Source organism: Aquarana catesbeiana, linkage group LG02 (assembly GCF_042186555.1).
Source record: "Aquarana catesbeiana isolate 2022-GZ linkage group LG02, ASM4218655v1, whole genome shotgun sequence".
In the NCBI taxonomy this organism is placed as follows: domain Eukaryota; kingdom Metazoa; phylum Chordata; class Amphibia; order Anura; family Ranidae; genus Aquarana; species Aquarana catesbeiana.
Genome location: NC_133325.1, coordinates 25,852,951 through 25,925,039, shown reverse-complemented (window position 1 = coordinate 25,925,039; position 72,089 = coordinate 25,852,951). Strand labels below are relative to the sequence as shown.

At 45.1% G+C, this 72,089-nt stretch overlaps 1 protein-coding gene across 1 annotated transcript; it reads left to right on the top strand.

Annotated features, from left to right (window-relative positions):
• Positions 1-49,224: 49,224 nt before the first annotated feature.
• Positions 49,225-50,249, top strand: LOC141129633 (olfactory receptor 52D1-like). The gene has a single exon (XM_073617727.1). The coding sequence runs from the start codon at positions 49,225-49,227 to the stop codon at positions 50,191-50,193; it is 969 nt and encodes a 322-aa protein (XP_073473828.1). The 3' UTR covers positions 50,194-50,249.
• Positions 50,250-72,089: the final 21,840 nt, after the last annotated feature.

Here is a 72,089-nt window from a genome sequence, read left to right as displayed (position 1 = left end):
CTGTCACGTACCTGGTGGCGGAGCCCAGAATGCAGGGAGCAGCCTCTCGTGTGCCTCTGGCTCGAGAACCCCTGATAGAGAAAACAGGGACTCAAGAGCACAGGGGGCCACAAGTGCTTGGCAAGTGGCAGGTGTAGAGCTGATCCGGACCTCTGGTGCAGCAGAAGGAGGACTGACAGGAACACTGGAACCGCTAAGTGAGCAGAGAAGTACTGTAGCTGGCAGGAACTCAGGAACAACAGGCAGCAGGGAGGTGTTCTGTAGTACAACTTGGAGCACTAACGAGGTCAGACAGGCCGGGTCAACACTGGCGGGCAGAGCAGGTACCAAACGGAAGCAGAAGAGTAGTCGGGGCACGGACCGGATCGGCAACAGACAGGCAGATAACAACCGTAGGATGAGGCAGAAGAATAGTCAGACAAGCCGAGGTCAGGGACTGGCAGCAAGCAGGAGAAGTCAGGAACAAGCCGGGTAACAGGAATCAGGTAGACAGGTATACTAGATAGCTTAGGGTCACAGGAAACGCTGTAGACCGGACAGCAAGAAAGCATGCTCACAGGCTCCTTTAAATAAGTCCATTGGCGCCAAACACTGTCACCTCGTACGTCCGCGCGTACCCACGCACGCCTGAGTTCCGATCGTACGTGCCCGCTCGTACCCCCACATACCTGCGTACACTCGTTTGTGCTAGCGTTCCTCCGTATATGTTCGTTCGCGCTAATGTGCCCCCGCACACGCCCACCGGCTCTGACAGTTGTGCTAACAGGACGTTTTTCATGACAGTCCCCCTAAATTCCATACCAGGCCCTTCCAGGAACTGCGATGTGCCCAGCTGCCCTTCCCTATTGGGGTGGGGATGGGCTCGGCTGTGCCGCATCGGTGCCACGCCTCCCGCAGCGTCACTGACATGGTGTCTGCGTGCCAACAGGTGGTTTACTATCGGTGCCGTTATCCATGTCTTTATGGACCTTGATTTGTGCACTGGTCCAAATCCTTTGGTGGAGAGGGGATTGTGGTGTGGGGTTGTTTTTCAGGGGTTGGGCTGAGTCCTGACCTCAACCCCATAGAACACCTTTGGGATGAATTAGAGTGGCGAGCCAGGCCTTCTCGTCCACATCAGTACCTGACCTCACAAATGCTCTTCTGGAAGAATGGTCAAACATTCCCATAGACACCCTCCTAAACCTTGTGGACGGCCTTCCCAGAAGAGTTGAAGCTGTTATAGCTGTAAAGGGCGGACTAACTCAATATTGAACCCTCCGGACTAAGACTGGGATGCCATTAAAGTTCATGTGTGTGTAAAGGCAGGCGTCCCAATACTTTTGACAATATAGTGTATTTGCAAATGAAAATCTCCCTTAAAACTTGTTTAGAAAAATAGGCTATGAGTTGGGACTTTTATTATTATGGACTTGAACATTTTTTAAGCGAGGGGTAGTGATAATTTCATTTTTTTTTTTTATAAACTGTAAAATGTTCCTAATTAGTTAAAGCGGAGTTCTGCCGGAAAAAAAAAATATTAAAAGTCAGCAGCTACAAATTCTGCAGCTGCTGACTTTTAATATAAGGACACTTACCTGTCCAGGACGCCCGCCATGTCGGCAGCTGAAACCGATCTGTCCGTTGGCTCTCGGGTGCTGACGCCGCCATCTTCAGTGTGGGAATCAGGAAGTGAAGCCTTGCAGGTTCACTTCCTGGTTCCCTACTGCGCATGCGCGAGTCGCGCTGCGCGTCCTCACTAGAGGTCGATATCGGCCGGCCGATATTTGGTGTTTTTTACTTAATCGGCATCGGCCGATTGTGCTGATAAAAAAGGCCAATATAACTTCAGCGCGACTTGCAAATGACTTCTGTAATAGAAGGCAATGCAAGTTGCCTGTATTCTAATGTGAAGCGACTTCTCCCCTCTCTGGGCCAAATCTGATAAAAAGAACCTGAAGGATACAATGTTTACACTTATCAATGAACTGAACTCCGTGTGTAGAAGCTCTCAGTTTAACCATTTAAAGACTAAATCTATTCTGACATTTGTTGCTTACAAGTAAAAATCCTGTATTTTCTGCTAGAAAATCACTTAGAACCCCCAAACATTATATATATATTTTTTGTTAGCAGAGACCATAGAGAATAAAATAGCGGTTGTTGCAATATTTTATGTCACACGGTATTTGCGCAGCGGTCTTTCAAACGCAATTTTTTTTTTCAAAAATACACTAATAAATTTTTAAAAAACTAAGCAGTAAAGTTAGCCCATTTTTTTTCGTCCAAAAGTTTTGATTACCTGTTTTTGTGTATTTATTTTTAAGATATAGTTTTTTGTTTTTTTTTTTTTAATCTAAATTCTACATACTAGTGAACTGATTGGAGGTTTGTTTTGTTTAATAAATGTAAAAAATTTTCTGTATCACTTAAGGTTGCTTTCACACTGCACCGGGCAGGCGTTGACGGTAAAACGCTGCTAGTTTTAGCGGCGCTTTACCGTCATTTTAGCGGCGCTATTCTGCTGCTAGTGGGGCGCTTATAACCCAGCTAACAGCCGAGGAAGAGGTTAAATGCGCCCCTGAAGCGCCGCTGCCGAAACGCTTTGCAGGCGCTTTGGCAGCGGTGCGCATTCATTTCAATGGGCAGGAGTGTTGGTATACACCGCTCCAAAGATGCTGCTTGCAGGACTTTTCTTTAACATCCTGCCAGCACATCGCCTCAGTGTGACAGCACTCGGGATATCACACTGAGACTGCAGGGGAGCCGTTTTACAGGCGCTATTTTTAGCCCAAAAGCGCCTGAAAAACGCCCCAGTGTGAAAGGGGTCTAACTGTTCAATTTTATGAGATGAAGGAAAAAAAAAGAAAAAAAAAAATTTGGCCTAATATATCGGCCCAAAAAAATCGGCATCACATATCGGCCATCGGCCACCGCGATTTCTAAATTTCGGCATCGGCCAGAGAAAAACCCATATCGGTCGACCTCTAGTCCTCACTGGTCCCTGCTGTCTTCTCGGACCCGTGTGTCTCCCAGAAGACAGCGGGGGAGGACAGAGTAGGCCCTGGAAGTGTCTCAGGTCACTGCAATCACCGCGGTGATCTATGCCAGGAAGTGGGAGCAAATAACTATATATTATACAGATATCTGCTCCCTCCTCCCCCCTGAAAGGTGCCAAATGTGACACCGGAGGGGGGGAGGGGATTCCAACAAGTAGAAGTTCCATTTTTGGGTAGAACTCCACTTTAATATCACATATCCTGCTTCTGTGTGCGGGTCTTGTCATCTTTAGAATATTCCTTTCTTTTAGAATGGATCCCAATTGGAAGTGCCATGTAAATGTAAGATGTGTTGATTGCGAGTCCCGACATGAGCAGACATGAAGCTCCGGGATGGATTATGTGGCAGTGAGGTGACACCAGAGTCACAATCACTGCATTATTATAGAGGTGTCACCCAGCAGGGAGCTCTGTACCATGTGGGGTATACAGAGGAGGAGAAGATCTTAGTAGCGGGTATACAGAGGTGGGTTTGGGGCAGTGCCAATGCCAGGAAAAGAATTGAACATGTAATGAGAAGGTGAAAAGACTTTCTACCATTGTGTTAGAAATGTAGAAATGTGGAAGCTAAAAAATCTATCTTAGTATTGTTCTTCTATGTTTTTTGCTGTCTGTGTTTTAGTGTAGAATCTCATTGTACAGGACAAACGTTTCCATTTATGAAAGATGTGATCAGATCCAATATTTTTCTTCTCATTCTAGTAAGTGGCCTGGTGTTTACAATTTACAACACCAGCCCCAGAGACTGCAACAACATTTTATACTATTTGGTGTTTGGGGTCCTAATAATGCAATATGCAATCATATGTTGTGTCTGCCTCATCCTGTCCTGCTGTGGATGCTGCGGGTTGTGTTTCCTCTGCCTGCAATGGATGGTAAGGATTTTAAAAACAACATACATAAAACACATAAGGATCTATTGGGAGATGTGGGAATGGTAAATGAAATTGATAATGGACCCTGGCCTTATAGATTCTGATTGGACACAATGAAGAAACCTGAGATTTAGTGCAAATTAACCACTTCAGCCCCAGAAGATTTTACCCCCCTTCCTGCCCAGAGTGTTTTTTTTGTGATTCGGCACTGCGTCGCTTTAGCTGACAATTGCGCAGTCGTGCGACGTTGTACCCAAACAAAATTGCCATCTTTTTCCCCCCCCCACAAATAGAGCTTTCTTTTGGTGGTATTTGATCACCTCTGCGTTTTTGTTTTTTTGCGCTATAAACAAAAAAAAAATAACGACAATTTTGAAAAAAAGGCAATATTTTTTACTTTGTGCTATATAAATATCCTGAAAAAATATATAAAAAAAACATATTTTTTCCTCAGTTTAGGCCGATATGTATTCTTCTACATATTTTTGGTAAACAAAATCGCACACAGATCGGACACTTTTGACACTATTTTGGGACCATTGTCATTTATACAGCAATCAGTGCTATAAAAATGCACTGATTACTGTATAAATGACACTGGCAGGGAAGGGGTTAAACACTAGGGGGCAATCAAGGGGTTAAGAGTGTCCTAGGGAATGATTCTTATGCCATGTACAAACGGTCGGACTTTCCGACGGAAAATGTGCGATCGGAGCTTGTTGTCGGACATTCCGATCGTGTGTGGGCTCCATCGGACAGTTTCCATTGGAATTTCCGACACACAAAGTTTGAGAGCAGGACCCAAAACTTTCCGACAACAAAGTCCGTTGTCGGAAATTCCGATCACATGTACACAATTCCGACGCACAAAGTGCCACGCATGAGAAATAGTGGTTGACCCTGCGCTACGATATCTATCAAGCACAAGGAAGTGGCCCCAGTGGTGAGGTCCAGTAAATGGATGCCCCAGTTATAAAAAATGAAAAGAGATATATAAAGAGATGTGGAAAGGAGAATTGCTGCCTCTACATAATACTACCACCTTGGTGGAGTATATAAAATGAATGGTAAGGTGTAGAAATGTCTCTATTCTCCTCCTAATAATTGAACTCTACTTTTGGTTTAACACTACTCCTATGTAGAGGTATTAAGATGTCAAAATATAAGATAGAAATAAGGATGAAGTGAAGCTGAAAAACCCGGTGTTATACCCTCTGACTTATAGGGTCAAGCCCTAGGCCAGAAACCAGCTCAAAAATCAAAGGATTTGGTGTAAGGTGTGTTGCACCCCCTGCCTGTCACAAAGCTAGTGGATGTGTGCAAATGGTGCAATTTAATGTTCCTAGTAATATAAAATTGTGCGATAAACTAAAAAATAAACTAAAAATAAAAATGTATGCCAAAAATCACAAATAAAATGAGTGTGTTACACCCTCTGGTGGGTGTCAAAGTGATGGATTGCACCCATACAATAATCATGCAGCAAACAATTTTATGTTCCTAGTGATATATATAATTGTGTGATGGACTAGAAAATAAAAATGTACGCCAAAAACCACAAATTGAATAGATGTGTTACCCCCTCTGGTGGGTGTCAAAGTGATGAGTCGCAGCCATACAATAATTATGCAGCAAACATATAATGAAACAAAGAATAATGATAAACTAGAAGTGTTACACCCTCTGGGAATAGAGGATGTTTAAAGAAAAACACTTTTTGCAAACAAAGTAATAAGAGTGTTTGATCCTCTGTATCAGAATTCAAACCATAAACATATAACCACAAATGTAAATAGTGAATATTCCATAATAAACAGTTAGATATTGAATATAAAATATTGAATATGAAAAAAATATTAAAAAAGTGGAAAAATAGTCCAACTGTTTTAAAAGTGACTTTGTGCTTCAAACTGTGTTGAGTGACTGTTCAGGTTTAGTGCTGATTATTTTCTCTCAGGTGACAATAGTGCCAGGTGACTTTTCCGTGCTGGTAATCTATGGCACTCACCAGATAGCATTACCCTCCAGGGGTATTAGACATTCACCATTTTAGCCACTGTGTAGCTCTCTGGAGCGTGCTGGATGGTCTGCACATCAGAAAACTGGCTTTCTCCCAAGTTGTCACATGCAGGAGAGAGGAATGCCCATAGCTTGATATTGTTATAGAAAAACCTTGATTTTTAATATAGGTATATAGCTATATACTCACATTGAGTCAGTAATTTACATGCAGCATTGAAATAGAATAAAATGGAGCCGGCGGTGTATACAAACGACCGCCGCTCCGACCGGAAGTGATGCAAAGACGTACGGTACCGCCCTACGCGTTTCGTCATCTGGAGCATCTATCTTGCTACACCTCCAGTCTATTTATAGGGTGTAGTGTCCCTATGATGCTCGCGCTAGAAAATAACCTCTCGGTGGATAGACTTTGTAGACCGAAGCCCGCTGGAACCCAAATATTGTATCTTTACATAGAATAGAATACAGCTGCCATTTTCGGGTAGATTTTACAGACCGAAGTCCCCTGAAAAATGATGTGTTATTGCAGATTCAAATAATTCATGTAGTACTCTGTTGCAATGTATATGATATACGCTGACACCTTATCTGGCATACGAAAAATGGTCGTGAATGGCCCTAGATTGCAAGCCAGAAATGAAATATGATGTCAGTGTCAGTAAATTAATATATAATTGCGCCATGGTATACGGGACACTACATGCTATAACCAAATATATCTGTACCAAACAATGTCAATTTATCCATAAAAAACTAAAAAAAACATATGATAGAAATAACCCTGTACATCTGTACTGACCAGACAGGGGGGTATGTGTACATGAACATGGGGTGGGCACTTATATATGCACACTGGGGACAATAATTACATTTTAATAAATAATAATTAAAAATAAAAATTTAACAAATTTTTAATAAATTACTATTTTTACTAATCTTTCTGATATGCAATTCCAGTTGCTTTCCCCCACACACACACCTACATACACATATATGCTCTTTTATGTTGGGAGCTTGTCAATGTCAGTTTGTTTATGTAAATGATATATTTACCAAAAATTATTTTCCTTATCTGTGGTTACCCAAATATCTGGTCAGTACAGATGTACAGGGTTATTTCTATCATATGTTTTTTTTAGTTTTTTATGGATAAATTGACATTGTTTGGTACAGATATATTTGGTTATAGCATGTAGTGTCCCGTATACCATGGCGCAATTATATATCAATTTACTGACACTGACATCATATTTCATTTCTGGCTTGCAATCTAGGGCCATTCACGGCCATTTTTCGTATGCCAGATAAGGTGTCAGCGTATATCATATACATTGCAACAGAGTACTACATGAATTATTTGAATCTGCAATAACACATCATTTTTCAGCGGACTTCGGTCTGTAAAATCTACCCGAAAATAGCAGCTGTATTCTTTTCTATGTAAAGATACAATATTTGGGTTCTAGCGGGCTTCGGTCTACAAAATCTATCCCAAAATGGCCGCCGAGAGGTTTTTTTTCTAGCGCGAGCGTCATAGGGACACTACACCCTATAAATAGACTGTAGGTGTAGCAAGATGGACGCTCCAGATGACAAAACGCGTAGGGCGGTACCGTACGTCTTTGCATCGCTTCCGGTCGGAGCGGCGGTCGTTTGTATACACCGCCGGCTCCATTTTATTCTATTTCAATGCTGCATGTAAATTACTGACTCAATGTGAGTATATATCTATATACCTATATTAAAAATCAAGGTTTTTCTATAACAATATCAAGCTATGGGCATTCCTCTCTCCTGCATGTGACAACTTGGGAGAAAGCCAGTTTTCTGATGTGCAGACCATCCAGCACGCTCCAGAGAGCTACACAGCGGCTAAAATGGTGAATGTCTAATACCCCTGGAGGGTAATGCTATCTGGTGAGTGCCATAGATTACCAGCACGGAAAAGTCACCTGGCACTATTGTCACCTGAGAGAAAATAATCAGCACTAAACCTGAACAGTCACTCAACACAGTTTGAAGCACAAAGTCACTTTTAAAACAGTTGAACTATTTTTCCACATTTTTTTCATATTCAATATTTTATATTCAATATCTAACTGTTTATTATGGAATATTCACTATTTACATTTGTGGTTATATGTTTATGGTTTGAAGTCTGATACAGAGGATCAAACACACCTATTACTTTGTTTGCAAAAAGTGTTTTTCTTTAAACATCCTCTATTCCCAGAGGGTGTAACACTTCTAGTTTATCATTATTCTTTGTTTCATTATATGTTTGCTGCATTATTATTGTATGGGTGCGACTCATCACTTTGACACCCACCAGAGGGGGTAACACATCTATTCAATTTGTGGTTTTTGGCGTACATTTTTATTTTCTAGTCCATCACACAATTATATATATCACTAGGAACATAAAATTGTTTGCATGATTATTGTATGGGTGCAATCCATCACTTTGACACCCACCAGAGGGTGTAACACACTCATTTTATTTGTGATTTTTGGCGTACATTTTTATTTTTAGTTTATTTTTTAGTTTATCGCACAATTTTATATTACTAGGAACATTAAATTGCACCATTTGCACACATCCACTAGCTTTGTGACAGGCAGGGGGTGCAACACACCTTACACCAAATCCTTTGATTTTTGAGCTGGTTTGAAATCCGAGTTTATCACTTTTTCCAAGGAGAGTAACACCACTACATAAATCTTTCTGGCCTAGGGCTTGACCCTATAAGTCAGAGGGTATAACACCGGGTTTTTCAGCTTCACTTCATCCTTATTTCTATCTTATATTTTGACATCTTAATACCTCTACATAGGAGTAGTGTTAAACCAAAAGTAGAGTTCAATTATTAGGAGGAGAATAGAGACATTTCTACACCTTAAAGTGCCACGCGAGCTCGGAATCAAGCAGAAGAGCATTTGTGAGGTCAGGCACTGATGTTGGACAAGAAGGTCTGGCTCGCAGTCTCCGCTCTAATTCATCCCAAAGGTGTTCAGAGGGGGTGAGGGATGAGGTGTTGTATCGGGGGCGAGGGATCCGGTGTCGTGTTGTATCAGGGGCGAGGGATCCGGTGTTGTGTTGTATCGGGGGTGAGGGATCCGGTGTCGTATTGTATCGGGGCGAGGGATCCGGTGTCGTGTTGTATCGGGGGCGAGGGATCCAGTGTCGTGTTGTATTGGGGTGAGGGATCCGGTGTCGTGTTGTATTGGGGGCGAGGGATCCGGTGTCGTGTTGTATCGGGGGCGAGGGATCCGGTGTTGTGTCACATCAGGGGCGAGGGATCCGGTGTTGTGTTGTATCGGGGGCGAGGGATGAGGTGTTGCGTTGTATGGGGGGCAAGGGATCCGATATTGCGTTGTATCGGGGGTGAGGGATCCAGTGTTGTATCGGGGGTGAGGGATCCGGTGTTGTATCGGGGGCGAGGGATCTGGTGTCGTGTTGTATCGGGGTGGAGGGATCCGGTGTCGTGTTGTATCGGGGTGGAGGGATCCGGTATTGCATTGTATCGGGGGCGAGGGATGAGGTGTTGTGTTGTATCGGGGGCGAGGGATCCGTTGTTGTGTTGTAGAGGGGGCGAGGGATCTGGTGTTGTGTTGTATCGGGGGCGAGGGATCCGGTGTTGTGTTGTATCGGGGGTGAGGGATCCGGTGTTGTGTTGTATCGGGGGCGAGGGATCCGGTGTTGTGTTGTATCGGGGGTGAGGGATCCGGTGTTGTGTTGTATCGGGGGTGAGGGATCCGGTGTCGTGTTGTATCGGGGGCGAGGGATCCGGTGTTGTGTTGTATCGGGGGTGAGGGATCCGGTGTCGTGTTGTATCGGGGTGGAGGGATCCGGTGTTGCATTGTATCAGGGGCGAGGGATGAGGTGTTGTGTTGTAGAGGGGGCGAGGGATCCGGTGTTGTGTTGTAGAGGGGGCGAGGGATCCGGTGTTGTGTTGTATCGGGGGCGAGGGATCCGGTGTTGTGTTGTATCGGGGGTGAGGGATCCGGTGTTGTATCGGGGGCGAGGGATCTGGTGTTGTGTTGTATCGGGGGCGAGGGATCCGGTGGTGTGTTGTATCGGGGGCGAGGGATCTGGTGTTGTGTTGTATCGGGGGCGAGGGATCTGGTGTTGTGTTGTATCGGGGGTGAGGGATCTGGTGTTGTGTTGTATCGGGGGCGAGGGATCTGGTGTTGTGTTGTATCGGGGGCGAGGGATCCGGTGGTGTGTTGTATCGGGGGCGAGGGATCTGGTGTTGTGTTGTATCGGGGGCGAGGGATCTGGTGTTGTGTTGTATCGGGGGTGAGGGATCTGGTGTTGTGTTGTATCGGGGGCGAGGGATCCGGTGGTGTGTTGTATCGGGGGCGAGGGATCTGGTGTTGTGTTGTATCGGGGGCGAGGGATCTGGTGTTGTGTTGTATCGGGGGTGAGGGATCTGGTGTTGTGTTGTATCGGGGGCGAGGGATCTGGTGTTGTGTTGTATCGGGGGCGAGGGATCCGGTGGTGTGTTGTATCGGGGGCGAGGGATCTGGTGTTGTGTTGTATCGGGGGCGAGGGATCTGGTGTTGTGTTGTATCGGGGGCGAGGGATCCGGTGGTGTGTTGTATCGGGGGCGAGGGATCTGGTGTTGTGTTGTATCGGGGGCGAGGGATCTGGTGTTGTGTTGTATTGGGGGCGAGGGATCTGGTGTTGTGTTGTATCGGGGGCGAGGGATCTGGTGGTGTGTTGTATCGGGGGCGAGGGATCCGGTGTTGTGTTGTATCGGGGGCGAGGGATCCGGTGTTGTGTTGTATCGGGGGCGAGGGATCCGGTGTTGTGTTGTATCGGGGGCGAGGTATCCGGTGTTGTGTTGTATCGGGGGCGAGGGATCCGGTGTTGTGTTGTATCGGGGGCGAGGGATCTGGTGTTGTGTTGTATCGGGGGCGAGGGATCCGGTGTTGTGTTGTATCGGGGGCGAGGGATCCGGTGTTGTGTTGTATCGGGGGCGAGGGATCCGGTGTTGTGTTGTATCGGGGGCGAGGGATCTGGTGTTGTGTTGTATCGGGGGCGAGGGATCCGGTGTTGTGTTGTATCGGGGGCGAGGGATCTGGGATTGTGTTGTAGAAGGAGAAGTAACGTTTTTGTTCCTGTGTTTTTTCTCTCTGGCAGGATAAAAGGCAGCAATCCAACTCCACCGGACGGACAGATGAGGAGGCAGAGGGCAGTCTCCAACTAGCCCCTCCCCCCCCAACAAGGTATACACCCCCCCCATCTGCCTCTTCAGTGCAGTAATAACCCTTTTTTTTATTTATTTTTTTTTAAACGGTATTATACGGACTTACACTGTGGATGTCTTTTTCTATTACATCTCCTTGATGGGAATATATCCTTCCACTCCATCTACTGAGCTGCCATTGAACCTGCCATATCCTTCCTCCTGTGGTTAGAGGATACCGGCTGCCTCAATTATATATCACACCGGGTGTTGTTACCTCTGTACTCTTATGGTGGTGAATCGGATCACTTGAATTTGGATTATATTGTTTTCACGATTTCACGGTCTCTCTCTCTCTCTCTGTCTCTCTTCTCCCCTTCTATTCTCACACTTTCTCTTCTCCCCTTCTATTCTCACACTCTCTCTTCTCCCCTTCTATTCTCACACTTTCTCTTCTCCCCTTCTATTCTCACACTCTCTCTTCTCCCCTTCTATTCTCACACTTTCTCTTCTCCCCTTCTATTCTCACACTTTCTCTTCTCCCCTTCTATTCTCACACTTTCTCTTCTCCCCTTCTATTCTCACACTTTCTCTTCTCCCCTTCTATTCTCACACTCTCTCTTCTCCCCTTCTATTCTCACACTTTCTCTTCTCCCCTTCTATTCTCACACTTTCTCTTCTCCCCTTCTATTCTCACACTCTCTCTTCTCCCCTTCTATTCTCACACTCTCTCTTCTCCCCTTCTATTCTCACACTTTCTCTTCTCCCCTTCTATTCTCACACTTTCTCTTCTCCCCTTCTATTCTCACACTTTCTCTTCTCCCCTTCTATTCTCACACTCTCTCTTCTCCCCTTCTATTCTCACACTCTCTCTTCTCCCCTTCTGTTCTCACACTCTCTTCTCCCCTTCTATTCTCACACTCTCTTCTCCTCTCCTATTCCCACACTCCTCTTTGCAGATCCTCTCCAAGTCATTAAGGTTTCCAGGCTGTTTGGTAACTCAAACCTTCAGCTCCCTCCACATATTTTCTATAGGATGAAGGTCTGGAGACTGGCTAGGCCACTCCGGGACCTTAATGTACTTCTTCTTGAGCCACTCCTTTGTTGCCTTGGCTGTGTGTTTTGGGTTATTGTCATGCTGAAATACCCATCCACTACCCATTTTCAATGCCCTGGCTTAGGGAAGGAGGTTCTCGCCCAAGATTTGACGGTACATGGCCTCCTCCATCGTCCCTTTGATGCAGTGAAGTTGTCCTGTCCCCTTAGCAAAAAACACCCCCAAAGCATAATGTTTCCACCTCCATGTATGTCGGTGGGGGATGGTGTTCTTGGGGTCATAGGTAGCATTCCTCCTTCTCCAAACACGGCAAGTTGAGTTGATGTCAAAGAGCTGAATTTGGGTCTCATCTGACCACAACACTTTCCCCCAGTTCTCCTCTGAATCATTCAGATGTTCATTAGCAAACTTCAGACGGACCTGTACATGTGCCTTCCTAGGCAGGAGGACATTGCGGGCACTGCAGAATTTCAGTCCTTCACGGTGTAGTGTGTTACCGATTGTTTTCTTGGTGACTATGGTCCCAGCTGAGATCATTGACAAGTTTCTCCCATGTAGTTCTGGGCTGATTCTTCACCGTTCTCATGATCATTGAACCTCCACCAGGTGAGATCTTGTATGGCGCCCCAGACCGAGAGAGATTGACAGTTATTTTGTGTTTTATTCCATTTGTGAATAATCGCACCAACTGTTGTCACCCTCTCACCAAGCTGGTTGGCGATGGTCTTGTAGCCTATTCCAGCCTTGTGTAGGTCTACAATCTTGTCCCTGACATCCTTGGACAGATCTTTGGTCTTGGCCATGGTGGAGAGATTGGAATCTGATTGCTTCTGTGGACAGGTGTCTTCTATACAGGTAACAAGCTGAGATTAGGAGAACTCCCTTTAAGAGAGTGCTTCTAATTTCAGCTTGTTACCTGTATAGAAGACACCTTGGAGCCAGAAATCTTGCTGATTGGGGGTAAAATACTTATTTCACTCATTTAAATGCAAATCAATTCATAACTTTTTTGAAATGCGTTTTTCCTGGATATTTTTGTTATTCTGTTTCTCTCTGATAAAATAAATCGACCATTAAAATGATAGACTGATCATTTCTTTGTCAGTGGACAAACGTACAAAATCATACAAAACCTTCTTTTTTTCCCCTCACTGTACCCCGAATGTTGGTGAGTGGGGGGGGGTCATAGGGAAGGAGTCACGTCTGTGAGCACAGAAGTCACCTATTTACATGGAATAAGCACCGAGCACTTTGCCACCATTTGTTTGAACACAGATGATATTTTTTGGACTTTCTGAACTGTATAGGAGCCTAGAACTATGTTCTATGAGTTTATATTAGGGCAGCGCTGTAATACTTATTGGATTGACTTTCCATTGCAGGCATGATGATGGAGCCTCAGTCTGGAGCTGAGTATTATGGGGTACATAACACCACACCGGGGCATCACGTCTCTTATATGCAGTGGGGTCCAAAGGGGTGGCCGGGATATTTGGAGTCCACTCACCTTCTCATTTTATCTTTTTTTTTGTGAAAAGGTGAACTTACCTTTTTAAAACTGCTATCAGGTTATTGTTTTTAATGATAAAAGTGAACAAACTCCAGTATAACAAGTTCAGTAATGTCTCTGTATAACCGAAGCTCAGGCATCGTCTGTCCATCAACTTCCTTCTTCCTCTGAATCCAATCTTCCTTTACACTCATCTCTTAGAATACGTTCGCTGCGCATTTCCTATTAATACCCATCGAAAAATTACACCAAGTCAATCGCCTCAGCTGAGACACGCCAAACTCCTTACCGGACGTCCAAAAATCTGTGCTTTAAAAAGCTAAGGGTTTACACCCACTTCAACCACTTCAGCTCCGGAAGGTTTTACCCCCTTCGTGACCAGGCCATTTTTTGCCATACGGCACTTTAACTGACAATTGCGCGGCCGTGCGACGCTGTACCAAAATAAAATGTCTTTTTTTCCCCACAGAGATTTCTTTTGGTGGCACAAGTAGGCGGGGGCTCAGTGTGGGCCTTGCCTGTAGTCTGGAGGGGGCAGGTGGTGGGGCAGTGGCACAGGAAGGAGGGGCTCAGTGTGGGACTTGCCTGTAGTCTGGAGGGGGCAGGAGGTGGGGCAGTGGCACAGGAAGGAGGGGCTCAGTGTGGGACTTGCCTGTAGTCTGGAGGGGGCAGGTGGTGGGGCAGTGGCACAGGAAGGAGGGGCTCAGTGTGGGACTTGCCTGTAGTCTGGAGGGGGCAGGAGGCGGGGCAGTGGCACAGGAAGAAGGGGCTCAGTGTGGGCTTTGCCTGTAGTGTGGAGGGGGCAGGAGGCGGGGCAGTGACACAGGTAGGCGTGGGCTCAGTGTGGGCCTTGCCTGTAGTCTGGAGGGGGCAGAAGGCGGGGCAGTGACACAGGAAGGAGGGGCTCAGTGTGGGCTTTGCCTGTAGTGTGGAGGGGGCAGGAGGCGGGGCAGTGGCACAGGAAGAAGGGGCTCAGTGTGGGCTTTGCCTGTAGTGTGGAGGGGGCAGGAGGCGGGGCAGTGACACAGGTAGGCGTGGGCTCAGTGTGGGCCTTGTCTGTAGTGTGAAGGTGGCAGGAGGCGGGCAGTGGCACAGGAAGGAGGGGCTCAGTGTGGGCTTAGCCTGTAGTGTGGAGGGGGCAGGAGGTGGGGCAGTGGCACAGGAAGGAGGGGCTCAGTGTGGGCTTTGCCTGTAGTGTGGAGGGGGCAGGAGGCGGGACAGTGACACAGTTAGGTGGGGGCTCAGTGTGGGCCTTGCCTGTAGTCTGGAGAGGGCAGGAGGCGGGGCAGTGGCACAGAAAGGCGTGGGCTCAGTGTGGGCCTTGCCTGTAGTCTGGAGGGGGCAGGAGGCGGGGCAGTGGCACATTATCTATAGGAAAATGTAGTCGGTCTCCACCGCAGAGCAGGGACAGCGGGGTCTTTGGGGTGTCGGCCTCTGACAGGTATAACAGTTGAGCTGTGTGAGTGTTCTCTGTGTATTTGTCTATTGATGGATTCCGGTGTCACCGCGGTCTCCATGGTTACGGTGCATTTCCTCAGTCATACGTTTCTCTTTGTGTCTCTGCAGCATAGAGCTAGTGGAGCTCAGTAACCCAACGCACTGGGAGAAGGTGCCCCATCTGCCCTCTCTCACCGCCCAACCACAGCAAATAATTGCCAGCGACCCTGATCCTTATGCAGAAACCTGCAGGTAAGCAGCCCGGGAGAGTGGGCGGGGCTGGGGACCGGAAATCTTATGATGTCATCACACAAGGGTACAGCCCGACTATCGCCTGATCACCACTCCAGTCTGTGGAAGTCCCCAGACTGAGCGGTGTACAGCAGTGAGGACATGGGGGGCCCATCCTTCCTTCATGTAATAGTCTTAGGTCTTATTTTTACCTAAACTCCCCTTTTCTGGAATCATTGTTCTGGAGGTGGGGCGGGGGCCCTTGCGTTCTGGGGGGGGGCTCTTGCACTCTGTAGATTGGGGTGGGAGCCCTTGCGCTCTGGGGGGGGCCTTGCACTCTGTAGATTGGGACGGGGGCCCTTGCGCTCTGTAGGTGGGGGGGTGCCCCTTGCACGCTGGGGCTGGGGGGCCCTCTGGAGGTTGGGGCTGGAGGGTGGCCCTTGCACGCTGGGGGGCCCTCTGAAGGCCGGAGCTGGGGGCCCCTCGTGCTCTGACTCATTCACTTCTAGAATTGTAAATTTCAAACAGAAGCACTGAGGAGAGCGCCATCTACTGACTGAAATGGAGGATTCAGGATATTCCTTAAAAAAAAGTTTTTTTTTCTAAAAAAATATCACTTGTGGATAAAATTTACTGTTTTTCTTTTGTGATGAATTGAATTCTCATTATTTTTATTTTTTTCATATACAGGCTTTAAAGATGACCCCTCCCAGTTTACGCCTTCAGTGCACTTTCAAGGATCCGTGTGGGTGCAAAGGAGGTTTTGGTTGTACAGTTTGGGATTCCCTAGTTCCCGCACACCCCTTATTCGCTTACCCAGCCCACTCTCCCCTCCCCCACTCTCTGTACTAAACGTACAGGCTCCCCCAATCCCCCTCAATTTCTCCTCTATTCACCACCTACCTAGTTCTTGCTTTGTAATTAAAACAATTAATGTAAATCGGTTGTTTCCACATTTTTTTTTATTTTTTATTTTTTTGTTTTGTTTATTTTTAGTTTTTAAAAGATTTGACAGAGATACAGATTGCAGGATACATGTTAACCCCTTCCTGCCAGTCGCCTACCGGTCCTTTAAGGGTTTTAAACGCCCGGAGGTGGGCATTTGGGTCATGTGACCTCTGTGATTGGCTGTCACAGCGGTCACATGATCGGAAAAGCTCCCGATCGCTAGCATGCAGCGGGAGTTTTACGGTAACTGCTGGCTACTCACAAAAGTAAGTACACCCCTCACATTTTTGTAAATATTTTCTTCTATCTTTTCATGTGGCAACACTGAAGAAATGACACTTTGCTACAATGTAAAGTAGTGAGTGTCTCTCTGTAAAATAAAAAAGAAATAAAAATATTGCATAGTCTGTAACGTTTGAGAAAAACAATCAATATAAACGCTTATTGGGGTTTTATTTTACCACCAAATATATGTAGCAGAATACACATTGGCCTAAATTGATGAAGAAAATTTTTTTTTCAATTTTTTTTCAATTTTTTTTTCATTGGATATGTTTTATAGCAGAAAGTAAAAGAAAAAAATACATACATACTTATTCATTCAATCTTTCTTTGTTTATATCGCAAAAACTAGATACCGCAGAGGTGATCAAATTACAACCAAAAGAAAGCTCCATTTGTGGGGAAAAAAATTGGACAAATTTTATTTGGGTCAGTTTCTTCATCAATTTAGGCCAATATGTATTCTGCTACATGTTTTGTGGTAAAAAAAAAAACCCAATAAGTGAATATTGATTGGTTTGCACAAATGTTATAGCATCTACAAACTATGAGATATTCATTTATTTATTTCTTTTTTACTAGCAATGGTGGTGATCAGCGACTTATAGCAGGACTGCGATATTTCGGAAGACAAATTTGGACACTGACACTTTTTTGGGGACCAGGGACACTAGTACAGTGATCAGTGCTTAAAATATACACTGTCACTGTACTAATGACACTGGCTGGGAAGTGGTTAAACATCAGCGGGCGATCAAAGGGTTAAATGTGTGCCTAACCAGTGTTTTTCTAAACTGTGGGGGAGGTGCTTTTACTAAGGGAAGACATGGATCGTAGTCTCTGCTTTGCAGGAACACAGGATCCACGCCTTCCCTACTGACAGAACGGCGATCTGCCTTGTTTACATAGACAGACCGCCGTTATGTCTCTCGTCGATCATCAGCGGATGCACGCCCCCTACCTGGTAGAGCCGGACCACAGGTGCCGCCCTGTAGCAGAAAAACGGCTATGGGACGGACCTGAACTGGTTAAGTCTCTGAGTTTCAAAAAGTGTGAATGTAGTTGGTAGAGTATAAAGAATTATATTTGGGGGTCACTTTCATTTCCAAGGAATCTAAATGGGTAGGTTGCCATAAGAGAACGTTGGTTTGCAGGGCAGTGACCGTCACCTTCGGTAAAGAAATATTAAGAGCTGGCGATATCCCATTGTTATAGTGAGGCCCCAGGCACACTGGGCATTTAGCCCTGGCACATGGGGGCGATGGCGTTTAGCTGCGGGTGGAGGGCACAAGTGTCTTGTCCTGCTGTCAGCAGCTTGTCAAACACTATGAGAGTCTTCTCCCACTCAGCTGTACAAATGTTTAGGGCGTGATGCGCCCAGGAAGGAATGCCCGGAATTTGGACCTCTCCGGGCATACACTGCCCTAAATGTACAGATAGGTGCACCATTCAGCTGCAACAGCTGTCAGACCGGCATTGATTTGGACAGGCAGCAGCTGGGCTCAACGGGGAGCTTGTGCCCACAGCTAAATGCCGGAGCCCCCCCATGCACCAGGACCCAACACCCGGTGTGCATGGAGGGCCTAACTACTATCAATGCCAATGTTCCTCTGTAACCTACATTCCGCTGTACTTCAGCCTCACCCACATACAGTGCAGGGTGAGAGGAGTGTCGGAGCCGGCCGGGGAGTTCGGTAAGTAATACGGGGGGGGGGGGGATTTACTAAAACTGGAGAGTGCAAAATCTGCTGCCGCTGTGCATGGGAGCCAATCGGCTTCCAGGTTTTTTGTCAAAGCCTAAAGAGGAACTGCAGTCTGCTCACATAACTTGTAATTTAAAAAAACATCTTTGCCATTCTGAAGCTTCCCTCCAACCACTTTACATATTATTTTATATACACTGTCATTCCGTACTTGCCAAATATGCTGCAGAAATCTCCCTCCACTGAGTCTGGTTACAACCATTTTAACTGTGGGCAGCGGAAGCTGCTGGCTGTTCACTTCCTGGATTTACACAGACACACAGAGGAACACCTCCAGCCCTGCAGCTCTCATTGGCCCTCTTATGACGCATCCCCCCTCCCCTCCTGGTAAACTCTCACGAGAGTGAGATAGAGAGAGCTGTGCATGAAGTCATAAGCCTAGGCTAATGACCAGATAAGAGACAGGAAGTGGGCTGTATAAGGGATTTACTGGCAGAAAAAATAAATGTTTTACTATCCAAAGTTAAAACAACAAAAACGAGGGCAGAAGATTTAATAGATGGAAAGATGAAAATATGACTGAAGGTTAATGGAAGAAGCTGAAGTTAGAAACTGATTGCTTAACATGCACAGCTGCACCAGATTTTGCAATCTCCTATTTTAGTAACTCAACCCCTCTGTGTCTTCTGCATCCCCCGAGACTTTTTTTTTTTCTTGTGCCTGGAGTCGGGTTTTAAGTTCTAATTGTCAAGGAATAAGCGAAGTCCGCACACCGTATTATGAGGTGTGTTGGGGGGGAGAGGGGCGAGCTTGAAGAATTCCTCTTTCTATCGGGAATAAGTCTCGCATATCAGTGCCGCCTCATCAATGGTTATAACGAAGCAAATTTGTTTGTGAAACGCGTTAACCATGTTATTCTTGTCCTCGTGTATCGTGTCCATCTGGGTTCTGATGTGGATTTTATGAAATAAAGAGCCAATTTTTCTCAAGAATGGAGAGCAGTCACCTCCTTTGCATGTATCTTCAAGTGACCAAGTAGACACGTGCACTGTCGAAAAATTTGTTTTTGTTTCCATTTTTTTTTTTCGTTTTTCTGATCATTTGTTATGAATAGGGATGAGCCGAACACCCCCCGGTTCGGTTCGCGGCAGAACATGCGAACAGGCAAAAAATTTGTGCGAACACTGTTAAAGTCTATGGGAAAAATCAAAAGTGCTAATTTTAAAGGCTAATATGCAAGTTACATAGTTACATAGTAGGTGAGGTTGAAAAAAGACACAAGTCCATCAAGTCCAACCTATGTGAATGATTATGTGTCAGTATTACATTACATATCCCTGTATATTGCGGTCATTCAGGTGATTATCTAATAGTTTCTTGAAGCTATCAATGCTCCCCGCTGAGACCACCTCCTGTGGAAGGGAATTCCACATCCTTGCCGCTCTTACAGTAAAGAACCCTCTACGTAGTTTAAGGTTAAACCTCTTTTCTTCTAATTGTAATGAGTGGCCCCAAGTCTTATTAAACTCTCTTCTGCGAAAAAGTTTTATCCCTATTGTGGGGTCACCAGTACAGTATTTGTAAATTGAAATCATATCCCCTCTCAAGCGTCTCTTCTCCAGAGAGAATAAGTTCAGTGCTCGCAACCTTTCCTCATAACTAAGATCCTCCAAACCCTTTATTAGCTTTGTTGCCCTTCTTTGTACTCGCTCCATTTCCAGTACGTCCCTCCTGAGGACTGGTGCCCAGAACTGGACAGCATATTCCAGGTGCGGGCGGACCAGAGTCTTGTAGAGCGGGAGAATTATCGTTTTATCTCTGGAGTTGATCCCCCTTTTAATGCCAATATTCTGTTTGCTTCATTAGCAGCAGCTTGGAATTGCATGCCATTGCTGAGCCTATCATCTACTAGGGCCCCCAGGTCCTTTTCCATCCTAGATTCCCCCAGAGGTTCTCCCCCCAGTGTATAGATTGCATTCATATTTTTGCCACCCAAATGCATTATTTTACATTTTTCTACATTAAACCTCATTTGCCATGTAGTCGCCCACCCCATTAATTTGTTCAGGTCTTTTTGCAAGATTTCCACATCCTGCGGAGAAGTTATTGCCCTGCTTAGCTTAGTATCCTCTGCAAATACAGAGATTGAACTGTTTACCCCATCCTCCAGGTCGTTTATGAACAAATTAAATAGGATTGGTCCCAGCACAGAACCCTGGGGAACCCCACTACCCACCCCTGACCATTCTGAGTACTCCCCATTTATCACCACCCTCTGAACTCGCCCTTGTAGCCAGTTTTCAATCCATGTACTCACCCTATGGTCCATGCCAACGCACCTTATTTTGTACAGTAAACGTTTATGGGGAACTGTGTCAAATGCTTTTGCAAAATCCAGATACACCATGTCTACGGGCCTTCCTTTATCTAGATGGCAACTCACCTCCTCTTAGAAGGTTAATAGATTGGTTTGGCAAGAACGATTCTTCATGAATCCATGCAGATTACTGCTAATGATATCATTCTTATTACTAAAATCTTGTATATAGTCCCTTATCATCCCCTCCAAAAGTTTACATACTATTGATGTTAGGCTAACTGGTCTGTAATTCCCAGGGATGTTTTTTGGGCCCTTTTTAAATATTGGTGCTACATTGTTACTGCAGTGCGGGTTTGACTATGACCGGGGTGTACTAGGCCGCTGGTGCTTGCCAGTTCAATAAAAAGCTACCAAAAAAACTGTTAGCGATCGCAGGGATCAGGCCTGACTCTGCGAACGCTGCAGTTATGCGTTAAGTGTTTTGTAAGTGACAGTGATCGATCGATACTGCACTTAGGTGGGCTGGGCCGGGCGGAGGGACAAAATGCAGGTGCTAGCAGGTATCTGGGCTGATCCCACTAACACTGCGTTTTTGGGAACCCTAAACTGCTGGGGACGCTAGTATAGATCTGACCGGATCAGATATTGATCCGTTCAGATACTATACCACTAAGGGAGGTGTACGGCGCGTGTGTGGGTGTTAGCGGTACTGGCGCTAACCTGACGCTGCCTGGGGCTGGTGCTTGCCAGTTCACCAAAATACTACCAAAAAAACTGTTAGCGATCGCAGGGATCAGGCCTGACTCTGCGAACGCTGCAGTTATGCATTTAGTGTTTTGTAAGTGTCAGTGATCGATCGATACTGCACTTGGGTGGGCTGGGCCGGGCGGAGGGGCAAAACGCAGGTGCTAGCAGGTATCTGGGCTGATCCCGCTAACACTGCGTTTTTGGGAACCCTAAACTGCTGGGGACACTAGTATAGATCTGATCGGATGCGATATAGATCCGTACAGATACTATACCACTAAGGGAGGCGTATGCTGCGTGCGTGGGTGTTAGCGGTACTGGCGCTAATCTGACGCTGCCTGGGGCGACGCATATCACCGCCGGGCAATCAGGGGGCTAAACCTTTATTTGGTAATAAACGGCGGGTGCCCTGACACTATAAAAAATAAACAAACTAACCAGCGTCACCCATAACAGTTATACGGTGATCAGTGATGAAAGGGTTAACTAGGGGGCAATCAAGGGGTTAAAACATTTATTAGATAGTATATGGGGGTCCCTGACGCTATAAAACGCTGACGGCGAACCTAAATATTTACGTCCCTAACTAGCGTCACCAGCGACACTAATACAGCGATCAGAAAAATGATCGCTTAGCGACACTGGTGACGGGGGGTGATCAAGGGGTTAAAACTTTATTAGGGGGTACCCTAGACCTACAGGGGGCTAACACTCACTGTCCTAACACTGTAACTGTCACAAACTGACACCAATGCAGTAATCAGGAAAAAAAAAAAAAAAACCTGCTTGGTGTCAGTTTGTGACGGGGGGGGTGATTGGGGGGCGATCGGGGGGGGGAATCGGGGTGTTTTGTGTGCCTGGAATGTTCTACTGTGTGTGTAGTGTTGGTGCACTCACATTTCAGTCTTCTCTCCTCGGCGCCGGAACGGAAAATACCGAGCCGAGGAGAGATGACATCATTTCCTTTGCTGCTGTTTAGCATACAGCAGCAAAGGAATGTTCCCATTGGCCGGCGGCGATCGCGAGGGGGGGGGCCACGAACGGATGGCCTCCCCCTCACCTCCGATCGCCGGGGGACAAAACAGGACCGCCTCGGGCACCGGGGGGGGTCCGACCGGACCCCTCACCCGCGGGAGGCAAATCACGTGTATGTACGTGATTTTGCCTGCCCGTGCCGCCTTGCCGACGTACATCGGCGTGAGGCGGTCCTTAAGTGGTTAAAATGGCCCTGTAAGAGCTATGGGCAGAAGTGACGTTTTGACGTCGCTTCTGCCCAGCAATTGTATAAGGACAGGTGGGGGCCATCTTCCCCTCACTCGTCTCCATACTGAGCCAGCAAGAGGACGCGATCGCCTCCGCCGCTGCCGACGGCACCAGATCGCGGCAGGAGGGGGGGCCCCTCTCCCGCCACCGATAAAAGTGATCTCACGGTGAATCCGCAGCAGAGACCACTTTTATCTTGTAGCGGACCGCCCGCTGAAAAGGAAAATACCGGGGTTATGGCAGCTGCCATAACAACGATATCCTTCTTCACACAGCCGACGTAAAACTGCGGCGGGCGGTCCGTAAGTGGTTAAACCAAATAACAACCCGGAGATTTCAAAATCATTTCCACCTGAAAGGAAGGAGGAGATCTTTAGGCTGAAGATGTCTGCACAGATGGACAGAGCATGCGATTCCTTCATCCTCAAATCGGGAGGACTGAGATTTTTTTGACCGAAGGCAAGATGAACTCTGAATTGCAGATGAGTTTGGCTACGTGCCCAGGTAAAAACAGGACTAACATTTATTTACTGACACACACTGGTCACCATACCATGACTGGCATGAACTGACCTACACTAACAGAGGACGTCCAGATGTACATAAACTGACCGCTCCATGCTTTGGAGAGAGTAGATGGCACACACAGATTATAGGATGAGGCCGTACTACAAACATATATCCAACGTTAGAAAAACGATGACTAGCATCCAGTAGGGTAGTTTAGTGTAGGTCCTGCCCTAGAAGAGTCTACCTTGCCGTGGTGGGCGGGCTTGGAATCTCCTGGTCAAAAGTGTGCCAGTGAACGGGCGAGAGGATCACTAGATCTTCACTTCTGGCCAATTGATTTTACCAAAGGACTCTTGGTTTAGTCAGAGTATTTATAGTTGGAAAAAGGAAAAAAATATGTGTATAGGTCCATAATTATACTTTCATAAACACACAATAAAAATTGGGTATATTTACATTTGAATTGCTTCCTCTTTTATTTATTCCTTTCATGAGCGGGGGTCATTACCACTTGGCTGCACAGGCCGCAATTGCAAGGCTGGAAGGGGCTCTATGGCTACTTCTTCCACTTCTGGTGTAGGGATGTGTAATATATGAGTGCTGCCAGCATTGCTGCAGAGGTTGTAGGGGTGGGGGGGTCAGCCTGTCAGTGCTCAGACCATACGCCGCACACTGCATCAAATTGGTCTGCATGGCTGTCGTCCCAGAAGGAAGCCTCTTCTAAAGATGGTGCACAAGAAAGCCTGCAAACAGTTTGCTGAAGACAAGCAGACTAAGGACATGGATTACTGGAACCATGTCCTGTGGTCTGATGAGACCAAGATAAACTTATTAGGTTCAGATGGTGACAAGCGTGTGTGGAGGCAACCAGGTGAGGAGGACAAAGACAAGTGTGTCTTGTCTACAGTCAAGCATGGTGTTGGGAGTGTCATGGTCTGGGGCTGCATGAGTGCTGCCGGCACTGGGGAGCTACAGATCATTGAGGGAACCATGAATGCCAACATGTACTGTGACATACTGAAGCCAAGCATGATCCCCTCCCTTCAGAGACTGGGCCGCAGGGCAGTATTCCAACATGATAACCACCCCAAACACACCTCCAAGATGACCACTGCCTTGGTAAAGAAGCTGAGGGTAAAGGTGATGGACTTGCCAAGCATGTCTCCAGACCTAAACCTTATTGAGCATCTGTGGGACATCCTCAAACGGAAGGTGGAGGAGCGCAAGGTCTCTAAGGTCTGGAGCGCAGCTCAATGATATCGTCATGGAGGAGGGGAAGAGGACTCCAGTGACAACCTGTGAAGCTCTGGTGATCTCCATGCCCAAGAGGGTTAAGGCAGTGCTGGAAAATAATGGTGGACACACAAAATATTGACACTTTGGGCCCAATTTGGACATTTTCACTTAGGGGTGTACTCACTTTTGTTGCCAGCGGTTTAGACATTAATGGCTGTGTGTTGAGTTATTTTGAGGGGGCGGCAAATTTACACTGTTATACAAGCTGTACACTCACTACTTTACATTGTAGCAAAGTGTAATTTCTTCAGTGTTGTCGCATAAAAAGAGAGAAGAAAATATTTACAAAAATGTGAGGGGTGTACTAACTTTTGTGAGATACTGTATATGGGCTCTGTTTTTCCAGCCCAGTATGGAAGTCTCTATAGAAAGTATATATGGGCTCTGTTTTTCCAGTTCAGTATGGAAGTCTCTATAGTATATATGGGTCCTGTTTTTCCAGCCCAGTATGGAAGTCTCTATGGGAAGTATATATGGAAGTATATATATATATATATATATATATATATATATATATATATATATATATATGTCTGCTTTCCCTTTCTTGCCTCTGATGCTGAAGTCAGGAATGTTCTGAGCATTTTTTATATTTTCTAATTGTCTTCAATAAATGAAGAAAGTTCCTCTGTGTGTCTCCATTGCCCGTTGTCATGTTCTCTAAGCGCACCATTAGACCTCCCTTGGATCAATGTAAGTATACCTATAAGACAGCTGGGGAAGCGGTCCTATAGGTACACGCAGAAGGACAGCTGATTGGCACAGAACCTAGAAGATCGCGGTGATCACAGTTGTTAGTAGTTACTACTACAGAGATTTTCTGTTTTCACAGCAGTCCCACAGGTATTGTATACATACAGCATTCTTTGAGTTTAGCTTAACCACTTCAGCCCCGGAAGAATTTACCCCCTTCCTGACCAGAGCACTTTTTACAATTTGGCACTGCGTCGCTTTAACTGCTAATTGCGCGGTCATGCAATGCTGTCCCCAAACGAAATTTGCGTCCTTTTCTTCCCACAAATATAGCTTTCTTTTGATGGTATTTGATCACCTCTGCCGTTTTAATTTTATGCGCTATAAACGGAAAAAGAACGAAAATTTTGAAAAAAAATGATATTTTCTACTTTTTGTTATAAAAAAAATCCAATAAACTAAATTTTAGTCATACATTTAGGCCAAAATGTATTCGGCCACATGTCTTTGGTAAAAAAAAGTCAATAAGCGTATATTTATTGGTTTGCGCAAAAGTTATAGCGTCTTCAAACTAGGGTACATTTTCTGGAATTTACACAGCTTTTAGTTTATGACTGCCTATGTCATTTCATGAGGTGCTAAAATGGCAGGGCAGTACAAACCCCCCCCAAATGACCCCATTTTGGAAAGTAGACACCCCAAGGAAATTGCTGAGGCGCATGTTGAACCCATTGAATATTTATTTTTTTTGGCCCAAGTGATTGAATAATGACAAAAAAAAAAAAAAATTACAAAAAGTTGTCACTAAATGATATATTGCTCACACAGGCCATGGGCATATGTGGAATTGTACCCCAAAATACATTCAGCTGCTTCTTTTGAGTATGGGGATACCACATTTGTGGGGCTTTTTGGGAGCCTAGCCGCGTACGGGGCCCCGAAAACCAATCACCGCCTTCAGGATTTCAAAGGGCATAAATTTTTGATTTCACTCCTCACTACCTATCACAGTTTTGAAGGCCATAAAATGCCAAGATGGCACAAACCCCCCCCCAAATGACCCCATTTTGGAAAGTAGACACCCCAAGCTATTTGCTGAGAGGCATGTTGAGTCCATGGAATATTTTATTTTTTGACACAATTTGCGGGAATGTGACAATTTTTTTTTTTTTTGCACAAAGTTGTCACTAAATGATATATTGCTCACACAGGCCATGAGCATATGTGGAATTGCACCCCAAAATACATTTAGCTGCTTCTCCTGAGTACGGGGATACCACATGTGTGGGACTTTTTGGGAGCCTAGCCGCGTACGGGGCCCCGAAAACCAATCACCGCCTTCAGGATTTCTAAGGGCATAAATTTTTGATTTCACTTCTCACTACCTATCACAGTTTTCAAGACCATAAAATGCCAAGATGGCACAAAACCCCCCAAATGACCCCATTTTGGAAAGTAGACACCCCAAGCTATTTGCTGAGAGGCATGTTGAGTCCATGGAATATTTTATATTTTGACACAAGTTGCGGGAAAGTGACAATTTTTTTTTTTTTTTTCACAAAGTTGTCACTAAATGATATATTGCTCAAACATGCCATGGGCATATGTGGAATTACACCCCAAAATACATTTTGCTGCTTCTCCTGAGTACGGGGATACCACATGTGTGGGACTTTTTGGGAGCCTAGCCGCGTACGGGGCCCCGAAAACCAAGCACCGCCTTCAGGATTTCTAAGGGCGGAAAGTTGTGATTTCACTCCTCACTACCTATCACAGTTTTGAAGGCCATAAAATGCCCAGATGGCACAAACCCCCCCCAAATGACCCCATTTTGGAAAGTAGACACCCCAAGCTATTTGCTGAGAGGCATGTTGAGTCCATGGAATATTTTATATTTTGACACAAGTTGCGGGAATGTGACAATTTTTTTTTTATTTTTATTTTTTTTGCACAAAGTTGTCACAAAATGATATATTGCTCAAACATGCCATGGGCATATGTGGAATTACACCCCAAAATATATTCTGCTGCTTCTCCTGAGTACGGGGATATCACATGTGTGGGACTTTTTGGAAGCCTAGCTTCATACGGGGCCCCGAAATCCAATCACCGCCTTCAGGATTTCTAAGAGCGTTAATTTTTGATTTCACTCCTCACTACCCATCACAGTTTCGAAGGCCATAAAATGCCAAGATTGCACAAAACCCCCCAAAATGACCCCATTTTGGAAAGTAGACACCCCAAGCTATTTGCTGAGAGGCATGGTGAGTATTTTGCAGCTCTCATTTGTTTTTGAAAATGAAGAAAGACAAGAAAAATGTATTTTTTTTTCTTTTTTCAATTTTCAAAAGTTTGTGACAAAAAGTGAGGTCTGCAAAATACTCACTATACCTCTCAGCAAATAGCTTTGGGTGTCTATTTTCCAAAATGGGGTCATTTGGGGGTGGTTTGTGCCATCTGGGCATTCCACGGCCTCCGAAACTGTGATAGGCAGTGAAGACTGAAATCAAAAATTTACGCCCTTAGAAAGCCTGAAGGCGGTGCTTGGTTTTCGGGGTCCCGTACGTGGCTAGGCTCCCAAAAAGTCTCACACATGTGGTATCTCCGTACTCAGGAGAAGCAACAGAAAGTATTTTGGGGTGTAATTTCACATATTCCCATGGCATGTTTGAGCAATATATCATTTAGTGACAACTTTGTGCAAAAAAAAAAAAAAAAAAATTTGTCTTTTTCCCGCAACTTGTGTCACAATATAAAATATTCCATGGACGCGACATGCCTCTCAGCAAATAGCTTGGGGTGTCTACTTTCCAAAATGGGGTCATTTGGGGGGTTTTGAACTGTCCTGGCATTTTATACACAACATTTAGAAGCTTATGTCACACATCACCCACTCTTCTAACCACTTGAAGACAAAGCCCTTTCTGACACTTTTTGTTTACATGAAAAAATTATTTTTTTTTGCAAGAAAATTACTTTGAACCCCCAAACATTATATATTTTTTTAAAGCAAATGCCCTACAGATTAAAAAGGTGGGTGTTTCATTTTTTTTTTTCACACAGTAGTTGCGCAGCGATTTTTCAAACGCATTTTTTGGGGAAAAAACACACTTTATTGCCCAAATGTTTGATGAAATAAAAAAGATGATCTTATGCCGAATACATGGATACCAAACATGACATGCTTTAAAATTGCGCACAAACGTGCAGTGGCGACAAACTAAATACATTTTTAAAAGCCTTTAAAAGCCTTTACAGGTTACCACTTTAGATTTACAGAGGAGGTCTACTGCTAAAATTACTGCCCTCGATCTGACCTTCGCGGTGATACCTCACATGCATGGTGCAATTGCTGTTTACATTTGACGCCAGACCGACGCTTGCGTTCGCCTTTGTGCGAGAGCAGGGGGGGACGGGTGGTTTTTTTTTTTTTTGTTTTTTTTTTTCTTTATTATTTTTTTGCTTTTTTATCTTATTTTTAAACTGTTCCTTTCATTTTTGTTTTTTTTAAATAATTTTTATTGTTATCTCAGGGAATGTAAATATCCCCTATCATAGCAATAGGTAGTGACAGGTACTCTTTTTTGAAAAAATTGGGGTCTATTAGACCCTAGATCTCTCCTCTGCCCTCAAAGCATCTGACCACACCAAGATCGGTGTGATAAAATGCTTTCCCAATTTCCCAATGGCGCTGTTTACATCCGGCGAAATCTAAGTCATGAAATGCTCGTAGCTTCCGGTTTTTTAGGCCATAGAGATGTTTGGAGCCATTCTGGTCTCTGATTAGCTCTATGGTCAGCTGGCTGAATCACCGGCTGCATTCTCAGGTTCCCTGTTGGGACAGGAGAGCCAGAGAAAAACATAGAAGACGGTGGGGGTGGGGGGGGGGCATTCCCTCCCACTGCTTGTAAAAGCAGTCTAGAGGCTAATTAGCCGCTAGGATTGCTTTTACATGAAAGCCGACCGCTGGCTGAAAATAATGATACCAAGATGATACCTAAACCTGCAGGCATCATTCTGGTATAACCACTCAAAGTCCAGCAAGATACCAGTACGTTGCTGGTCCTTGTTGGGCATACATTGTAAACTTTTTTTTCATGCAGCCTGTGGGCTGAACGAAAAAAAAATATTGATCGGTGGGTATGCCCACCATTAGAATACCTCCCTTCATCCACCCACTTCTAATGATGGGCATACATGCACCGTTTATATATGCCGAAGCATGGGGGCATCCTCCCGCAAAAGGCCGGAGCAAATCGCTCCTCCACCCACTGCTGCCCCCACGCTTCGGCATATATGCTGAAGTATGTAACTGTGGTGGTGAAATCACCTCCGACAGCGCTGGAGTCGCGGCTTTATGTATCGTGGGAGCAAACGCTGTTGCTGTCAAGATAAATAAATCCGCGCTGCAACTGAATGGCGTACCTGCTAAGCAAATGATGGTTAACAAAAAACAAAGTAACATTACAATATAACAGTAATACTTACCATACCTGCAAAGCAAAATACAAAAAAAAAATAGTAAAAAATAAAACATTTAACGCAACCTGTACCTACCTAAAATATATATATGCCGAAGCATGGGGGCATCCTCCCGCAAAAGGCAGGAGCAAATCGCTCCTCCACCCACTACTGCCCCCACGCTTCGGCATATATGCTGAAGTATGTAACTGTGGTGGTGAAATCACCTCCGACAGCGCTGGAGTCACGGCTTTATGTATCGTGGGAGCAAACACTGTTGCTGTCAAGATAAATAAATCCGCTCTGCAGCTGAATGGCGTACCTGAAAACAAAAAAGTAGTTAACAATAAAAAAACAAAGTATAAAAAAATTGCATACCTATAAAGCAAAGATGATAAAAACATAACAATAAAACATTGCAGTATAGAATGCAGAACAATAGAGAGAGAATAGAGAGAGAACAATAAAACAACAACTATTTTTGGTTTTTTTATTTTATATATTTTTTTGTGTTTTTTTCTTACTTTTTTTTGTTTTTTTGTTTTTTTTTACACTTTTTTTTGTAACTTTAACTTTTTTAACTGGTATCAGGTTTGGGTCTCTCAAAATGCGACAGCATCTTGGGAGACCCTGTGAAAGTGTGTCCTAGTCTGTGCAGTGCTGTACCCTACGCTAATACTCCGCTAGTGTATGGTAGCGTTCAAAACATTCACCAAGGCAAAGACCAGGACTGCCAGGACAGAGGGGACAATAATACCGGGTGTCACGCCTAAATCCGCGCTTGCTGCAGACACGACATCTTTTTTGCGGGGCTCGTTGGGTAGGGGTACTCGGGATGGCATAAAGAAAATGCCTCTCATGCAGCCGGCTTACTGCATTTGGTTGGGGAAGGTGAGGTAGAGCACCGTCTGGAAACAGAAGGGCTCTGACGATCTCTTCCTGTAATTTAAGGAAGGATCCAGTCCGTCCTGAAGCTCTGTATAGCACATGAGCGTTCAGCAAAGCCAATTGAAATAAATAAACAGGCACTTTTTTGTACCAGCGTCTGGCCTTACGGGCAATTAGGTACGGCGCCAACAACTGGTCGTTGAGGTCCACCCCTCCCATATTAAGGTTGTATTCGTGGACACAGAGGGGTTTCTCCACAACACCAGTCGCCGTAGGAATTTGGACCGTCGTGTCTGCATGAAGGGAGGTGAGAACGAAAACATTCTTATTGTCCCTCCACTTCATAGCGAGCAAATTATTACACTGCAAGCAGGCTCTCTCCCCCAGCCTAAGACGGGAATCTACAAGCCGCTGGGGAAAGCCCCGGCGATTAGGTCGCACGGTGCCACATGCTCCAATCTGATGATCAAACAAGTGACTAAAAAGTGGCACGCTCGTGTAATAATTGTCCACGTACAAGTGGTACCCCTTTCCGAATAAGGGTGACACCAAGTCCCACACTATCTTGCCAGCGCTTCCTATGTAGTCAGGGCAGTTTGTCGGCTCTACGTGACTATCTTTGCCCTCGTAAACCATAAAACTACATGTATAGCCTGTGGCCCTGTCACAGAGCTTATACATCTTGACCCCGTATCTGGCACGCTTGCTGGGAAGGTACTGTTTGAATGACAAGCGGCCAGAAAACTTAATCAGGGACTCATCAACGCAGACAACTTGATGGGGGGTAAACAAGTCTGCAAAACGTTGGTTGAAGTGGTTTACGAGGGGCCGAATTTTGTAGAGCCGATCGTATCCAGGGTCTCCACGAGGACGACAGAGTTCATTGTCGTTGAAGTGCATGAACCGCAAAATCTGCTCGTATCGTGCCCTGGCCATGGAAGCAGAGAACAAGGGTGAATGGTAAATTGGGTCAGTGGACCAATATGACCGCAACTCACTCTTTTTATTCAACCCCATGAGGAGGGAAAGGCCCAGAAAGATCTTAAATTCGGAAACCGTAATTGGTTTCCAATCTCTGGCAAGGGTGGACTGGGGAATAGTGGCGATGTGTTGACCAGCGTACAAATTGCTTTGGTCCACAATAGATCTATAGAGATCTTCGGTGAAAAACAGCGAATAAAAATCCAGTGGCATAAAGTCAACTGTTTCCACCTGAATTCCGGGTTGGCCAGTGAAAGGGGGAAGTACGGGTGCTGCAGAAGTGGTGGGTTCCCAATTCGGATTGGCCAATGCAGCAGGAAGGGCACTATGGGCACGACGGGCCTGTCTTTGTCTTCTTGGTGGCAGCGGGACACTACTTGTGCTTGCCACCTCGCCAGCTTGAACTGCACTTATGGGACTCGCCACGTCACCACGTGATACTGCAGTGCTGGATGTACGACCAGGGTGTACTAGGCCGCTGGTGCTTGCCAGTTCACCAGAAGGAGTAGCGGCACTAGTACTTCTCTGCTCCATACGAGAGCCCTGCGGTTCTTGCACTTCAAGGACAGAATAAGTTCGGGGTCTGGTACGCCTGACCTTAGCAGGGACCACAACTCCGTCGTCAGAGCTATCTGTCATGGAGCCGCTGTCCTCTACAGGATCGTATTCTGAGCCTGAATCTGACAGATGAGTGACTTCCTCTTCACTATCTGTCATGCTCAGAAACCTGTAGGCCTCTTCACTAGTGTACCTTCGATTTGCCATTTTGGGCTCTAAATTTAGGGGTACACTAGTGAGACTCACAGGCAAAAAAGCTCCTGACTGTCAGCGACTGCATCAAAACGCTACCAAAAAACTGTTAGCGATCGCAGGGATCAGGCCTGACTCTGCGAACGCTGCAGTTATGTGTGCTTAGTGTTTTGTAAGTGTCAGTTATCGATCGATACTGCACTTGGGTGGGCTGGGCAGGGCTGGGCCGAGGAGCAAAACGCAGGTGCTAGCAGGTATCTGGGCTGATCCCGCTAACACTGCGTTTTTTTGGGGGACCCTAAATTGCTGGGAAGTATAGATCTGATCGGATCAGATATCGATCCGTTCAGATACTATAGCACTAAGGGAGGTGTATGCTGCGTGCGTGGGTTTTAGCAGTACTGGCGCTAACCTCACGCTGCCTGGGGCGACGCAGACCTTATCTGATCCTAAAAACGTAACTTCTATCACCGCCGGGCAATTAGGGGGTTAAACCTTTATAAGGTAATAAACGGCGGGTGCCCTAAAACTATAATAAACTATAATAAACTGTAATAAACTACAAAAAACAAACTAGCTAACCAGCGTCACCCGTAACACTTATACGGTGATCGCTGGTGAAAGGGTTAACTAGGGGGCAATCAAGGGGTTAAAACCTTTAGCAGATAGTATATGGGGGTCCCTGTCGCTATAAAACACTCACAGCGAACCTATATACTTACCTCCCCTAACTAGCGTCACCTGTGTCACTAATGCAGCGATCAGAAAAACGATCGCTTAGCGACACTGACGACGGGGGGTGATCACGGGGTTAACCTTTATTAGGGGGGGTTAGGGGGGTACCCTGGACCTAAAGGGGGGTACCCTAGACCTAAAAGGGGCTAACCTAACTGCCCTAACACTTATAACTGTCACAACTGACACCAATGCAAAAAAAAAAAAAACTGCTATTGGTATCAGAGTGACAGGGGGTACAGGGGGGTGATCGGGGGGTGATCGGGGTGTGAAGGGGGGTGAAAAGTGTGCCTGCGTGTTCTACTGTTAGTGTAGTGTTGGTGCACTTACTTGGATGTCTTCTCTCCTCGGCGTCGGATCAAAAAGACCGGCTCGAGGAGAGATGACATCACTTCCTCTCCCTCTGTTTACATTACAGAGGGAGAGGAAGCATTTGATTCGCTGGGAGCGATTGGGAGGGGGTGGCCATCGATGGATGGCCTCCCCCTGACCTTTCATCGCCCCCGAACAAGAGCCGACCGCCTATGGCACCGGGGGGGGGGTCCGATCGGAACTCCCGCCCGCGGGAAGGCATCACGTATCAGGTACGTGATTTTGCCTGCCCGTGCCATTCTGCCGACGTATATCGGCGTTAGGCGGTCGGCAAGTGGTTAAAGATTACGTGTAATTATTTTTTTAGCCTCCTTCTCCCGACCTCAATGCGATGGCTGTGGTTCCGCTGTTTGTTTACATTTAGCACCACAAATCTCCACTGTCCTGGCCACCCTCACACATTACAGCCCTCTAGACATCTATAAAGGGTTGTTCCAAGGTTGGAGAGGACAGGAGACTGTCTAACTGAAGTCTATGGGACTGAGAAATGTCCTCGGGGAGAAAATATTATCCAATCTCAACGATCCAATTTCCAGCAGAATCCTCATAATGGCAGATTCTATGTGCAGCCTGGAATTTTTATAATGTGAGCAGTGTAATACATGTGTGATCCATGTTGTACATTAAATTGTTATCAGCCTCTTGCCATCCCGTTTACAGCAGAGCTCTGACCTGGACAGGGCAAAAGAGTACAAGAAAACAACCCGTTCAAGCACAAGGCGGCAATCTGTTTACGTGAAGCACAAGGCGGCAATATGTTCATGTGTCAGACTTTTACACAGCCTGACCACATACAGAGGCCCACCATTGAAGTAGCACCTTCAGGCGTTCTACAAGCATAAATTACACATCTAATTTCCTGACAACCTATTATTTTTGAAGGCCCTTATATTTCTAACACATTGCATTTACATACCAAAAATTACACTCCAAAATAAATTCTATTGAGGAAAGGGTAAAAAAAAAGTATTACCTGTGGTTTTAGTAGTGCCCCCAGAGGAGAGAATTGGTGCAGGCAGCAGGCAGCAGGCAGCAGGCAGGGATGTGCTTAGCAACAATAGTAATTATCCAGGCAGCAGGCAGGAATATTGTCTATAGTCAGCACAAGGATATCGTCAGCACAGCCAAAGCATTTGTCCATAGAAATTGTCCAGGCAGAGACAGCCAACACAGCCATAATATTGGTCCTGGTACACCGTTACCTCCCTGCACTCATTATTGTACCGCTCTCCAGCCCTTCATAAACATACTGCCTCTTGCTACAGCTAATTATTTCCATAGTCCAGGTAGCAGGCAGAGGTGTGGTCAGTTTATGCTGCAGGCAGGGGGATGGCAGCAGTAAGTCAGCAGCAGGCTGAGGGCCGCAATCAGGTAAGATCTGTGCACAGGGGCACAGGGGTAGAGGCTTCGACCCACCCAAATCTCTATGAAGCCTCCGGACTCCAGACCCTAATCCGGAAATTACGAAACCCGGAGACAACAAAAAAAATTGTTTTCTCCATCCGGAAAAACATTTCTGGAGCCCCTCACATGTGAGACCCCTGTGTCCTACAGTAGCAGGGCAACAGATCAGTCCAAGCGGTAGGCAAAAGCAAAGTCCATAAAACAGGCCAGGGTCAGATGACGTGCAAGCAGTCCAAGTGGTAGGCAGAAGCGTAGTTGGTAAAACAGGCCATGGTCAGTTCACATGTAAGCAGTCCAAACATTAGGCAGAAGCATAGTTGGTAAAACAGGCCAGGGTCAGTTCACATGAAAGCAGTCCAAACAGTAGGCAGAAGCGTAGTTGGTAAAACAGGCCAGGGTCGGTTCACATGTAAGCAGTCCAAACGGTTGGCAGAGGCATAGTCAAAAAACAGGCCAGGGTCAGTTCACATAGAAGGCAGTGGAATGGTTATTTGAGGAAGCATGGGAAATGGTCAGCACAGATCATGAAAATGGGGAAGTGGTTAAGAATATGGGCTAATATTTAAGGGATGTGTGATATAGTTTGAAGCATTCACCAATGCAAAGGCCGGGGTTCAAGGGGACACTGGGAACAATGGTAGCTGGTATCTCTTCGAAATCCTTTACTGCTGCATACTCGACATCTTTTTTGGCGTCTTCGGCCTGCTTCAGATGGGGGAATGTGGTCCGGGAAGTGGCGTTCATGCAGTCGGCTTACAGCATCAGAGCGAAGGTTTTCTGGGGGGGGGGTCTTTGATGGTAGATGAGGGACGTGACAACTTCTTCAATGAATTTTAGGAAGTGGGCAGGGCTTTCGGTGGATTTGGTGTAAATTATGTAGGCATTATAAATGGCCAAATGAATTAAATAGAGTGCTACTTTCTTGTACCAGAAACGGGACCTCCTTATTGCTAAATAGGGCTGAAGCATTTGGTCATTGAAATCCACCCCCCCATGTACAGATTGTAATCTTGTACACATTTTGGCTTTACAATGGGACCTCGTCTTCTCTGAACTTCAACGGTAGTGTCGTCATGGATGGTGGACATCATGTACACATTCCTGGTATCCTTCCACCTCAAGGCCAGCACTTCGTTGCATCTCAAAGTTGCTCTTTCTCCCCTCCGCAATTTCTTGTTTACTATGGCTTGTGGGAAGCCCTTTCTATTCTTTCTGGAGGTTCCACAGGCCAGGGTTTGTGCGAGGTATAGGTATTTGAAAAGGGGCAGACTGGTATAAAAGTTATCCAGGTATATGTGGTAACCTTTCTTCAGCAGTGGGTAGGCCAGGTCCCATACAATTTTAACAGTTGTGCCAATGTAGGCCGGGCACTCAGGGGGCTGGAGCTGGGAATCTCTTCCTTCGTATATGCGGAACGCATACAGATATCCTGTGGCTCTCTCGCAAAGCTTATAAAATTTCACTCCGTATTTGGCCCTTTTGCTAGGAATGTATTGTTTTATTCCTAGCCGGCCAGAAAAGGGTACCAGGGACTCATCTACACATATATGCTTATCGGGGACATAGAGGTCTGCAAATCGATGGGAAAAGAAATTAATGAGTGGGCGAAGTTTATATAATTTATCGTAATTTGGATGATTGCGGGGAGGGCACTGGGTATTGTCATTAAAATGAAAGAAGCGCATTATCATTTCGTATCGGGACCTGGGCATTACAGAAGAGTAAATGGGCATGTGGTGAATGGGGTGGGTGGACCAATAGGCATGTCCTTCATTTTTTTTTGTAAGCCCCATGTTTATGGTGAGGCCCATAAACATTTTGAACTCCTCCAGAGTCAAATCCTTCCACTCGAATGGACGGGCGTAAGAAGATTGGGGGTTGTTGGCAATATGCTGCTGGGCATATAAATTGGTCTGGTCCACGATGAGTTGCAGTAAAGTGTTGGGCAAAAATAAATTAAAACAATCCATTGCAGAAAAATTTTGGGTATTGGCCTGCACACCTGGCTGTGCCGTGAAAGGGTGAATTCTTGCTGATCCTGAGTCGGAAGGCAGCCATGTTGGACTGGCAAGACCTTCTGGGAGATATGTAGCGGCCCTGGCTCTTGGGGGACGTGGTACTCCAGTGCTGGTAGTTGGAGTTCCTGTGCTGGCATTTGGGCGTGATGCTGCGGAAGTGCTAGTACTGGGCATTTCTTGTGGCCTTTCACTGGCGGCAGCTCTAGGACTGGGCCTTTGGTTTTGGGGTCTATCGATGGCAGCAGAGCTAGTACTGGGAATTTGATCCTGGGGTATATTGCTGGTGGCTGCCTGGTTTCCAGAGCGCCGTGCTCTTTTAGGAGGGATCCATTCTTCCTCTGAATCGTTTGCCGATCCACTACTTTCGATCGGTTCAAATGCTGAATTTGATTCACAGGAATTGGCATTTGAATCTGATGAGAGCTCCCCGCTGCTCTCATCAGTCATGGAGAGGATCTGGAATGCCTCCTCACTTGTATAAAATCGTTTGGACATTTTTTCTGATGGGCTGTGTGACAGGTGACAAATTACGGTTACTGATGGGCGACAGGTGATAGGTGACAGGTGACGGTCACTGATGGGTGACAGGTGATCGGTGACAGGTGACGGTCACTGATGGGCGACAGGTGATCGGTGATGTGCGACGGTCACTGGTGGGTGACAGGTAACGGTTGACAGTCACTGATGGCAGTCTCTGATGGTGACTGGTGCACTTTATTGGACTGATAGGTGACAGATGAGGGTCACAGATGGGTCACTGACGACGGTCACTGATGGCGGTCACTGAAGGGTGACAGGTGCACCGCTGACGGCAGTCTCTGACGGTGACAGGTGCACTTAGTGGGCACTGACGGGTGACAGGTGCAGTTAGTGGGCACTGACGGGTGACAGGTGCACTTAGTGGGCACTGACGGGTGACAGGTGCACTTAGTGGGCACTGACGGGTGACAGGTGCACTTAGTGGGCACTGACGGGTGACAGGTGCACTTTTATAAGTACTGATGTGGTGACTGTTGGGTGACAGCTGTAATTGGGGGGGGGGGGGGCAATGTGACAGGTTCTCTTTGTGGTGTTGATGCAGTACACTACAGAACACACATAGATCGGTCACTCACTGCTCCTGGCTCTTCTCTCCTCACACTGGAAACGGTGTGTGAGGAGAGAAGAGCCGGTGACAGCTAGTAACTGGTCTATGTTTACAGTTAGTGATCGGCTGTGAATGGATCACAGCCGATCACGTGGTAAACAGCCACCAGCCATTGGCTGTTTACCCTTGTCGGTGACGAGCAGTGTTCCTGAGAACACGCCGCCACCGACGTGACCGCGCTGCGTGCTCCCGATCACGCGCGCATGCGCAGTCTAAAGCGGGGATACCCTTTGTGATCGGCCGTGACGTAATCGCGGCCGATCACATGGTGAACAGCCATGCCCAATGGCTGTTCACTCCTGTCGGTGATGCGCTGTGTCCCGGGGACACGGCGATACCGACAGAGCAGGGCTGCGCGCCCGCGATCGCGCGCATGCCCTGTGTAAACCAGCCGCCGTCATATGACGGCGGCCCAGAACAAGAGCCGCACCGATCCGCCGTCATATGACGGTGGGCGGGCGGCAACAGGTTAAACTCTCTTCTGCGAAAAAGTTTTCTCCCTATTGTGGGGTCACCAGTCCGGTATTTGTAAATTGAAATCATATCCCCTCTCAAGCGTCTCTTCTCCAGAGAGAATAAGTTCAAAACAAGTAACTATGATATACTTTCTTATCTATTTACTAATGCTAACAACAAATATAGTCAATGTTGATTGAGAGAGTGAAGTACCTCTTTAAAGTGGTTATAAAGCCTAAACATATAGTTTTACACTGCCTTTTTATTTTTTATTGTGGTTTTGCATCGCCTTTTTATAGTTATGTATTGTGGTTTTACATTGCCTTTTTATTATTATTATTGTGGTTTTTTAATGCCTTTTCATTTTTATTATTGTTGTTTTATACTGCCTTTTAATTTTTATTATTGTGGTTTTACATTGCCTTTTAATTTTTATTATTGTGGTTTTACACAGTTTTTTTTATTGTGGTTTTACATCGCCTTTTTGTATTTATGTATTGTGGTTTTACACTGCCTTTTTATTTTTATTATTGTGGTTTTATAATGCCTTTTTATTTTTATTATTGTGGTTTTATAATGCCTTTTTATTTTTATTATTGTAGTTTTATAATGCCTTTTTATTTTTATGCATTGTGCTTTTCCACTGCTTTTTTAATTGTGGGTTTACATTGCCTTTTTATTTTTATTATTGTTGTTTTATACTGCCTTTTTATTATTATCTATTGTGGTTTCACACTTCATTTTTATCTTTTATTGTGGTTTTACACTTCCTTTTTATTTTGTATTATTTTGCTTTACACTCTTTTTTTCTCCTCGGAACATCCAGCTAAAACACGTTCAACTTCTGGGGGGGGGGGGGGACTGAAAGCCATAAGTTGTAATTGCTGTCCCCATTGGGATAGTTAGCTCTCCCATTGTAGAGTATGATTTCAGCTGGACGGTTTAATCTTACGGGACTGTTAAATTCCCAGGAGTGTGCTATAATTTCTTCTGAAACATAATTAATCTAGGGGGGGGGGAGGGGGAGGTCACCTGGGTCAGCGGACATCTTTATATACATCTGCCGGGTTTCTGGATCTCCTATCACCGGTGTGCTGAGAGGAGAGAGGCGGTGAGTGTTATACAGGACCCGATATAAAGACACAGAGGCTGGAGCTTCTTCCTAATACATTATTATTATTATTATTTTATATATATTGGAATAGATAGTGCCAACATCTTTGTATAAGTTAGGGGCATTCATGGGAAACACATCAATATTGCTATTATAATAATTACTATTATTTGATAATCTAAGTTTTCATCATATTCCACAAGACTTCTTTTGCACAGCGAGGATAAACAGGTACTATAGCAATGGTATTTTTACTAATAATAACATACACTATATTACCAAAAGTATTGGGACACCTGCCTTTACACACACATGAACTTTAATGACATCCCAGTCTTAGTCCGTAGGGTTCAATATTGAGTTGGCTCCGCCCTTTGCAGCTATAACAGATTCAACTCTTCTGGGAAGGCCGTCCACAAGGTTTAGGAGGGTGTCTATGGGAATATTTCACCATTCTTCCAGAAGAGCATTTGTGAGGTCAGGCACTGATGTTGGACGAGAAGGCCTGGCTCGCAGTCTCCATTCTAATTCATCCAAGAGGTGCTCTATCGGGTTCAGGTCAGAACTCTGTGCAGGCCACACCCTGCACCCCAAACTGGCTCATCCATGTCTTTATGGACCTTGCTTTGTGCACTGGTCTCAATCATTTGGTGGAGGGGGGATTATGGTGTGGGGGTTGTTTTTCAGGGGTTGGGCTTGGCCCCTTTTGTTCCAGTGAAGGGAACTCTTAAGGTGTCAGCATACCAAGACATTTTGGACAATTTCATGCTCCCAACTTTGTGGGAACAGTTTGGGGATGACCCCTTCCTGTTCCAACATGACTGCACACCAGTGCACAAAGCAAGGTCCATAAAGACATGGATGAGCCAGTTAGGGGTGGAGGAACCTAACTGGCCTGCACAGAGTCCTGACCTGAACCTGATAGAACACCTTTAGGATAAATTAGAGACTGCCAGCCAGGCCTTCTCATCCAACATCAGTACCTGACCTCACAAATGCTCTTCTGGAAGAATGATCAAACATTCCCATAGACACCCTCCTAAACCTTGTGGAAGGCCTTCCCAGAAGAGTTGAAACTGTTATATCTGCAAAGGGTGGAGCCAACTCAATATTGAACCCTACGGACTAAGACTGGGATGTCATTAAAGTTCATGTGCGTGTAAAGGCAGGTGTCCCAATACTTTTGACAATACAGTATAGTTCTAACATATACTGCAGTGCTGTACAGAGATCACTGAGCCAGTCACATCAGTCTCTGTACCAGGGGAGCTTACACTCTAATGTCCCCTCCACAGTCACACACTATTATTATTATACATCTATATAGCTCTGACTTATACTGCAGTGCTTTACAGAGAACACTGAGCCAGTCACATATAACTTTTCCAGGACTCCCGCAGTGTGCCCATACATAGCTCCCAAACGTCCCGGATTTCGAGGGACTCTCCCTAATTTGGAACAAAGTCCCCCTGTTCCTCTTTCCTCCTCATTTGTCCCCCATTTTGTTCTGAGATATATGCTTGTGTATAAAATGTGCTTTTTATCTTTTTCATCCAATTTCTAAGTTACTGCATTTGTAAATTTCACAAGCCGATATAAAGAAATAATAAAATAGGGTATAGACAGCGCCTGCTCCTCCTGGTTGCTAATATGTTCTATGGCTATACTCTTTTAAATTCTATAACCTTGGATGACGATGAATGAGACTATATAACAATAACATGAATGCATTGCATGCTTATACCGCGCAAACCAAATACAATATGAGTTAAAGTGATAGAACATCAATATAATAAAGTGACAATAGTTTAAAGTCCATATAGTGATATTTGGTGCAAAACAGAGTCTTTTCTTAGTGCAGAAAGTGCTGTAGTGGTCCGTGTCCCCTCGGTGCCAATGTGCCCACCTCCAGGGGGTTGGGGTAGTGTAAAGATCCACACTCACCAGATGAGTTTGACGCCTCTGTCTTATTGAAAAATAGAGTCTACCGTGTCTGTAGGTCATTTGGTGGGGACCAATCCCAATGTGACATCCTCTCGTTTCCTCTGGTGTCTCCTCTATAATGGATGTCCTCCAAAGCTGGCTCCGGAGCTCCAGGGATAGACAGCGTGCAGCGGGCATTGTATAGAAAAGAACTCAGGTTTATTTAAAACAGCTTACAAAATAATTAAAATTAAAAAATGTTAGTATGACAGAACTGGCATCACTGTAAGACCATTGGCCCAGCTGTAATATACATATACATATATATAGATATATCTATAGATATAGATAGATATATCTATATTTATCTATATCTATATATATATATATATATATATATATATATATATATATATATATATATATATATATATATATATATATATATATATTTATATATATTTATTTTTTAGTTTATTTTTTATTTTTTTTTATTTAATTTCTTTTTTATTATTATTTTTGTGTTTTATTTATTTATTTATTTATTTTTTTAATTATTTTTAACCTCAAATGTAATTCTCACAAATAGTTTTTCAGTATTTTCATTTATTTTTACAATTGTCATTTAATATTGTTTCCACAGTAGCGCTCAAGATAATTAAACCAAAATTCAAAAATCAAATGATGTCCAAAATATGTGAATGTCCATAAATCAATTGTGAAAATATATTTCAATTCCACACGTGTAAAAAAGCTGTCCTTTTTTGAAAAGTGTAAAACAATGTGACATCCTGCACCAGTTATGAATGGGGGTTCTACCCCCTTAAGAAGAGCGCTCACCAAATGCTGTTGCCATTCACTCTCGTGTTTTTGCATTTATTGATCTTTTCACCTGATGGTTGATATATTATTATTATTTTAAGGAGCAGCACATATATCACTCACTTTTAGTGTCATAAGCGCATTGAATTTATTTAATAATATATTTGTGATTTTCAATAACTAACAAGCAATCATCACTCACACAGATCACATAACAGCACAAACAACTAATAAGGGTGTGATAAGCTAATCTGGGCACAAGATGTCCTCACTTAGGCCGTTAGGAGACAAATTATCATGGATATAGGCTAAGGCAGGGGTAGGCAACCTGGGGCCCTCCAGCTGTTGTGGAACTACATTTTCCATGAGGCATTGCAAGGCTGGCAGTTACATTTACTCCCAGAGGCATGATGGTACTTGTAGTTCTGCAACAGCTGGAGGGCCCCAGGTAGCCTACCCGTGGGCTAAGGTAACATGAAATAAAAGGCACAATCATCAAGTGGGATGTACTTCCCGGTGCTCTACCCCTATATCCAGTGAAAGAGATGGGAGGGGTGTAACAATGATGTGACAAGCCTAATAAAGGGACTGGGACACAAGAGAGCTAGCTGCTTTTGATAACATTACATCTTTATGACGAAACGTGTCAAGCTGACTCTCTCAAACGTCACTTTGGGCGAGGAGAGTGGAATGCACGATATGTGCTGAACAGTAACCACGTCTCCACACAAGCTGGGCCGATGGTCTTACAGTGACGCCAGTTCTGTTATACTGACAGTTTTTAATTCTTTTGTAAGCTGTCTTAAATAAACCTGAGGATATTACTCTATGAGGAGTTCTTTTCTTTCCATACACTGCCCGCTGCATACTGTCTATCCCTGGAGCCCCGGAGCCAGCTTTGGAGGACATCCATTATAGAGGAGACACCAGAGGAAACTAGAGGGTGTCAAATTGGGATTGGTCCCCATTAAATGACCTACAGGCACGGTAGACTCTTTTTGCTATAAGGCAGAGGAGTCCAACTCATCTGGTGAGTGTGGATCTGTTTGGCTGAAGCCATTTATTATCAATCAACTGTGTTTACTCTTTTTAAATCATAATCACAACAGAAACTACCCAAATGACCCTGATCAACAGTTTACATACCCCAGTTCTTAATACCGTGTATTGCCCTCTTTAACATCAATGACAGCTTGAAGTCTTTTGTGGTATTTGTGGATGAGGCTCTTTTTCTTCTCAGATGGTAAAGCTGCCCATTCCTCTTGGCAAAAAGCCTCCAGTTCCTGTAAATTCTTGGGCTGTTTTGCATGAACGGCACGTTTGAGATCTCTCCAGAGTGGCTCAATGATATTGAGGTCAGGAGACTTAGATGGACACACCAGAACCTTCACTTTATTCTTCTGTAGCCAATGACAGGTGGACTTGGCCTTGTGTTTTGGATCATTGTCATGTTGGAATGTCCAAGTACGTCCCATGCGCAGCTTCCTGGCTGATGAATGCAAATGTTTCTCCAGTATTTTTTGATAACATACTACATTCATCTTGCCATCAATTTTGCCATTAGCTCACACATCCCCAAAACATCAGCGATCCACCTCCGTGTTTCACAGTAGGGATGGTGGACCTTTCATCATTTGCCTTGTTGACTCCTCTCCAAATGTAGTGTTTATAGTTGTGGCCAAAAAGCTCAAATTTGGTCTCATCACTTCAAATGACTTTGTGCCGGAAGGTTTGAGGCTTGTCTCTATGCTGTTTGGCGTATTGTAAGCGGGATACTTTGTGGTATTTGCATAGTAATGACTTTCTTCTGGAGACTCGGCCAAGCAGCCCATCTTTCTTCAAGTGCCTCCTTATTGTGCATCTTGAAACAACCACACCACATGTTTTCAGAGAGTCCTGTATTTCACCTGAAGTTATTGGTGGGTGTTTCTTTGCATCCCGAACAATTTTCCTGGCAGTTGTGGCTGAAATGTTAGTTGGTCTACCTGACCGTGGTTTGGTATCAACAGAACCCCTCATTTTCCACTTCTTGATTAGAGTTTGAACACTGCTGATTGGCATTCTCAATCCCTTGGATATCTTTTTATATGGCTTTCCTGTTTTATACAGTTTAACTACCTTTTTCTGCAGATCCTTTGACAATTGTTTTGCTTTCCCCAGGAATCAGAATCCAGAAACGTCAGTGCAGCACTGGATGAGAGATGCAAGGGTCTGTCAGGAGTCCAGAAACTCATTGACCTTTTATACACACACACTAATCACAAGCAAACAGATCACAGGTGAGGATGGTTACCTTTAATAGCCATTCAAACCCCTTTGTGTCAACTTGTGTGCATGTTATCAGGCCAAAATCACCAGGGTGTGTAAACTTTTGATCAGGGTCATTTGGGTAGTTTGTTGCCATTATGATTTAAAAAGAGTAAACACAGTTGATTGATAATAAATGGCTTCAGCCAAACACTAACCATGAGCGAAAGAAAAGTTTTTGTGTCATATTCTCTGAAAAATGGCCAAGAAATCATAAATTCTGCCAGGGTATGTAAACTTATGAGCACAACCAACTGTATATAGTCACATTCATCATCCAAGGTTATAGAATTCAAAAGAGTATAGCCATAGAACATATTAGCAAAAAGGAGGAGCAGGCGCTGTCTATACCCTATTGTATTATCACATTGCCCCACAGTGGGGACATACTTGGACAGCAGCGGCTCTATATTGTTGCCATATACACCAAGGCGATGGTGTCTTACTATATCAATATAAAGGAATAGTAGTGGTAAAAAAAAAAGAACTTGTGGGTTTTTCTAATACATTTTTGTATAATTTTCCTTTAAGGGGGGCGTGGCAGGGTGTGTGTCCTATACCTACATACTTCTGCAAATAGGTGTCCCTTGTTCCCATCTCAAAAAGTTGGGAGGTATGCCCATAGAAAATGATAGGAATGTATGACCTTGGAGGCCCCGGGTGCACTTTGGTCTTGGCTTTTGCTATAGTATGTCCTGGAGGATGTTAGTGGCTTGGTGACTATAGGGATTATTTGGGGAGCACTCCTTGGATTGCCCAACTTTTGATGCAAAGGGTCCCTCTTTGTCATCTTAGAAAGTTGGGTTCCTTATCCAGTGCTGTCTTCCAGGTGCCGATCTCCTCTGCCGAACAGGACAAACTGGGGAAGGACCCCCTGTGCCAAAATGAATGTGCTCTAAATGCTTTTAGCCAAATCGTAAGTCACTTTTACATGTATATAAAGTAAGTCCCCATTTTCAGCGGAGCAATTCGTCACGCATTTCTCAAAGAGTGGCAACACTCAACATAAAGATTCCCATTATGATCACTGGTGTCCATTCAAGAACATGATGTCTTTTGGGGGGCGGAATTATATGTTTTGGCGGTCAGTGTAGTGTCTCCTTACATTGGTGGTCGGTGTAGTGTCTCCTTACATTGGTGGTTGGTGTAGTGTCTCCTTACGTTGGTGGTCAGTGTAGTGTCTCCTTACGTTGGTGGTCAGTGTAGTGTCTCCTTACATTGGTGGTCAGTGTAGTGTCTCCTTACATTGGTGGTCAGTGTAGTGTCTCCTTACATTGGTGGTCAGTGTAGTGTCTCCTTACATTGGTGGTTGGTGTAGTGTCTCCTTACGTTGGTGGTCAGTGTAGTGTCTCCTTACGTTGGTGGTCAGTGTAGTGTCTCCTTACATTGGTGGTCAGTGTAGTGTCTCCTTACATTGGTGGTCAGTGTAGTGTCTCCTTACATTGGTGGTCAGTGTAGTGTCTCCTTACATTGGTGGTCAGTGTAGTGTCTCCTTACATTGGTGGTCAGTGTAGTGTCCCCTTACATTAGTGATCAGTGTAGTGTCTCCTTACGTTGGTGGTCAGTGTAGTGTCTCCTTACATTGGTGGTCAGTGTAGTGTCTCCTTACATTGGTGGTCAGTGTAGTGTCTCCTTACATTGGTGGTCAGTGTAGTGTCTCCTTACATTGGTGGTCAGTGTAGTGTCTCCTTACATTGGTGGTCAGTGTAGTGTCCCCTTACATTAGTGATCAGTGTAGTGTCTCCTTACGTTGGTGGTCAGTGTAGTGTCTCCTTACATTGGTGGTTGGCATAGTGTTTCCTTACATTGGTGGTTGGCATAGTTTCTCCTTGCATTGGTGGTCGGTGTAGTGTCTCCTTACATTGGGGGTTTGTGTAGTCTCTCCTTACATTGGTGGTCAGTGTAGTGTCTCCTTACATTGGTGGTCTGTGTAGTGTCTCCTTACATTGGGGGTCGGTGTAGTGTCTCCTTACATTGGTGGTCTGTGTAGTGTCTCCTTACATTGGGGGTTGGTGTAGTGTCTCCTTACATTGGTGGTCAGTGTAGTGTCTCCTTACATTGGGGGTTGGTGTAGTGTCTCCTTACATTGGTGGTCAGTGTAGTGTCTCCTTACATTGGTGGTCAGTGTAGTGTCTCCTTACATTGGGGTTCAGTGTAGTGTCTCCTTACATTAGTGATCAGTGTAGTGTCTCCTTACATTAGTGATCAGTGTAGTGTCTCCTTACGTTGGTGGTCAGTGTAGTGTCTCCTTACATTGGTGGTTGGCATAGTGTCTCCTTACATTGGTGGTTGGCATAGTTTCTCCTTGCATTGGTGATCAGTGTAGTGTCTCCTTACATTGGGGGTTTGTGTAGTCTCTCCTTACATTGGTGGTCGGTGTAGTGTCTCCTTACGTTGGTGGTCTGTGTAGTGTCTCCTTACATTGGGGGTCAGTGTAGTGTCTCCTTACATTGGTGGTCGGTGTAGTGTCTCCTTACGTTGGTGGTCGCTGTAGTGTCTCCTTACATTGGGGGTTGGTGTAGTGTCTCCTTACATTGGTGGTCAGTGTAGTGTCTCCTTACATTGGGGGTTGGTGTAGTGTCTCCTTACATTGGGGGTTGGTGTAGTGTCTCCTTACATTGGTGGTCAGTGTAGTGTCTCCTTACATTGGGGGTTGGTGTAGTGTCTCCTTACATTGGGGGTTGGTGTAGTGTCTCCTTACGTTGGTGGTCGGTGTAGTGTCTCCTTACATTGGGGGTCGGTGTAGTGTCTCTTTACATTGGGGGTTGGTGTAGTGTCTCCATACATTGGTGGTCAGTGTAGTGTCTCCTTACATTGGGGGTTGGTGTAGTGTCTCCTTACGTTGGTGGTCGGTGTAGTGTCTCCTTACATTGGGGGTCGGTGTAGTGTCTCCTTACATTGGTGGTCGGTGTAGTGTTTCCTTACATTGGTGGTCGGTGTAGTGTTTCCTTACATTGGGAGTTGGTGTAGTGTCTCCATACATTGGTGGTCGATGTAGTGTCTCCTTACATTGGGGGTCAGTGTAGTGTCTCCTTACATTGGGGGTTGGTGTAGTGTCCCCTTACATTGGTAGTCAGTGTGTTGTTTTAGTAATTTCCAGCTATCCTGGAGATGTCCACTTGGGAAGGAATAGGTGGCAGTCCCCCAAAGGAGAAACCACAAACTTCTCTCCCTGCTCTATCCTACATGCCACACTCTATACCCCAAATCCACCCAACTACACACCCAACCCTTCCCACCAAGATGGAGACCCTCCCCAGAACTAACTGGCTTTACAAATTTAACAGCACACAGTAGTATGTTAGGGCGAGTTCACACTTTGCTTCAAAACAAGGCTTCGGACAGGCTTTGTTAAAGCTCTCTGAACGCCAGTCAAAGCTCCTGTCACTAAATAAAACGGTTGGCTTACAGTCCTGTTTACACCTTGCGTTTGCTTGGTGCTTCGATGTGGCTTTGGTGGAGCTTCGATGTGGCTTTGGTGGAGCTTCGATGTGGCTTCGGTGGAGCTTCGATGTGGCTTTGGTGGAGCTTCGATGTGGCTTCGGTGGGGCTTTGATGAGGCTTTGTGGGGCTTCGATGAGGCCTCGTTGGAGCTTCAGTGGGGCTTCAAGCGAGCTTTGCCATAGACTTCAATGGAGGCTTTGAAGACGCTTTGAAGCACCACTGAAGCTACATGGGGTAACATTTTTGAAGTGAAGCCAAAGCAAAAGCAAAAGCAGGTGTAAACAGGACTGTAAGCAAACTATTTTATTTAGTGACAGGAGCTTTGACTAGTGTTCAGAGAGCTTTAACAAAGCCTGTCCGAAGCCTTGTTGAAGCCGAAGCAAGTGTAAACGAGCCCTAACTGAGCATTGTGGCTTTCTGCAATGCAGATGGGTTTCATTGATGTGGTATTCACAATGAGTGGCTCCACAGTGCACATACACACGCCGTGCACGTTACTGCAATGCAATGATGTGAATAGATTAGTGACATGATATGTGGGTGGCATTGTGTGACTGTGGCCTTCGTTACTATACCACAAATGCAGCCCTCCTATCTCTCTTCGGAAACACATATTGTTAAAGAGACCCTGTCACCAACTTAAAAAAATTACGACTAAAAGCAGTTTTTTTTTTACTTTCAATATGATTTTTTATTCACTTGTAACTTGCCTTTCAACATGCTAGAAAAAACGACTTCTCCGCTTCTCCATTCCCTAGCATAGGCCCTATCTGCCTTGCACATCATAACCTTCTCTTTTTCTGGGAGTGTCCAATGACTTACGGCGCTGGCCCAGCTCCTGTGCCCCTCGCTAAATTAATCTTTTATGTAGCTGCCAGGGAAGGTGCAAATGGGAATATTAGAGGGGGACAGCTTTGAGTCTGCTTGGACTCATGACCTCAGATCCAAGGTGTAGGCCCCCACAAGCAGTGTGTGGGGTTTTTTTGATGTCTACACAAGGGAGGCTTTTACAGATAAATAACATACCTAAAATATGTTACACACATATACTCTTAGGGGAAGATTTTGGTTGAAATTAATAGCCTGGTGGTCTTTAAGATTATGTAAACCAAGCCAAAAAAACCAAACCATTGAGAAGACCATTCATTTCTTTCAAGCCTTTTTCTATAGGCAAAGTATTTGTATTGACAGGTTAATGTAACCATTTTGTTCATTTCTTATTATAAGTGTTTATTTTTTATCAGTGATTGGCTCCTTTATTCCTGACAGTAACTGGCCATGCTCCCTGTTCCAAACACTAGTTTCCACATGCCGTCTACGTTCCTCCTCATCGGAATCCCTGGTTTAGAAAATGGAGTTGTGTGGATATCAGTCGTCTTCTGTGCCCTCTATATCCTGGCCATCCTGGGCAACAGCTCCTTACTGTACATCATCAAAACCGAGGAGAGCCTCCATACCCCCATGTATTTCTTCCTCTCCATGCTTGCCCTCAATGACTTGGCCTTCTGCAGCTCCACTGTGCCAAAGACTCTGGGGATCTTCTGGACGAATAGCGGTCTTATTGATTCCCCCAGCTGCCTCACCCAAATGTTCTTCGTCCATTGTCTTTCAGTCATCGAGTCGGGGATCCTGGCTGCTATGGCATATGACCGCTTTGTGGCCATCTGTTCCCCGCTCAGGTACAGTTCGGTCCTCACCTACAGCCTTCTGCAAAAGATTGCACTTGTCATTCTGCTCAGAGCCATTGTGGTCATCGTCCCCATTCCTATTCTGGTAGGGCAGCTCCAGTACTGCGGTGGGAATATTGTGCTGCACTCATACTGCGATCACATGGCCGTGGTCAATGTAGCGTGTGGCAACAAATATGTTGACAGTGTTTATGGATTAGTGATGTCTCTTTGTGTCACCGGGTTCGACTTGCTCATCATTGGACTGTGCTACTCTTTGATCCTACAAGCCATCTTCAAGATGCCCACCAAGGATGCGCGTCAGAAAGCAGTAGGAACATGCAGCTCCCACATCAGTATTATTGTCGTAGCTTATTTCTGTGCGATTTTCTCATTCGTCACATACAGGTTTGGACAGAACACCATCCCTCATAATGTCCACATCCTCTCCTCCAATTTTTATATCTTATTCCTGCCCTTCTGGAACCCTCTCATCTACGGCATGAAGACAAAGCAAATTCGACAACGGGTCAAAAAGGTCCTCTTCTATCAAAGTACATTTCCATGGAACGGGCATTAAAGTAGAATAAAAGGTTCTAGAGAACATTTTATTTAGCTTTGAATGGAACTTAATCACAAATTTAGTTGTAAAAAAAAAAAATACAATCCTCCTACCATTCATATCCATCCATATAACACTATTCCCTAACCACTTGTCTACCGGGGCAAGTTTTTTATTTTTCGTGCACATTTTAAAATCTGAATTTTTAGCTGGAAATGGTTTCAACCCTCCTAAACCACTGGTCTTCAAACTATGGCCCAAGGGGCTGGATGTGGACCTTTGCATGCGTGCCTTAATCTGGCCCTTGGGGCACTATTCCTCCAACAGACACCAATGATGGGGCACCATTCCCCCTACTGACACCATCAATGGATCAATTGGGCACTATTCTTCTCATTAATTTCAACAATGGGGCATTATTCCTCCCATTAGAACCAGTGATGGGGCACTATTCCTCCCACTAATACCAATGATGGGACACTATTCCTCCCACTGATACCAATGATGGGGTACTATTCCTCCCACTGATACCAGTGATGGGGCACTATTCCTCCCACTGATACCAATGATGGGGCACTATTTCTCCCACTGATACCAATAATGGGGCACTATTCCTCCCACTGACACCAATGATGGGGTACTATTCCTCCCACTGACACCAATGATGGAATACTATTCCTCCCACTGACACCAATGATGGGTCACTATTTCTCTTGCTTATACCAATGATGGGGCACTATTCCTCCCACTGATACCAATGATGGGACACTATTCCTCCCACTGATACTAATGATGGGGCACTATTCCTCTCACTGATACCAATGATGGGACACTATTCCTCCCACAGACACCAATGATGGGGCACTTTTCCTCCCACTGACACCAATGGTAGGGCACTATTGCTCCCACTGATACCAATGATGGGGCACTATTCCTCCCACTGATGCCAATGATGGGGCACCATCCCCCCTACTGACAACAGCAATGGGACACTATTCTTCTTGTTTATTTCAACAATGGGGCACTATTCCTCCCATTAATACCAATGATGGGGCACTGATGCTGGGGCATTTTCTGCTCCCACTGGCCACAATAAGACCCCCCTAAAGCCCGAAGGACAGTAAACTGGCCCTTCATTTAGAAAGTTTGAATACCCCTGCCCTAAACAATTATATATCTTCTGAAAGCTTGGAGAATAAAATGATGGGTGTTGCATGATTTTTTTTAATCATTTTAATATTTGTTTTATTACTTTTTTTTAATTACATTTTTTATTTAACTTAAAGTGGTTGTAAACCCTTTTTGGTGACTTTTACCTATAGGTAATATTTTAGGAGATTTTTCACTTGTAGTGCGCCGATGTCGTCATCGGCGCATGCGCTGTGAAGAAACGGACCACCGTCCCGTTTCTTCCCCCAGCGTGTGCCATGACTGACGGCTCCCGCGCCCATGCGCGGGAGTGACGTTATGCAGCTCCGGTCAGTCACAGAGCCAGAGTCCGCGGCCCCGGAAGGAAGAGGGGCGAAGATGGACGCGGCCTGCTCAGGGGACAGCGCAGGCTTCGTTTGCAGGTAAGTGTCATATAATGGGCTAGTATGCGATGCAAACTAGCCCATTATGCTTTTCATTTGCAGGCCTTGCGGGGAGCAAAAGAGGAAGTAAAAACCATCTGGGTTTACTTTTTCTTTAATTGCTATCACAAGGGGCTAACAAGCTCACTATGTGATATCGTGGACAGGTGACAGGTTCTCTTTGTGGAGATACCAGAGTCTGTTAGACCCTCAATGTCTCCCCTGCCCTACATGGCAGCTAATCAAGCACAGATCCTGGTAGATTAGCTGCATCCTCAGCTACAGTAATTGGTGAATGACAGCTGTGACCCTGGAAAGTGGTGTAATACATGTTCGGGTTCATTAGTCGCCAGTGGGATCGGGGAACGGCGGGTACCAAATCATCTCCTGCTCTCAAAGTCTGCTCAGTTTACCATAGTCATGGGCTTCTTGGAGGAGGAGGAGGAGGCCGGTGGAGGAGGAGCTTGGGGGGCTCATCACCTTTATAGCCCTGTAAAATGATCCGGGGGGCTCTAGAGCTGCACAGATCACTTGTACCCTAAAGCTGAGAGTCGGCTGGAAAAGTCAATACCAAACAGCAGCAGCTGTGAGTTTGCTCTAACTCCTTGTAGAGGACGTTTATAAACCTACCTTGGTAGACGAGAGGTTCAAGTAGAACGATGGGCGAAATCATAAACTATATACACGATGGAGTTTGTCAATTGAACTCTGATGGTAATCAGATCGATCCCTGTATCAACCTTCTAATATGTTGTTTTTTTTGGATGTATAAAACCTTTTATATTTAGATATTTTATCTAATATCATAGAAACATAGAAAAGTGACGGCACAAAAGGACCGAGTGGTCCATCGAGTCTGCCCATTTTATTTATTTATTAACCTTGTTGTCTGACTATAGATCTATGTTTATTCCAAGCATGTTTGAAGCCATTTACTGTTGACTGTCTCAATACCTCTGTTTATTCCGATCATCAACTACCCTTTCAGTAGAATAATACTTTCTAACATTCGTTTTGAACTTTCCTCCAGTTGGTTTGAGGTGATGTCCCCGTGTTCTTGATTTTGGTTTCATATAGAAGAGACCGCCTTCCTGAACCTTATTCGCCCCCCTTGATGTATTTAAAGGTTTCAGTCATATCTCCCCTTTCCCTTCTTTCCTCCAGACTGTACATATTAGGTCCCTGAAGTCGCTCTCAATATGTTTTATCCCCCCAAACCTTTCACCATTTTTGTTACCCGTCTCTGAACTCGTTCTATCTTACCAATATCTTTCTGTAAGTGAGGTCCCCAGAACTGGACACAGTATTCTAAATACTCACTAATATCATGCTTGGGATAAACATAGGTCTACCCAAAGACAAAAAAAAGGTTAAAAAATACAACCAAAAAATAATTTAACAAAGGGTAGATTCGACCACTTGGTTTTATAATTAATTTCACAGCTCTTACAATGAAAAATTCTTTCTGCATCTAAAAATATAATCTGCTTCATTTCACTTTGGGGACCTTAAGCAGAACTCCAGCCAATAATAACAAGATAAATAGCCTGTTAAAAGATAAAATCCTGAGCTATGGTGACCTGGTCAGTGGATCCATTTACAGGGAGCGCATCCAGAAGTGAGTTGCTGCTGTCTGGGTGACTACACAGAGCAGGGATCTTCAAACTACGGCCCTCCAGCTGTTGCCGATCTACAAGTCCCATGAGGCATTGTAAAACTCTGACATTCACAGACATGACTAGGCATGATGGGAATTGTAGTCCCTGAACAACTGGAGGGCCGTAGTTTGAGGACCCCTGACACAGAGCATGAAGGCCAGCGGGGCTGTGCAGGAGGGGCCTACCGGGGTAGTTGAATGGTTGTCTGTCATGTCCTCCATGTTTCCCATTAACTCGTTGGGCGCCAAATACTGGTTCACACATGAGGCCTACCCCACGTGGGTTCTTCTGGACTATGTTAGACACCTTGTACAGGGTCACTTTACTGCACACATGGGATACTTTTGTCTTGGTGCCATTTTCATAAATGCCCTGGGACAGGGCTGAGCCTGCCGTGGGGGAGAGCTTGACCTTAAGGAGGGCCTCCACTGTTATGCCCCGTACACACGGTCGGATTTTCCGATGGAAAATGTCCGATCGGAGCGTGTTGTCAGAAATTCCGACTGTGTGTGGGCTCCATCGGACATTTTCCATCGGATTTTCCGACACACAAAGTTTGAGAGCAGGATATAAAATTTTCCGACAACAAAATCCATTGTCGGAAATTCCGATCGTGTGTACACAAATCCGACGGACAAAGTGCCACGCATGTTCAGAATAAATAAAGGGATGAAAGCTATTGGCCACTGCCCCGTTTATAGTCCCGACGTACGTGTTTTACATCACCACGTTCAGAACGATCGGATTTTCCGACAACTTTGTGTGACCGTGTGTATGCAAGACAAGTTTGAGCCAACATCGGTCGGAAAAAATCCTAGGATTTTGTTGTCGGAATGTCCGAACAAAGTCCGACCGTGTGTACGGGGCATTAGAGATGAAAGTACACCATGTATAATTGCCAAGCAACTGTTCTCCAGTTAGCTCTCTTCCCCGTGCCAATGTACACCTTCTCTGTAATGTGCATTTAGGAGGGACATGCTGAGCCAATGTCCACATCCACCTGTCCAGCGTCTTCCACTACCGTTCGCCAGTAGCGGAGTGGGCTCCGCCATGCACTCTGCACGGGCTCCACACCTGCACCCACTTGACTCTCGGCCTTCCTTATCTCTGTACAGGATGGGAAGCCTCCGCCATGCAATCTGCTCCCGTTGCTGTGCAAGACAGACCGCTGGCCGAAGGAGTGCCAACATCTACTTGGTTCTAGAGGCCAGCCCACCCAAAACAGGTACACGCAATTGACAGGCTTCTGTAAAACTTCTGTTCCTCTGGGGAACCATTTGTGTCTTCTCACTGCTCCACACCGATGTCTTCATACCCCAATGTGTTTAAGACCAACTTGGTGAACTGCGTGCCCGTTACTTACAATACACCCCTTTCAGGAACTGCAGACCAGGCAAGGACAACGTTTAAATACTTTACTTGGTAAAAGTGCAGAAATAAACATTTCACATTCCAACAGGCAAGACGTGATATTTCCCTAACTAACACTACAGATTAGGTGCTGCCCCGGCATACCTGAAAAAAGGTGCATTTCAGAGTTTATAGTCCTTCCAAGGCTCTCTCACACAAGTGTAAATCCTTATGAGGCACATTCCAGCACTGGTGTCTTCGGGGTGAACCCCAGGTTCCGATAGCTTTACATCCCGATAGTGATATGTAGCATCCGTCTGATTCCGTGGAGAACTTCCACATGTACTGACAAATCCTGGGCTCTCCCTGGGCTCCGGACCTCGGCTCCTTTATATGTCACAGGACCAGTGGGTCGGACCCACTAAGATAACCCGCTAAATAGACATGTGTGGTTTGTTTTCGTTCCGAATCCAAATTCGGACACATTTTTTAATTATGCGGGAAGTCAGATGTATCAGAATTACAATAGTAACTAAAACGAATCCAAAATAACGAAATTCAAATTTAGATGAAATTCAAATCAAATTCAAAATGTTTTAGAATTCGATTCGAATTTCCCAATGGAATATAATAGAATAGAAAATAAAGGAATAAAATAGAAAATAATATATTAGAATAGAAAAGAATATAATAGAAAATAGAAGGATTGGAATAGAAAATAAAAGAACAGAATAGAAAAAACAATAGGATAAAATAAAATGGAAAGAATATAACCATTTCCCAAAATTCAGATAGAATAAATTAGAATAGAACAGAGGGGGATAAAATAGAATAGAAAAAACAATAGACTAGATAGAGCAGAGTGAAATAGAAAGAATATAACCATCTTCCGAAATTCCAATTTCAAATAGAATAAATTCAAATTCGAATTTGAATAGATTAGAAAAGAATAGAATGGCATATAATAGAAAATAGAATAAACTAAAAGAATAGATTAGAATAGAATGGAAAAAAAACAATAGAATAGAGTAAAATAGAATTACCATCTTCCGAAATGCAAATTTCAAATAGAATACATTTGAATTAGAATAGAATAGAATAGAATAGAAAATAAAAGAATGGAATAGAAAAGAGTAGAATGGAAAATAATAGAAAAAAAAAGAATAGAATAGAATAGAAAGAATATAACCATCTTCCAAAGTTTGAATTGCAAATAGATTAAATTCGAATTCAAATGGAATAGATTCTAATTTGATTTGAATTCCCATTCAAATTTTTGGAATTTGGTCAAATTGAGTTCAATTCATCTGAATTTGGAAAATTTAAATCAAATTCAATTTTGAATAAACAAAACAAATTCCGGAAAACAAATTTAATTAATCTAACTAAACAAATTTATGTAAATAAATAAATATTTTTTTTTAGTTCTGCACATGTCTACCGCCAAAAACAGGCCAAGGAACAGGGAAAGGTCTCAACTCCTACCCTCTTGGCCGGGGCAGCACCAAACTCACTGGCTAAATCTTTCATCCTGCTTCGCTTTTGCTACTGATAACATAGGCAGCCATACTGTGAGTTCTGGTGGTGGTATTGGCACAGTGGATATTTGCAGCTCACTTTATACACCCAGAAGGGATTAAAGGAGAAAACTTGCACTTTCAGTTTTATGAACTGGTGGAATCACTTTTCATTTCTACACGGACTGTTGATTTTTTTTATAGATTCATTTATTTGATTTATATTTGAGGAAATATTGTTTATTTATTGCATGATTTTTAGGTATTTGTGTACAGTGCCTTGCAAAAGTATTCACCCCCTTGGCATTTTTCGTGTTTTGTTGCCTCACAACCTGGAATTAACATGGATTGTTTGAGGATTTGCATCATTTAATTTACAGAACATGCCCACAACTTTGAAGATTTTTTTTTTATTGTGAAGCAAACAACAAATAGGACAAAATAACAGAAAAAGTCAATGTGCATAACTATTCACCCCCCTAAGAGCCCTTGCACACTGGGGCGGTTTGCAGGCGCTATTGCGCTAATAATAGCGCTTGCAAACCGCCCCGAAAGTGCCGCTGCTTTCATTCCAGTGTGAAAGCCCCGAGGGCTTGCACACTGGAGCGATGCGCTGGCAGGACGGTAATAAAAGTCCTGCTAGCAGCATCTTCGGAGCGGTGAAGGAGCGGTGTGTATACCGCTCCTTTACCGCTCCTGCCCATTGAAATCAATGGGACGGCGCGGCTATACCGCCGGCAATGCGCCTCTGCAGAGGCGCTTTGCGGTGGTATTTAACCCTTTCTCGGCCGCTAGCGGGGGGTAAAACCGCCCCGCTAGCGGCCGCATACCGACGGTAAAACGCCGCTATTAATAGCGGCGTTTTACCGCCGACGCCGCCCCCCGCCCCAGTGTGCAAGGGCTCTAAAGTCAATACTTTGTAGAGTCACCTTTTGCGGCTATCACAGCTCCAAGTCGCTTTGGATAAGTCTCTATGACTTGCCACATTTTACCACTGAGATTTTTGCCCATTCCTCCTTGCAAAACTGCTCCAGCTCCGTCAAGTTGGATGGTTTGCGCTTATGAACAGCAATCTTTAAGTCTGACCACAGATTTTCTATTGGATTGAGGTTATGGCTTTGACTAGGCCATTCCAACAAATTTACATGTTTCACCTTAAACCACTCAAGTGTTGCTTTAGCAGTGTGTTTGGGGTCATTGTCAAGCTGGAAGGTGAATCTCCGTCCTAGCCTCAAATCACACATAGAGTGGTACAGGTTTTGCTCAAGAATATCCCTGTATTTATCACCATCCATCTTTCCCTCAACTCTGACCAGTTTCCCAGTCCTGACTTCTGAAAAACATCCCCACAGCATGATGCTGCCACCACCATGTTTCACGGTGGGGATGGTGTTCTTTGGGTGATGTGGTGTTTTGGGTTTGCGCCAGACATAGCGTTTTCTTTGATGGCCAAAAAGTTCAATTTTAGTCTCATCAGACCAGAACACCTTCCTCCATACATTTTGGGAGTCTCCCACATGCCTTTTCGCAAACTCAGAACGTGCCATTTTGTTTTTTGCTGAAAGTAATGGCTTTCTTCTGGCCACTCTGCCATAAAGCCCAACTCTATGAAGCGTACGGCTTATTGTCGTCCTATGTACAGATACTCCAGTCTCTGCTGTGGAACTCTACAGCTCCTCCAGGGTTCCCTTAGGTCTCTGTGCTGCTTCTCTGATTAATGCCCTCCTTGCCCGGTCTGTGAGTTTTGGTGTGCGGCCGTCTCTTGGCAGGTTTGCTGTTGTGCCATGTTCTTTCCATTTGGTTATGATAGATTTGATGGTGCTCCTAGGGATCATCAAAGATTTGGATATTTTTTTTATAACCTAACCCTGACTTGTACTTCTCAACAACATTGTCCCTTACTTGTTTGGAGAGTTCCTTGGTCTTCATGGCAGTGTTTGGTTAGTGGTGCCTCTTGCTTAGGTGTTGCAGCCTCTGGGGTCTTTCACAAAGGTGTGTCTATGTAATGATAGATCATGTGACACTTAGATTGCACACAGGTGGACATCATTTCACTAATTATGTGACTTCTGAAGGTAATTGGTTGCACCAGAGCTTTTTATGGGCTTCATAACAAAGGGGGTGAATACATACGCACATGACAATTATCAGTTTTATGTATATATTTTTCTAATTTTACTTCACCAACTTAGACTATTGTGTTCTGATCCATCACATATAATTCAGATTAAAAAAACATTGAACTAAAGGCTGTGATGTAACAAAATAGGTAAAAAGCCAAGGGGGTGAATATTTTTGCAAGGCACTGTACATATGTTTTCTGAGTGTCGTACCCATATTCATAGATTTCACTGAGTGTGATTGGGTGCATTGACCTCTGGTGCCAGCTGCTATTGTCCTCCACTATGCACTGACTGAACAGTTCTATATTCCCTAAGGAGCAGGACTGGGATGGTCCATGAAATACATTTAAGAAAATAAATAACAAAGTGCCCTCGTACACTAAAACAATAGTATGAATATTATGAATCCCCACTCTGCGCTGAATATAACCCCCTAAAAATCGTAAAAAAATACATATATCACACTTCTGCTGCATTTAGAATATTAAATGTATTAAAAAAAAAAATCTGACTTATGTAGACCCACATTGCAGTAAAAAAAAACCCCTCAAACTTATAAACTGACCGGCCGGGCAAGGAGAGCATTCATCAGAGAAGAGCCAAGAGGTCCATGGTAACTCTGGAGGAGCTGCAGAGATCCACAGCTCAGGTGGGAGAATCTGTCCACAGGACAACTATTAGTCGTGTTCTCCACAAATCTGCCCTTTATGGAAGAGTGACAAGAAGAAAGACATTGGTGAAAGAAAGTCATAAGAAGTCCAGTTTGTAGTTTGTGAGAAGCCATGTGGAGGACACAGCAAACATGTGGAAGAAGGTGATCTGGTCAGAGGAGACCAAAATTCAACTTTTTGGCCTAAAAGCAAAACGCTATGTGTGGGGGAAAACTAACACTGCACATCACCCTGAACACACCATCCCCACCGTGAAACATGGTGGTGGCAGCATCATGTGGTGGGGATGCTTTTCTTCAGCAGGGACAGGGAAGCTGGTCAGAGTTGATGGGAAAGGGGGTTCTACAAAGTATTGACTCAGGGGGGCGCCATACAAATGCCCCCCACACTTTTCACATATTTATTTGAAAATATTTGGAAAACCATTTATCATATTCCTTCCACTTCACAATTATGTGCCACTTTGTGTTGGTCTATCACATAAAATCCCAATAAAATACATTTATGTTTTTGGTTGAAACATGACAAAGTGTGGGAAATTTCATAGTTACATAGTTACATAGTAGGTGAGGTTGAAAAAAGACACAAGTCCATCAAGTCCAACCTATGTGTGTGATTATGTGTCAGTATTGCATTGTATATCCCTGTATGTTGTGGTCATTCAGGTGCTTATCTAATAGTTTCTTGAAGCTATCAATGCTCCCCACTGAGACCACCGCCTGTGGCAGGGAATTCCACATCCTTGCCGCTCTTACAGTAAAGAACCCTCTACGTAGTTTAAGATTAAACCTCTTTTCTTCTAATTTTAATGAGTGGCCACGAGTCTTGGTAAACTCTCTTCTGCGAAAAAGTTTTATCCCTATTGAGGGGTCACCAGTCCGGTATTTGTAAATTGAAATCATATCCCCTCTCAAGCGTCTCTTCTCCAGAGAGAATAAGTTCAGTGCTCGCAACCTTTCCTCATAACTAAGATCCTCCAGACCCTTTATTAGCTTTGTTGCCCTTCTTTGTACTCGCTCCATTTCCAGTACATCCCTCCTGAGGACTGGTGCCCAGAACTGGACCGCATACTCTAGGTGCGGCCGGACCAGAGTCTTGTAGAGCGGGAGAATTATTGTTTTATCTCTGGAGTTGATCCCCCTTTTAATGAATGCCAATATTCTGTTTGCTTTGTTAGCAGCAGCTTGGCATTGCCTGCCATTGCTGAGCCTATCATCTACTAGGACCCCCAGGTCCTTTTCCATCCTAGATTCCCCCAGAGGTTCTCCCCCCAGTGTATAGATTGCATTCATATTTTTGCCACCCAAATGCATTATTTTACATTTTTCTACATTGAACCTCATTTGCCATGTAGTCGCCCACCCCATTAATTTGTTCAGGTCTTTTTGCAAGGTTTCCACGTCCTGCGGAGAAGTTATTGCCCTGCTTAGCTTAGTATCGTCTGCAAATACAGAGATTGAACTGTTTATCCCATCCTCCAGATCGTTTATGAACAAATTAAATAGGATTGGTCCCAGCACAGAACCTTGGGGAACCCCACTACCCACCCCTGGCCATTCTGAGTACTCCCCATTTATCACCACCCTCTGAACTCGCCCTTGTAGCCAGTTTTCAATCCATGTACTCACCCTATGGTCCATGCCAACAGACCTTATTTTGTACAGTAAACGTTTATGGGGAACTGTGTCAAATGCTTTTGCAAAATCCAGATACACCACGTCTACAGGCCTTCCTTTATCTAGATGGCAACTCACCTCCTCATAGAAGGTTAATAGATTGGTTTGGCAAGAACGATTCTTCATGAATCCATGCTGGTTACTGCTAATGATTAGGGATGAGCCGAACACCCCCCGGTTTGGTTCGCACCAGAACCTGCGAACGGACCGAAAGTTCGCACGAACGTTAGAACCCCATTGACGTCTATGGGACTCGAACGTTCAAAATCAAAAGTGCTTATTTTAAAGGCTAATTTGCATGGTATTGTCCTAAAAAGGGTTTGGGGACCCGGGTCCTACCCCAGGGGACATGTATCAATGCAAAAAAAACTTTTAAAAACGGACGTTTTTTCGGGAGCAGTGATTTTAATGATGCTTAAAGTAAAAAAAAAAAAAAGTGAAATATTCCTTTAAATATCGTACCTGAGGGGTGTCTATAGTATGCCTGTAAAGTGACGCGTGTTTCCCGTGTTTAGAACAGTCCCTGCACCAAATGTCATTTTTAAAGGAAAAAATCTCATTTAAAACTGCTTGCGGGTTTAATGTAATGTCGGGTCCTGGCAATATGGATGAAAATCAGTGAGACAAATGGCATGGGTACCCCCCAGTCCATTACCAGGCCCTTTGGGTCTTGTATGGATATTAAGGGGAACCCCGCACCCAAATTAAAATAAGGAAAGGTGTGGGGCCACCAGGCCCTATATACTCTGAACAGCAGTATACAGGCTGTAGGTTTGTTGTTAAGTAGAATCTCTTTGTAATTTTGAACGGGTACATCTTTAACGTGTTTAGCTCAAGCCAAAAAATCTTTTTTAAGCTTTTTGGAAAACATAGGGAAGGGTTATCACCCCTGTGACATTTGTTTTGCTGTCTTTCCTCCTCTTCAGAAGATTTCACCTCACTTTTTGTCCCAATGGATTGGAAAGCATCAGTGGAAAGGAGAAATGTTTTTCCCATATTAACTCTTACAGGAGAGAATTTCCCTTCCTAGGGGTAGATTTCACTTCCTGTTGTCTCCTTCCGTTTGCAAGTAGGAGTCGTTTGTAAGTTAGTTGTTTGAAAGTAGGGTCCTGCCCTATATACTCAGCAGAAATTTGGGCCTTAGGTGTTGCTGTGGCCACAACACTGTAAGCCCTCACAGGGCTCTGCTGTGAAATATTAGATCAAGAATTGTAATTACATGCCCCTGTTGAACAGGAGCTGAAAAATTAGGCCTTAGGCACTGGTGCTGGTGCCACAACACTGCAACCCCTCACAGACACTCTAGTTGGAATGCAGGAACGAGCCCTGCTGCAAAGTATTGCATCAAAAATTGTAATTACACGCCCCTGTTAAACAAGGGCTGAAAAATTGGGCCTTAGGCACTGGTGCTGGTGCCACAACACTGCAACCCCTCACAGACACTCTAGTTGGAATGCAGGAACGAGCCCTGCTGCAAAGTATTACATCAAAAATCGTAATTACACGCCCCTGTTAAACAGGGGCTGAAAAATTGTGCCTTAGGCACTGGTGGTGGCACCCAGAACCAAAAATGTTCTTACAAGCTATCAGCGTGATGATTGAGGAGGAAGAGGATAATTACTCAGGGATAGTCACTCAGCATCAGCATAGGCAGTCTTTGAAGGGATCTGAGATTTCAAAAAAAATTATTCGGTTACATCAGCATCAGGTGCTTGGTAGCTGGTGGTGATCCAAGACTCATTCATTTTTATGAAGGTCAGTCGATCGACCGAGTCAGTGGACAGACGCACCCTGTGATCGGTTACCACGCCTCCAGCAGCACTGAATGTGCGTTCCGAAAGAACGCTGGATGCAGGACAGGCCAGTAGCTCAATTGCATACTGTGCAAGCTCTGGCCAGTGATCCATCCTCAAGACCCAGTAACCCAGAGGATTTTCGGTGGGAAAGGTGTCCAAGACTGATCTTGCCCCTAGGTATTCCTGCACCATGTAAAACAGACGCTGGCAATGGTTGCTGGAACCGATCATACCTTGGGGCTGCGGACCAAAAAATTGTCTGAACGCATCGGTCAGACGGCCACCTTCTCCACCGCTCCTTATGTGACTGACCGAAGCCTCAGCAACATGTTGTCCAGAAACAGGAGTTTGTAACCTCCCAGTCTCTGGGAACGCGTTGCACAGACCTTTCTGCAAGGCCTCCCGAAGATGTTTCATCCTCTGCTCCCTCTGCGATGGCAAGATAAGGTCCGCAACCTTACCCTTGTAACGTGGATCAAGGAGGGTTGCCAGCCAGTATTGGTCCTTCTCCTTGATACCACGAATACGAGGATCCTTACGCAGGCTTTGCAGGATCAGGGAGGCCATGCAGCGTAGGTTTGCTGAGGCATTCGGTCCGGAGTAATCTGGGTCACTAAGGACGACATGGTCCGCAGCCACCTCCTCCCAGCCACGTACAAGTCCATGTGTTTCTTGGGACTGATCCCTTAAAGACTGCTGCTGATGCTGAGTGCCAGGCTCCACCTCCATACTGACACAATCTTCCTCCTCCTCCTCCTCCTCTTCCTCCTCGTCCTCTTCCTGTGTGATCGGCGGGCACGCAGGAACACTGTCTGGATAAAGGGGGCCTTGAGAGCTAAGGAAGTCCTCCTCTTCCTGCCTCTGTTCTGCCTCAAGTGCCCTGTCCATTATTCCACTCAGCGTGTGCTCCAACGGGTGGACAAGGGGGACAGTGTCACTGATGCATGCACTGTCACTGCTCACCATCCTCGTGGCCTCCTCAAATGGTGACAGGACAGTGCATGCATCCCTGATTATGGCCCACTGGCGTGGGGAAAAAAAACCAAGCTCCCCTGACCCTGTCCTGGTGCCATAGTCGCACAGGTACTCATTGATGGCCCTCTGCTGCGTGTGCAGCCGCTGCAGCATGGCCAACGTTGAGTTCCACCTGGTGGGCATGTCACAGATTAGGCGGTTCTTGGGCAGGTTAAACTCCTTTTGGAGGTCCGTCAGCCGAGCACTGGCATTATATGACCGGCGGAAATGCACACAGACTTTCCTGGCCTGCCTCAGGACATCCTGTAAGCCCGAGTACCTGCCCAAGAACCGCTGCACCACCAAGTTAAGGACGTGAGCCAAACAGGGCACATGGGTCATTTGTCCCTGTCGGAGGGCAGAGAGGAGGTTGGTGCCATTGTCGCAAACCACCATTCCTGCCTTAAGTTGGCGTGGCGTCAACCACCTCTGAACCTGCCCCTGCAGAGCTGACAGAACCTCTGCCCCAGTGTGGCTCCTGTCCCCCAAGCACACCAGCTCAAGCACCGCATGGCATCTTTTGGCCTGCGTACTTGCGTAGCCCCTTGAACGACTACGGAGCACCGCTGGTTCCGAGGAAGAGGCCATGGAGGAAGAAGAAGAGGAGGGGGTGGAGGAGAGAGGTGTGTCACAATCATTAGCATTTTGGAGGCGTGGTGGTGGAACAACCTCCAACACTACTGCACCTTGTCCTGCATCCTTCCCAGCTGCCAGCAGAGTCACCCAATGCGCCGTGAAACTTAGGTAACGTCCCTGTCCATGCCTGCTGGACCATGAGTCAGCGGTAATATGCACCTTACCTCTACCACATGCTGGTAGAGAGCCGGAATTGCCTTCCGTGAGAAAAAGTGGCGTTCGGGTACCTGCCACTGAGGAACCGCACATTCCACAAACTCACGGAAGGGGGCAGAGTCTACCAACTGAAAAGGCAGCAGTTGAAGTGCTAGCAATTTTGCCAAGCTAGCATTCAACCGTTGGGCATGTGGATGGCTGGGAGCAAACTTCTTTCGGCGGTGCAGCAGCTGGGGCAGGGAAATTTGCCTGGTACAATCTGACGTCGGTGTACCAAAATCAGATTGCCCACAAGTACGTGGCTGTGACACACCTAATTCTACACCTTCATTCCTCTCAGTGCAGGTCTCAGAGAGGACTGAAGGTCTAGTGGGGTTGGAAATCTCAGCTGATGAGGAGCAAGCAGAGGTCCTCTTTGTTCTTTGGTGTGGGTCTTTTAGATACGCTTGCCAACGAACTGCATGGCAGGTCAACATATGTCTGGTCAAGCATGTGGTACCCAAGCGGGAGATGTTTTGGCCACGCGAGATACGCTTGAGACATATGTTTGTAAATAGCAGCGGTGCGATCTGATGCACTCATCTCAAAAAAGGCCCACACCAAAGAACTTTTTGAAAAACGCGCAGAGACTGCAGCGCCCTGCACATGTGGAGCTTTGGGGTGTGATGCAGTCAATGTGCTGCCCTTAGGCTGGCCCCTGGAGGGCATCCTGCCTCGTTGGTGATGTGCCGCCTCCTCCTCCTCCTCCTCTCTCCTATCAGGCACCCACGTTGAGTCAGTGACCTCATCATCCCCTCCCTCCTCATCACTGGAGCAAACCTGGCAGTATGCTGCAGCAGGGGGAGCATGACTGCCAGATTGCTGTCCTTCTTGGGCACCCCCTCTGTCCGTGCTCGTGTTACTGCCTTCATCGAGCTCAGTATCATCATCAGAGCCTTCCAAACGCTGGGCATCCTCCTGGAGCATGTACCCAACACTGTGGTCAAACAGTTCGAGGGACTCCTCAGGAGGACATGGTGGGGCTAGGGAAGGAGTCACTGATGACATTGAGCCAAGGGAAGAGGCCGCTGCTTTGCCAGACAAAGTACCCTGGGCATGGGTGAGAGAGGATGAGGAGGATGAGGACGGCTTGGTCATCCACTCGACCAAGTCTTCCGCATGTTGCGGCTCAACATGGCCAGCTGCCGAAAAAAAGGCCAAGCGTGTCCCATGGCCACGTGCTGATGAGGATGCACCGTCTCCACGACCAGCACTAGACACAGAGCCTGCTTGCCCTCTCTTATTGGCTTGTGACTGTCTGCCTCTCCTTCTTGGCCTTCCAGACATACTAATGGCCTGTAGCTGCACTAAGCTGGGATATATATATATATATATATATATATATATATATATATATATATATGTACTGATACTGCAGCTAGCAAAATCAACTGCCTGCCTGTAGTATGAGAACACCACCAACCTTCTACAGGTAGCTTTAGCTGAACACTGTGAGGTGGACGCACCCCACTAACTTGTAGGTTTAGCTGAACACTGTGAGCAGGGCGCACCCCACTAACTTGTAGGTTTAGCAGAACACTGTGAGCAGGACGCACTGCACTAACTGTAAATAGTCTAGCTGCCTGACTGTGGTACTAATAGGATCAAAAGAACACCAGCAATTTTCTTTAAAATACTGTAACAAGACAAGCCTGCCTGTCAGTAAGAAGATAACAGGAACGGATCTAGCTGAACACTGTGAGCAGGACGCACCCCACTAGCTTGTTGGTTTAGCTGAACACCGTGAGGTGGACGCACCCCACTAACTTGTAGGTTTAGCTGAACACTGTGAGCAGGACGCACCCCACTAACTTGTAGGTTTAGCAGAACACTGTGAGCAGGACGCACTGCACTAACTGTAAATAGTCTAGCTGCCTGACTGTGGTACTAATAGGATCAAAAGAACACCAGCAATTTTCTTCAGGTAGCTGTATTTACTGTAACAAGACAAGCCTGCCTGTCAGTAAGAAGATAACAGAAACGGATCTAGCTGAACACTGTGAGCAGGACGCACCCCACTAGCTTGTAGGTTTAGCTGAACACTGTGAGGTGGACGCACCCCACTAACTTGTAGGTTTAGCTGAACACTGTGAGCAGGACGCACCCCACTAACTTGTAGGTTTAGCAGAACACTGTGAGCAGGACGCACTGCACTAACTGTAAATAGTCTAGCTGCCTGACTGTGGTACTAATAGGATCAAAAGAACACCAGCAATTTTCTTCAGGTAGCTGTATTTACTGTAACAAGACAAGCCTGCCTGTTAGTAAGAAGATAACAGAAACGGATCTAGCTGAACACTGAGCAGGACGCACCCCACTAGCTTGTAGGTTTAGCTGAACACTGTGAGGTGGACGCACCCCACTAACTTGTAGGTTTAGCTGAACACTGTGAGCAGGACGCACCCCACTTACTTGTAGGTTTAGCAGAACACTGTGGGCAGGACGCACTGCACTAACTGTAAATAGTCTAGCTGCCTGACTGTGGTACTAATAGGATCAAAAGAACACCAGTAATTTTCTTTAAAATACTGTAACAAGACAAGCCTGCCTGTCAGTAAGAAGATAACAGGAACGGATCTAGCTGAACACTGTGAGCAGGACGCACTGCACTAAATGTAAATAGTCTAGCTGCCTGACTGTGGTACTAATAGGATCAAAAGAACACCAGTAATTTTCTTCAAAATACTGTAACAAGACAAGCCTGCCTGTCAGTAGGAATATAACACGAACGGATCTAGCTGAACACTGTGAGCAGGACGCACTGCACTAAATGTAAATAGTCTAGAAGATAACAGGAACGGATCTAGCTAAACTGAATACAGTGTATATATATATATATATATATATATGCAACACCTGGGATGCATATATATACACAATACACTTTAAGTGCAGCTAACTGACTGACTGTCCTGCCTAATCTAGCTAACTCAAATGAAATGACACTGTCTCTCTCTCTCTCTCTAAGCACACCGGAACACACTGCACAGGGCCGCCGTGCAGGCGGCCTTATATAGTGTGGGGCGTGTACTAAATCCCCTGAGCCATAATTGGCCAAAGCCTCCTTGGCTTTGGCCAATTATGGCTCTCTGTTAAGGCGGCGCTGTGATTGGCCAAGCATGCGGGTCATAGTGCATGCTTGGCCAATCATCAGCAAGCAATGCACTGCAATGCCGCAGTGAATTATGGGCCGTGACGCGCCACACGAATTTGGCGCGAACGGCCCATATTGTTCGGAATTTGCCGAACGGGCGAACAGCCGATGTTCGAGTCGAACATGGGTTCGACTCGAACACGAAGCTCATCCCTACTAATGATATCGTTCGTATTACTAAAATCCTGTATATAGTCCCTTATCATCCCCTCCAAGAGTTTACATACTATCGATGTTAGGCTAACTGGTCTGTAATTCCCAGGGATGTATTTTGGGCCCTTTTTAAATATAGGTGCTACATTGGCTTTTCTCCAATCAGCTGGTACCATTCCAGTCAGTAGACTATCTGTAAAAATTAGGAACAACGGTCTGGCAATCACTTGACTGAGTTCCCTAAGTACCCTCGGATGCAAGCCATCTGGTCCCGGTGATTTATTAATGTTAAGTTTCTCAAGTCTAATTTTAATTCCGTCCTCTGTTAACCATGGAGGTGCTTCCTGTGTTGTGTCATGAGGATAAACACTGCAGTTTTGGTTACTGAAGCCCCCCGATTCACTCGTGAAGACTGAGGAGAAGAATAAATTCAATACCTTCGCCATCTCCCCATCCTGTGTAACCAGATGTCCTTCCTCATTCTTTATGGGGCCAATATGGTCTGTCCTCCCTTTTTTACTGTTTACATACTTAAAGAATTTCTTGGGATTTTTTTTGCTCTCCTCCGCTATGTGTCTTTCATGTTCTATCTTAGCTGTCCTAATTACACCTTTACATATCCTGTTGCATTCTTTATAAACTCTGAATGCTGAGGATGATCCCTCAACCTTGTATTTTTTGAAGGCCTTCTCCTTTGCTTTTATATGCATTTTTAAATTGGAGTTAAGCCATCCAGGACTTTTGTTCGCTCTTTTAAATTTGTTACCCAATGGGATACATTGGCTAATGCCCTTATTTAATATGCTCTTAAAACAAACCCATCTCTCCTCCGTATTCTTTGTTTCTAATATTTTATCCCAGTTTATGCCTTTTAGCAAGGTTTGTAGTTTAGGGAAGTTGGCTCTTTTGAAATTCAGTGTCTTTGTAGTCCCTTTATGTTTCCTATTTGTGTGATTTATACTGAAACTAATTGACCTGTGATCGCTGTTACCTAAATTGCCCCGCATTTCCACATCCGTGATCAGGTCTGTATTGTTGGTAATCAGTAGATCCAGTAATGTTTTATTTCTAGTTGGTGCGTCTACCATCTGACCCATAAAATTGTCCTGCAAGACATTAAGGAACTGGCGAGCCTTAAATGAATGCGCGGTTCCCTCCGCCCAATCTATGTCTGGATAATTAAAATCCCCCATTATGATAACACTTCCCATCCTTGCTGCTACTCCAATTTGTGATAGGAGATCCGTCTCCACTTCCTCCCTCAGGTTTGGGGGCCTATAGCATACTCCCAGTATTATTTTCCCCTTAGCTTTATCCCTTTGGAGATCTACCCATAAGGATTCCACCTCCTCTCTAGCTCCCTCAGTGATGTCATCTCTCACATTCACTTGTACATTATTCTTGATATATAGGCATACCCCTCCCCCTTTTTTACCCTCTCTATCCTTGTGGTATAGGGTATACCCTTGAATGTTTGCCAGCCAATCATGAGAGCTGTTGAACCAGGTCTCTGAAATTCCCACAAAATCCAAATCCTCCTCGTACAACAGTATCTCTAGTTCACCCATCTTGTCCGCCATGCTCCTGGCATTGGTGAACATGCCACATAGTTTAGACCGGTCGCATATTGTCTTCGTATTGGGTGTTTCGAGATTGCAACTAGGACTTGCTACTATACTCACCTTGTGTTTTTGTGCTTTGGTTAACCTACCACTAATGCCCCCAATACTACCCTCTGGAATATCTTCCACGCTGGCTATCTCTGCCTCTGGACCCTCCCCCCCATCGCCTAGTTTAAAAACCCCTCTAACTTTTTGGCCATCTTCCTTCCCAGCAGATCTGCACCCTCCTCATTTAGGTGCAGTCCGTCCCTTCTATAGTACCGGTTACCAACTGAGAAGTCGGCCCAGTCCTCCAGGAACCCAAACCCCTCCTTACTACACCAGCTCTTCAGCCACTTGTTTACTTCCCTAATCTCCCTCTTCCTTTCTGGTGTGGCTCGATGTACCGGTAGTATTCCTGAGAATACTACCTTGGAGGTCCTTTTCCTCAATTTAGCTCCTAAGTCCCTAAAATCGTTCTTTAGGACACTCCATCTGCCTCTGACTTTGTCATTGGTGCCAACGTGCACCATGACAGCTGGGTCTTCCCCAGCCCCTCCCAGTAATCTGTCCACAAGATCCGTGGTGTGCCGAACCCGAGCGCCCGGTAGACAACATACTGTTCGGCGCTTCAGGTCTTGGTTACAGATTGCCCTCTCTGTCCTTCTAAGAATTAAGTCCCCTACCACCAGAATCTGTCTTTCCTTTCCCTTTGCTGCCCCCCCACTCTCACTGGAGGAGTTCTTCCCCCGACAGCTAGGAGAGTCCCTCAGCTCCAGCAGTGCTGGTCCCTGACTGGTTTCACCAATGTCACTCAAAGTAGCGTACTTATTGGGATGCTCCAGTCCTGGATCGGCCTCCCTGGCACTTCCCCCTCTACCCCTCCTGACTGTCACCCATCTACTCTTTGCTAGTGCCAGCACCTCTTTGTCTCCACCCGCCTCTGTGCTGGCCCCTGCCGGCACCTGCCGTGTACGTTCCTGGCTCTCCTTTAGTATGGAGGGACTTCTCAGTGCTGACAGTTGCTTCCCCAGATTCAGAACCTGGGCTTCCAGGGAAACAATGTGCTTACATTTTGCACAGCAGTATTCGCCCTCGATCGGATGATCAAGGAACGCATACATGCGGCAAGATGTACAAAGAGTCACCTCTCCACACCCGCCGGGCATCGTACCTATTAAATTTAGTGAGGATTGGGGATTTTACCCTGTCCAAATTACCTAACAGCTAGCTTCCTGGCACTAATACTCAAGACAATACACAGGTACACAACAAGACAATACACAGGTACACAGGTACACAAGACAATACACAGGTACTCACAGACCTACGTGCAATCGCAGAACAGTCGCAGACCTATGTACACTCGCAATACTCAAGTATACAATACACAATACACAAGTACTAACGATCCACACGCACTACTCAGACAACACTCATGTACTCACACTACACAGGTACTATGACCCCTGTTATAATCTCCTGTTTTGAACTCTGGTTTTAACTCACCACTTAGAAAAGTTCCACTTGGTTTAAGTTCCAGCAATCTCCCAATGAGCAGGCTCAGGATGAGTCCTACACACAGTTATATAGACTGCAGGCACCTGTGAGCAATCACCCCTCCCCCTACTTAATAGCCTGAAGGAACTAAAGAAGAAAAAAAAAAAAGCTATTTAAAAAGTGACAGAAAAAGCTAATTGAAAAGCTAAAAGGAACAGCCCCAAAAATGCTACCCAGCAAACAAAAAGTAAAACTTGTTCACTCTCCCTCTGGTTTTAACTCACCACTTAGAAAAGTTCCACTTGGTTTAAGTTCCAGCAATCTCCCAATGAGCAGGCTCAGGATGAGTCCTACACACAGTTATATAGACTGCAGGCACCTGTGAGCAATCACCCCTCCCCCTACTTAATAGCCTGAAGGAACTAAAGAAGAAAAAAAAAAAAGCTATTTAAAAAGTGACAGAAAAAGCTAATTGAAAAGCTAAAAGGAAAAGCCCCAAAAATGCTACCCAGCAAACAAAAAGTAAAACTTGTTCACTCTCCCTCTGGTTTTAACTCACCACTTAGAAAAGTTCCACTTGGTTTAAGTTCCAGCAATCTCCCAATGAGCAGGCTCAGGATGAGTCCTACACACAGTTATATAGACTGCAGGCACCTGTGAGCAATCACCCCTCCCCCTACTTAATAGCCTGAAGGAACCAAAGAAGAAAAAAAAAAAAAAAAAAAAGCTATTTAAAAAGTGACAGAAAAAGCTAATTGAAAAGCTAAAAGGAAAAGCCCCGAAAATGCTACCCAGCAAACAAAAAGTAAAACTTGTTCACTCTCCCTCTGGTTTTAACTCACCACTTAGAAAAGTTCCACTTGGTTTAAGTTCCAGCAATCTCCCAATGAGCAGGCTCAGGATGAGTCCTACACACAGTTATATAGACTGCAGGCACCTGTGAGCAATCACCCCTCCCCCTACTTAATAGCCTGAAGGAACCAAAGAAGAAAAAAAAAAAAAAAAAAAAGCTATTTAAAAAGTGACAGAAAAAGCTAATTGAAAAGCTAAAAGGAAAAGCCCCAAAAATGCTACCCAGCAAACAAAAAGTAAAACTTGTTCACTCTCCCTCTGGTTTTAACTCACCACTTAGAAAAGTTCCACTTGGTTTAAGTTCCAGCAATCTCCCAATGAGCAGGCTCAGGATGAGTCCTACACACAGTTATATAGACTGCAGGCACCTGTGAGCAATCACCCCTCCCCCTACTTAATAGCCTGAAGGAACCAAAGAAGAAAAAAAAAAGCTATTTAAAAAGTGAC

What these genes read in the sequence shown, in the direction of transcription:
- LOC141129633 (XM_073617727.1), top strand. Translation starts at nt 49,225, where the DNA reads ATGCTCCCTGTTCCAAACACTAGTTTCCACATGCCGTCTACGTTCCTC.